General features: G+C 40.6%; 2 protein-coding genes across 5 annotated transcripts in view; one reads left to right on the top strand and one right to left on the bottom strand.

The window, feature by feature from the left end:
* Positions 1-30,553: 30,553 nt before the first annotated feature.
* Positions 30,554-62,911, top strand: LOC136752664 (pre-mRNA-processing factor 40 homolog B). The gene is made up of 25 exons (XM_066708173.1): positions 30,554-30,697; positions 31,268-31,348; positions 31,827-31,860; positions 32,932-32,954; positions 33,439-33,516; positions 33,658-33,768; positions 34,779-34,899; positions 44,899-44,926; positions 45,883-46,074; positions 46,472-46,583; positions 52,360-52,424; positions 52,691-52,855; positions 53,188-53,296; positions 53,677-53,827; positions 54,947-55,080; positions 55,290-55,404; positions 56,062-56,153; positions 56,795-56,911; positions 58,667-58,804; positions 58,913-59,008; positions 59,845-59,931; positions 60,620-60,722; positions 60,876-60,937; positions 61,349-61,516; positions 62,094-62,911. The coding sequence occupies exons 1-25, from the start codon at positions 30,554-30,556 to the stop codon at positions 62,184-62,186; spliced, it is 2,619 nt and encodes an 872-aa protein (XP_066564270.1). The 3' UTR covers positions 62,187-62,911.
* A 2,109-nt stretch (positions 62,912-65,020) lies between these two features.
* Positions 65,021-72,089, bottom strand: part of fmnl3 (formin-like 3) — a 73,360-nt gene continuing 66,291 nt past the window's right edge. For 3 of the 4 annotated variants that reach the window (XR_010817336.1, XR_010817338.1, XR_010817337.1), the window contains 2 exons: positions 72,034-72,089; positions 65,021-69,436 (listed from right to left, as the gene is read on the bottom strand). The exon at positions 72,034-72,089 is cut by the window's right edge and continues 93 nt beyond it. Coding sequence is in view for 1 of the 4 variants with exons in the window: in XM_066708172.1 (XP_066564269.1) it covers positions 69,398-69,436; positions 71,296-71,342 (86 nt within the window). In the remaining 3 variants the exon portion in view is untranslated. Of the gene's footprint in view, positions 69,437-71,295; positions 71,343-72,033 lie in introns of all 4 variants that reach the window. The other variant, XM_066708172.1, reaches the window with a different exon arrangement.

Raw genomic sequence — 72,089 nt, 5'->3', positions numbered from 1 at the left:
GCACTACTTCAGACCTCAAAAACAGAGAGCAATGAGATATTTATGTGTTATTCCTGCAGGATTCATACATTAATTAATTAATCACATGACAGTTTGGCAACACTTTTTAATAAGTAAATGTAGGGAACATTTTGCTGGCACAAGAACTCACAGAAGGAAATCAAATGTGTTTCCCCCCCCCCCAGTCTTTTCTTACAGACTGAGAAAATTGTGAGGATTTTTCCACATTTTGAAATAATAATATAAAAAATCTTTGTGACTAGACTAGAGACGGACGGCCCTATATGCTCACTACGCAAGTTGCGTAGGGCCCCGCAGATTATGCAAGGGCCCCACCCAGGACAGCCCCGACGTACAGGCGAACTAGGCGGTCGCTTAGGGCCCTATAATATCAAAGGGACCCTAAAATATTACAATAAATAATATTTAAAACAAATTAGTGCAGAGGCGCAGGTGAGGCGCAGGCACGGTGCGGCTCAGAGGAGTGAGCAGAGGAGAGAGAGAGAGAGAGGGCATCCTTCAAAAGAGAGTGCAGAAAAAAGGACTTTGAAATCAACAACATACCATGTAAGCAGACAACTAGTCAACCAAATGTTAAGGAGCAATGACAGAATGAATGACCTGCTGACTGATTCTCAGTGTTGCTGCAGTGTGATAATTGATGCATTTACATTTTTGCTCCACCACAAAAAAGTCGGAAACACGCCCATTTCCACAGCAAGAAGTTTATGTGCAAACGCTACAGTTTGAAATAATATATCCTGAAATGGTCACATTTTAAAATTGCAATATAACTTAAGTGCTGATGGTTTCATTGTTAATTGCAATGCATACCGCTTTTGTTTCCTGTTATCATTATGCTCTCTATACTATTGTGGATCTATTGTGCACTATTCATGTACACCGTGTTGTAATCCTAACTTTATCAAACACGTCTATTCACGACTATAGCTCCGTCAGTGACGTGAAAAACCACTCGGTAAGATCATTAAAACAAAGTATTAAACAACCAGGCGTAATGCATAATACAGTCCTTTGACCTTTGCATTGCTGCGGGTAAACAACAGATCCTCTCTAGTGCAAAAAACTGAGAGCATGCAAACCTGAGAGGGAGAGTTACATTTCATCTGTGACTGGAGCATAGATGTTTTGCAGCGAGGTGGGGGCCCCCACAATCAAATCTCGTCTATGGCCCCCAAAAGGCTAGGGCTGGCTCTGGACTAGACTAGAACAACAATGAGAGTAGATAAGCTGTCAGTGTGTTACAGTAACTCAAATAAACCCATGTATTACCAATCCTGATTCACTAGTACATCCATTTACCTACTTTGGAAAATCAGGCTTTGTGATTGGTTCAAACTAATTTGTCATATACAATTGCCTGTTTTGAATCCTGTTAAATTTGTAACTATTTTAACTGCTTGTTTGGATCTAGTTAATATTTTTCACTGTTATATATTTTTTAAACTTGTATACCACAGAACTGCTCTGAAAAAAGCTTTTTTACAGTGGATCTATTTTACTTTGAGCTTTGAGGAATGTGAATCACTCCCTTTGGGGAGATGTGTGTAGGAGACTGGTTTCTTTTTTAAAGAGTGTAATTGGGCTCAAATGGCAGTGGTTTCATGTTAACCGGGTTAATTTAATTCCCCTGTAAACATGTTGACAGACATAACTGCCATGGATGGTTTTGACCTGGTTTTGTCAGCTTGCTCTGATTGAATGTGAACACTGCAAAACATAAATCAAAATGTCAATGTGCTAAATCTGCTTGTACACTTTGTCCCCAAAAGCTGTGGAACCTGTTTTAGATGCAGCAAATGTCATATCTTGGTTCTGACTTTAACTGGCACACACTCTCTGTCATCTATAAGACATGGGGCTACGCTAATTAAAAACATTTATCCGTCCCGCAAATGCGAAAGGTAGTGAAGGGGCTAAAGGAACTCAAAACTTGAACTTGGCAGGCATGTGGGAAAGTAATTAAAGAAAACAACACCTATCAACCAATCAATTGCTGATATTCTGAGTATTTTAGAACAGACAAGCAAAAAACATATGAAAGGCAGAAAATGTGTTGCTTTCTCTGCATTCCAGCTCTATTTATTTAATTCCTGTAGATTTGTGGTTGTATAATAAAAACAAATACTCTCATAGAATCCATTAATATGTTCAAAATCATATCAAAACTTGCTTTAAAGTAATATAATATGTAGCTGCAAGTGGAGGAGCATTGATTACTGACCAAGTTTTAATACTGTGCCCCCCCAACTCTCAGTAATGCATACACACAAATTAATCAGCTAGATTAACTGTGAAATGGCATGTAAATATATTTGGCAATTGATAAATACACACCACATTGAAAACTAATACATAAAATATATTACAAAACTGAACTGCAAATAAAGTGCTACGTGTTCAATGTTCTGTTCCAAAATGGCAACGGCCCCAGCCCACACAGGATGTCCTATCGAGTTTCAAGGGTTGAGTGACTGTCACTGGGACTGCTTTGTTATATGCAGGCGCTGCAGTGTTTTTGTGCGTCTCTCTGTCAGGGTGTGCCATGATTGGGGTGTGACCGTCACAGGGGTCATGGAGATATATAAATAGAGAGAGAGAGAAAGGTGCCCTGGTGTTCATGGGGAGAGACTTCATTTCGAGAAGAGTTAGGAGTGAGTGCTGTGTCTGTTTGCATAGAAATGTATACATGGGACCCTCCACCAAAATGCAGTTGTATTTGTATATTATAACAAAGTTGTACAATATAACTAAATTATGTAATAAATTGTAATAAAGTTAATAAACAATACAATGGTGTGGCAGATGCACAATGTGTGGGGGCTATAATGAGAGATATAGTGGGGGCAGCAGTGTGGAGTAGTGGTTAGTGCTCTGCTGGGGCCGGTTGTACTAAAAAGCTGTTAATTTAAGTCTTATCCCTAAGTCCTGTGAAATTGGACTTACGTAAGACCTCGCTATAAGACCGCTGCATTTAAATTTCTCCAAAGATGAAAAACTTGCGATAGTTGAGCAACTAATCATACGAAAACGGGTAAATTTTGGGAAAATGCTGACAAAAATAGAGCCTGGAATGAAATAACACAAAACGCAAATGCCATCAACCCCGCCGTATGCACTCTAAATGTATTTTTAATTTCGTTTTTAAAAGTTCTTCGTTTTACTTCACTGTTTATTTTATGTTTAAATACAGTACAATCAATAATAGAAAGTGTATACTACGTGTTTACGAGTTATAAATACATCTCGCTGACATCTACCTTTAATAAGCACGTTGAGGGGGCGAACACTTCTTGCTTTTGCTCATTACATTGGTAACCCTCTAGTTACTGTGACAGCTTCTACAAACCTACACAGAGACAAACCTCACTGTGCATCATCTGATATAATAGTTGAAACACTTGTTATATTATAAAATATATAAATGCATCACATAATATGCGTATTGTTTTGGAGTGGTGTTTAATACAAATATACATTTTAACGTATGCCTATTTGTATAGTTACAATTACTAATATATATTGCTTATTTTACAGCTGTTTTACCGACTACATAACAACAGTACATTTACTTATTTAATTCCAGATTCTGAAGATGTCGGCTCCATTCAAACTAAACAAAGAAAAACTAGGTTCAAAGAGAGGACCTTTAAATCTTTTGTTGTAACGTGAAAAACTTGATCTAGAAATCTAAATGTTACAGTTAAAAATGGCAAGATTCGAGTTAAAAGGGGAAGGAGAAAAGTATTATTGTAATTTATTAAGAGTTGTTAGTTGTTAATACAGTTGTCATTCATTATAATAGATACTAGATAATAGATTTGAATTTATATTGTAATAGTTCACCTAAAATATGAATACAGTTTTTATTATTTAAATTAAACATTCCAGTGTCAAATTAGTTTAAACTATTATTAGTTAAACTTCCATTACTTTGTATGTATGCCTTTTCATATAAAACATTCTAAATTACCTGTCATATGTGCTGCCATGCTGGTTTCATGTCAGTATCTATAACAAGAGATACCTTTTCCCATTTAAGCCTGATGTAGGGTAGGCTTAAAAAATGACAAATTTAATACCAAACTGATGTAAATAAAAATGTTGTGCAACAGGCCTATTTATTTTGGGCTCCACTTTGGAGTGGAGGGTTGTGGGCTTAATCCCAGGTGAGGGACACCCTTGAGCAAAGAACTGTACCTAGTTTGCTCCAGTAAATGCCCATCTGTATACATGGTTAAAATATAAACCAATGTGATATAGTGTAATAATAAGATAAGGGTAAGGGTTTTGAATGGATAAGGGTGACTGCTAAGAAATCGAGTAATAAATAATCCTTCCTCCCCCCAAGACACTTTTAGGCAAATTATAGATTTTATAGTGGCCTGGTGAATCAAGTTTTGTTAAAGATCAACATGTCTGCTGTAAAACAGGGGTTCCCAAACCGACGTTCTACACATATAGAAAATGTGTGAAATATTAAGAAGCAAATTTGGAAAGTGATATAAAGAATAAAATTAGAAAAGCAACTTGCATTTTGCAAGGTTGAATAAAGTGTGTGTTTGTGTGTCACAGAAAGCCATCATTAACTGGTGTTTAATTTTCGTACAACTTGTATTTCCTTATTTGTCATTATTATGTGTAGTAGGTGGCCACAATGTGAGAATTCTAGAACCCAGGATAATTCTTATTATTACTTCCTTTATTTACAGCAGAGTTCCATCCTAAGTTATTAATTGATTGATTGGCAATCTGGCTGCTATATTAACTTTCTCCTTGAATTATTCAAACGCGACTTGATTTCGAGTCACTACTGGTGTCCTGCCATCATCAGTGAATGCTTTCCATTCTACTGTTTGTTGGCAAGTGTGATTGCATTGCCTACCTTTTTGTGTACGATGTTTGTGTAATGTTGTGAATATGTAGGGCAAGGCTGAGTGACCTATATGTGTTTGCCCGAGGTAAATATTTGTCTTTGCTTTAAAATTGTAATGCAGTTGAAGCACATTCCGATTCTGTGGTAATGTAGGGAGAACAGGGTAGTGGAGCTTGTAGGTAAGATGTAAGATGTCATTTCTCCAGGCATCCAAACACAGATTTTGAAATATGTGAGGAGAGCAAATACACAAAGTGAGCTAGGTCCAGAAATGAGATTTTTGCTATGGCTGTGGTTTTACTGTATTTACGGTGTCTCTGAACAGAAGTAGGTATGTTTTGGCGGAAGCGCGTCCTTTCCGCACTTTTCATCACATACTTTCTCCTCCAACCGCAGGACATACAGTTTATCCAGGAGGCTATAGCCTAATGAATATAATATATACAATCTGGGTTTTGTAATAACATTAGTCATTGTGAAAGAGTTATAATCGTGTTCATTCTTGAGACACGTGATTTTCTACACATCATTCATATATTATTATTATTATTATTATTATTATTATTATTATTATTATTATTATTATTATTAATTGTATTAGCAGATTTGCACCTGATCTCTTCAGCCTGTCTGATCGGCTCAGCAAGCTTCTAACTTTCCTGTGGAATTCAATCTTGATCACGTTGCAGACCCAGGTCTCTGGATCAGTGCCTTGATCAGTCACCTGTTTGATCCACCCGATCCTCAAGGTTCTACATGCATCGAAGCGCCTAGTAGAAGAAAATTGTACGCAATCCCTGTAGCTCCTGGAGACAAAGGCATATGTATTGAGCCTTCACGATATACCCCCCTATTGTAGTCTATGAAACAACTATACCGCAGGTAACGTGGGATAAAAACGTTGCTTTATGCTATGCTTTCCTGCCCCCCAGAAGCCAAAATACCCTTGTTTCAGCCTTACATGCCACAGCTTCCAGGTGCGCAAACGGCATGCTTTAGCCCACGGTCTCCGCGCTTCCAGAAGCCGCTGTTCACTTGCTTTAGCCTTATTCTCTGAGTTCCGTGTGTAACAGCGCTGCATTTGTCGCCTGTCATTTGATCCCATGGAGAGGCTACATTTTAAACATGTGATAGCTTGAAGGACCCTTTATTTATTGTGTGTTTTTTTTTTTTTTGGTATTAATGTTTATGTAGTGTATATAATCAGGACAGGTTCATGCGCTCTGTATGGAAGCTAGGTGCAGCCTCCAGAAGCCGCAATACACCTGCTTCAGCCTTACATCTCGCAGCTTCCAGGTGCCACTCACGGCATGCTTTAGCCCACCGGCTCCGCGCCCACAGAAGCAGCTATTCTCTCAGTTCCGTATACAGCCCAGCATTTGTCGCCTTTCATTTGATTCCATGGAGAGGCAAATGGATAGGCTACATTTTAAACGTGATGTCTTGAAGTAGCCTTTATTTATACATTTGTGTATTTATGTATGTATATGTAGTGTATTTAAGACAACGTAAAAGAATGAGCAGGTTCCTGCGCTCTGTATGGAAGCTAGGCGCGGCCTCCAGAAGCCGCAATACACCTGCTTCAGCCTTATTTCTCTCAGCTCCCAGGGGCCGCACACAGCATGTTTTAACCCTCCAGCTCTCGCCTCCAGAAGCCCATATTGGTTTCAGTTTCGTCTCTTACAGCCTCCATTTCTCGCATTTTATGTGATTCTATCGAGGGGAAAATTGATAGTCTACATTTTAAACATGTTGTGTTTTGAAGGTGCCTGAAGGTTGAGCGCATGAACCTGTCCTGCATTACAATTTTAAAGCAAAGAAAAATATTTCTACACATAATAATGACAAATAAGGAAATACAAGTTGTACGAAAATTAAACACCAGTTAATTATGGCTTTCTGTGACACACAAACACACACTTTATTCAACCTTGCAAAATGCAAGTTGCTTTTCTAATTTTATTCTTTATATCACTTTCCAACTTTGCTTCTTAATATTTCACACATTTTCTATATGTGTAGAACGTCGGTTTGGGAACCCCTGTTTTACAGCAGACATGTTGATCTTTAATAAAACTTGATTCACCAGGCCACTATAAAATCTATAATTTGCCTAAAAGTGTCTTGGGGGGAGTAAGAATAAGGATAAGGCAAGTGAATTGCAGCACCTGGAAGCTGCGAGATGTAAGGCTGAAGCAAGTGAATGCCAGCTTTTGGGGGTCGGGAAATCATAGGATAAAGCAGCGTTTTTGTGCCACTAGCAGGGACATGCTTTAGTTGTTCCATAGACTACAATGGGGGCTATATCGTGATGGCTTAATGCATAAGCCTTTGTCTCCGGGAGCTACAGGGGCGGCCCCCACTCACCTGGATTGCATTTTCTTTCTTCTACTAGGTGCTTCGATGCATGTAGAATCTCGAGGATCGAGTGTTTGATCATGAATGCAAATTGTTTTGTGTTACTGTATTTCTGCGTTGATATACAGTTGTAATCGACGGAGCCATTTCAAGTAGCTTTCGTTTAATATTTTGGCTGTAATATTGTTTCTGCCTACATATGTGCCTACCGATGTATACTGCAGTTTACACAGTTTATTTTGCGACGAAAAGTTAATTATTATTATTATTATTATTATTATTATTATTATTATTATTATTATTATTATTATTATTCTTCTTTATGTATATGTGCACATTTTTATAAACAATTGAAGAATTGCGGGTGATCTAGCTCGTCTGCCTGTCCTCTGATCGGCTCAGCAAGTTCATAACTTTCATTTTGAATTAAATATTTTGTATTGTGTCGGGCTGGCAACAGGCTTAATTCCCAGCTAACACACAACGTTGCCACAGCTGGGTTGCTGGTGTAGCATTTAGACTGCTGCTGGCACTCGCCCTTCATCCAGCTACCCACGGGCACACGGAATAGAGACACTGCCAGGTTGCTAAATGCAACACAAACAACCTTGTTGAAAAGCAATTTTTCTGCATTCATCCATCCATCCATCAATCTATTTTCTACACCGCTTGTCCTGGTGAGGTTCGTGGTGGCAGCATACTAAGCAGGGCAGACCAGACCTCCCTTTCCCCAGCGAAAGATTCCAGCTCCTCCTAGGGTATTCCCAGGCATTCCAGGCCAGCAAGTAGATATAATCCAGGGGTTGGCAACTCTTACCAGAGAAAACACCAAATGCCCCCCCCCCCTCTCTGAGTATTAGCTCAGAATAAAATTGTCCAGAGGCCAAACCTAGCTGCTGACCCCTGATATAATCCCTCCAGCGTGCCCTGGGTCAGCCTCAGGGTGTCCGCCCAGTGGGGAGTGCCTGGTAAAGCTGCACAGGCAGCCTCCCGAGGGGCATCCTTATCAGATGCCCAAACCACCTCAACTGGCTCCTCTCGATCCAGAGAAGTAGCGACTCTACTCCGAGGCTCTCTCAGATAACTAAGATCCTCATCCTATCCCTGTCCAGCAACCCTGCGGAGAAACCTAATTTCTGCTGCTTGCACCCGCAATTTCATCCTTTTGGATAGGGAGGGGGAGGTAGATTGACGTGTAAACCATGAGCCATGTACAAGGACTCAGCTCCCGCTTCACCATCACGGACTGATACAGCAGACACTGCAGTGATCCGCCTGTCAATCTCATGCTCCCCCTTTCCATCACTCATGAACAAAACCCTGAGGTACTTAAGCTCCCCTCTAACCTGGAGTGAGCAATCCACTCTTTTCCAAGAGAGAACCATGGCCTCAGACTTGGAGGTGCTTGGAGGTGAAACGCTCGAGTGCGTGTTGGAGATCACAGTCGGGTGGGCCAAGAAGCACAACATCATCTGCAAACAGCAGCGATGCCACCTCCAAGTCCCCAAACTGGATACTCTCCCTACCTTGGCTGCACCTTGATATCCTGTCCATGAAAATCACAAACAGGAGTGGGGACAAGACGCACCCTTGGCAGAGTCCAACACCAACCTTGAACGTTTTTGACTTAACACTGAGAATACGGACACAGCTCTCACTCAGAGAATAAAAGGACCGGATGGCACGCATAAGCGGCCCCAGCATCCCAAACTCCTACAACACCTCCCACAAGACATCCCAGGGAACACAGTTGTATGCCTTCTCCAAATCCACAAAACACATGTAGACTGGATTAGCATACTTCCATGCCCCCTCAAATATCTGTGAAAGGACAAAGAGCAGGTCCGCTATTCCACGGCGGAATCCACATTGTTCCTCCTGAATTTGAAGTTCAACTAACGGATGAAGTCTCCTCTTCAGCCCTCTGGCATAGGCTTTACCAGGGAGGCTGAGGAGTGTGATCCCTCTATAGTTGGAACACACCCTCTGGTCCACTTTCTTGAAGTTGGGGACCACCACCCCACTTAGCCAATCCAAAGGAACTGTACCCGCCTTCCACACAACATTAAAGAGGTGCGTTAGACACACCACTCCAACACTGTCCAGTGCTTTCAACATCTCCAGACGAATCTCGTCTAACCCTGCAGCTTTACTGCCACGGAGGCCCTCGACCGCAGCAGCAACTTCAGCTACAGCAATAGAGCCGATCTTGATGGAGCTATCCAGCACTGCCTCCTGTAAGGATGGCGTGTCCACCAGGTTGAGCAGTTCCTCAAAGTGTTCCTTCCACCTCTCAACAATCTCCCCAGTAGTGGACAGTGTTTCCCCACTCTTGCTGAGAACAGCTTGGGCACCATCCTGCTGTCCCCTCCAAAGGTGTCAAATGGTTTGCCAGAACAACTCTGAAGCTGTCCAATAGTCATTCTCCATGGCCTCTCCAAACTCCTCCCATACCCAAGATTTTGCTTTGGTAACCTCTACTGCTGCAGCCCTCTTGGCCATCCGGTACCTCTCAATCAACTCCGGAGACCTATGTGCGAGCATCACTCGGAAGGTCTCCTTCTTCGACTTGACAGCTTCCCTCACCGCCAGTATCCACCAGTGGGTCCTAGGGTTGCCACCTTGACAGGCACCAACCACCTTCATGCCACAGCTTGTTTTGGCCGCCTCCACAATTGAGGTCTTGAACAAAGTCCATGCAGACTCAATGTCCTTGACCTCACTCGGGATACAGGAGAAATTTGTCCGGAGGTGGGAGTTGAAATCTTTCCTCACAGTATCATCAGCCAGACGTTCCCATCAGACCCTCACTGCTCGTTTGCATCTCCCAGGTCTATCTGGCCAGCGTCCTGTTTGTCGGATCCAACTCACCACCAAGTGGTGATCAGTTGACAGTTCTGCCCCTCTCTTCACCTGTGTGTCCGAAACATACGGCCTTAGATTCCGACGAGAAGTTTGGTTCCAGAGCCAATGCTATGCATGGAGGCGAGACAAACTATATCTTGTCAGTACCTTTCCACCTCCTCCACTACCTTCGTCTCTTCCCCCACCAGTGATGTGACATTCTACGTCCTACAAGCCAGCCTTAGTCTTTGGGTGGATCGCTATTTGTCTGGAACTTCACCTCACACCTTTTTGCCAAGGGAAACCCTACCAGGAGTACTATCCTCCAGACAACATAGCTCAGAGGTTCACAGGATCACACAAGCCCTAACTCCACAACAAGGTTACGATCCGAAGGGACTGCATTGATGCAACTGTAATAGACAGACAGAGCCATTTCAAAGCACTTCACATTGTATAAAGTACTAAGTAAAATATATATTTCAAATTTCGATTAATACAAGTTTAATAAAATATGTATACACTTTTTAACGTTGTAAAATATAAAGTGTCAATAATTGTGCTATAGCCCAATTAAACAACCCCCTCCTCCCCGTCTCTCTCTCTCGTGACTAGTTAATAATAATAATAATAATAATAATAATAATAATTATTATTATTATTATTATTATTATTATTATTATTATTATATTATTAAAACCCACCCCCTCGGGTGCATTAAAAAGTAGTTAAAAGAAATTAAAATGAAATTGAAAGATCATTTGCCAAATGAAATTGAAATATCAATTGGCAAATGAAATTGAAAGATCACTTGGCAAACAGTGCAATAAATTAATTAATTGATTTACGAATTGACAAATTAATTGTGTTGAGCCAGAAAGGTGTTACATTTCAAACGAGTCCATTGTTAACATAATATAGTGCTAATAGATTACTTAATAGTATATCAATTGATGTTTTATTTAATTTGTCACTTAAAATAAAGTGAACGCTATTTATACCTTGGTAATCCTTACAGTTACTTATTGGAAGCAGAGTAATTTTCAGAAATATGGGTGTATTCCAGTACACTATTGTACAGTCTGGTTAGAGACACTGAATTATTAGTGTTATACAAATACACAGCCCTTTTTGGGTGGTTTTTGAATCACACATATTTCCCACTCCCCTCCTCAGTAGCTTGATCTATCACTTATTTTATTCTCCTACTTTCAATTGAGCGGTGCCTCCCCGGGGCAGTCCATTTCGCCCTCCCCCGCATGGCATCATAAAATATATATTGCAATAAGAAAGAGGATATTCTGCAATTGAGTGTTGAGTGTTAGTCCTCTTCTGGACTAACCTCACTACTGAACTCTTCCTTCTGACTTTCCTGGCGGGAATCGGGCACCCCTATTTATTAGTTTACACCTCGTGACTGGCTCCTTCAATCACGGCGCGCACCTTGTTCCCGCGCTGGGACAACCCCTGACCCCCGGAACTAAGCCCAGATACACAAGCATGCAGGAAGTAAAACAAGCATACCCCAAATGACCCCCCCAGTCCCAGATCGCTACAGTATTATCACCATACATTTCCTAATCCTGCTTACCAGCAAATGCACTTTTTTTTTTAATTATTTCAAGTTTTTGCACATTGGATTTATCCATGGGATTATCAAAATAAACTGATGATGTAGCCCAACATTTTTTTAAGCAAAGGATAAATATTAACATTACTTAGGGCTATCTACACTTTACATTTAGTTCTGCTGTCACTACCTTTAAAGCTGTTGTTATCATTGGTAATCCTGTCTGTTTCTGAATTGAAATACAGAGATCTGATGATGAACCACGCACTTATTAATAATTGTATTGAATTAAAATGACACTCTTCAAACTGCAATCATCAATTGAAGATGTCTGTACAGTTCATGGGACTGTTAAACACCTTTACAGCTTCTCTAGCCACTGCAAGCTATGTCACTTTATCGGCACTGAACCTAGTCCTTCATCATTTGACAAATGCTATGCTCACAGAAGAGACCAATGACAGTGAGTTTGTGATAAAACTTGTTGGGAAACAATCCCTCTTGCATATCAGTTTAGGAGTATGCCAGACCTGGGTCAAATAACATTACATATTTGTATTTCTGTATTTTTAATTACATCAAATATTGTTTAAATTTTGTAATTGAAAAGTTACAAATTGTACCCTGTTTTGACAATTACCAATTTACTGTATTTGAAAGTACCTTTTAAAAGTATTGATATGTATTTACAAATACTTATGTTTTTTCACTAGTATTTGATATTCAAAATTTTCAGTCATTTGTATTTGAATCAATGGGTTGTATTTGAAAATATAACAATCACAACATCACAACAATATAAACGTAGCACAACATTAACACAAAATAAGAAGATTAAAGACACAATGTGAGAATCCTAACATAGTCCCAACAAGGAGAATGGGATAAAAATATTCTGTCTGTCCCAAAAGTCTAAATTGGTCACTTTTATTCTCCTCTCCGCATTTCTTATCTGTTTGCCAATGAGGGATGAGACAAAAAGAAAAATGGGTTTGTTATTCAAAGTTGAACTACTGTGTGTACTGCTGGAAAAATATCTAGCTACCACATAACACAAATAGTCAGTGCTAATCATAATACTGTTACAAGTTTAACTACAACACACGTGACCATAATGCGACAGAGAAGGCAGAGATGTCTGCAACTCAACATTTATTTTCAATTTGAGTCTAAATGTGGTTATTGTAGACCATCTTTGTTGTTGTGCTCAGTTTGTTGTGATGTACAAATGAGATTGCACGTGAGTGTCTGAGTCGTTTCACTAAATCATTACAATATATTACATTCCAGTGCTGGCTCCAGATACCATAGATCACATTGTGTTGGCTCCAATCAGGGCCATGTAATATAAACCACACATTTCTGGCTCTAATCTGTGTCTTGTATTTAATCCACATCATGTCTGTTTGTTCTATAGTGAGGTATTCAGTAGGAGTGGTATTCAATTACAGCTCTAATTCCTTTGCCAAGAGCTCAGACTGTGGATATTTCAAAGGTTCTGCAACCACAATAATTCTAATTGGTTATTATTCAAATGATTATATTTATTATTAGACCTGTATCCAGGCAACCCAGGGTCACAGAAAATATGCACTTGCAGGTATTGTAGTCATAGTGTAGACAGGTGTACCTTCACAAGCCATAATTATGTCATTAAAATACGAACATTGTTTCACTTGTGTGGCAGAGAAAGCTAAATGTCACACGCAAGTACTACATCAGAGCTCTAATATATATATATATATATATATATATATATATATTTTTTTTTTTTTTTTAAATGCAGATATTACTATATTTTTAAAGATACAAAAAAAGTTAAAGTTTTGTATTTATTTTAAATCAGCAGGAGACTTTCCAAAGGCAATCACAATTTATATTTTTGTTGTCGCTCTCACTCTCTCCACTTCCAGCAGAGATATTATAAGAACTTATGGTATCTCTGGCTCCCAGGCACTCCTCCCCGATGCTCTGCACCCTGCTACTGCTTTATCGAGGAGTCACTCATGAAGGTGCTGAGCATTAGGTGCTCTCCCCTTTAATTAACCTCCCCCAAGATCCTGGGAGGGGCGGTGCCTCCCCGGGGCAGTCCATTTCGCCCTCCCCCGCATGGCATCATAAAATATATATTGCAATAAGAAAGAGGATATTCTGCAATTGAGTGTGTGGTCAGTTGCACACCAATCTCATCACTGCAATGCTAATATATATTTCAGAAGAAATTTAAGTGAATCTGTCAGTTTGTACTTTGAAGGGGGGAATGTATACAGGGGATTTTTTTTTTCCAAAGTTGTTGAAATATATCTTCATGAGTAAGACTAGCAGTTAAATACAGTTTATTGCATTTTTGGTCTGTTCTTCAAATTGAGACTGTTTAGGTCAGTATTACATCTGACGGAACTGAATAAATACTCACTCCACCTTTGGGCAAACCATTTTCATATCCAACTAATGTCGTTGATTATGACAGATGTTCCTGCACAGATTTTATAGCATGGTAAACTTCCATGAAGGTACATGGTAAAGGTACTAGAAATATCAGTATATAGAGCGTTTCTTGGTATTTAGTAATATTTCAGTTTTGCAGAGGATTTGACATGACATAGATGCATATTTAATCATATATAATAATAATAATGAAATAATAATGAAAAACATTTTGTCCTCAAAGTTGGTGTGTTAGAAGCAGGAAAAATGGGCAAGCGTAAGGATCTGAGCGACTTTGACAAGGGACAAATTGTGATGGCTAGACAACTGGGACAGAAAGTGGTCCAAGGAAGGAAAAGCGGTGAACAGGGTCATGGGCGGCCAAGGCTCATTGATGCATGTGGGGAGCGAAGGCTGGCCCATGTGGTCCAATCCAACAGATGAGCAACTGTAGCTCAAATTGCTGAAAAAGTTAATTCTGGTTCTGATAGAAAGGTGTCAGATCACACAGTGCATCACAGTTTGTTGCATATGGTGCTGCGTAGCCACAGACCAGTCAGGGTGCCCATGCTGACCCCTGTCCACTGCCGAAAGCGCCTACAATGGGCACGTGAGCATCAGAACTGGACAACGGAGCAATGGAAGAAGGTGACCTGGTCTAATGAATCACGAGTTCAAGGTGTTGTCTTGGTCTCCAAATTCCCCAGATCTCAATCCAATCGAGCATCTGTGGGATGTGCTGGACAAACAAGTCCGATCCATGGAGGCTCCACCTCGCAACTTACAGGATTTAAAGGATCTGCTGCTAATGTCTTGGTGCCAGATACCACAGCACACCTTCAGAGGTCTAGTGGAGTCCATGCCTCGATGGGTCAGGGCTGTTTTGGTGGCAAAATGGGGACCTACACAATATTAGGCAGGTGGTCATAATGTTATGGCTGATCGGTGTGTATATAAAATCCAAAAATAAATAGCCAGTTAGAAGGAAAAATTATTGGTGTACAAACCACCACACTTTTAATTCCAGACCAAAACTAATCTGTTCTAATTTTAATACATTATTTTTATCACATAAGCTTTTGCATTTAAGATAGCTAGCACTCACAGCGCCATAAGAAGTTGTGCAACTGGAAAACTTTGTCAGAAAAGAAAATGACAACAAAATTGCGACTCAAAGGTGAGGCAGTGACAACCACATGATACAGCACCTAAAGGAAATAGTCACGTCAGTTTGACTAAAGAAAAAAAAATTATTAATGTAATTACCTGAAATGTTAATACATTTCCCCCCTGAAAAACTACTCCGCACTCTGAAGAGGCAAGGGATTTTTTGTGAAAAAATAAGGTTTTCCTCAACAATTTGCCTGTATTAAGCATTTTGCCCTCTATCCAGACAAGCTTCCCTGTCAATGCCACTGACCAATGCCCTTCTTACCTGGTTGCTCTATTTGGGAGGATGACCTGCTCTAAGTGTAACAGATGTCATTTTAATATGCACTGTTTATGTGAACCACTTATCCTGCACACAGCTGGACTCCATTTGACTTATTGTGTGATTTCTGAAGGCAATTAGTTGCTCCTGAGCTTATTTAGGAGTGTCATAGCAAAGGGTATGAATGCTTATCTAATGAAGACGTGTTAGGTTTCTATTTTTAAGTTATTTGTTTTCTCACCCCCCATTTTTCTCACATTAAAAGTGTGGTGTAGATTGTGTAGATCTATTTAAATGCATAAAAATAACAAAATACTGTATTTTTATTTTCGGTGTATTTATCTTTTTACTAGGAATTATTTTATTTTAATGATTCCAAGCTCACTCTTTTCAGACCCGAAATCAGCAACAACAGAGCAATAAATAAACAAACCTGTGAAGAGTTATGTCTTCTTGATGAGGGAACAAACCTGGAGAGGAATTCTTACAGGCTGCATATACACAACACAATAGAAGGCAGAGTATGAAATGAAGGTTACCTATGTAGATTCTGGGTGGTGCTGTATACCTTCCACTTGATAATGATCGACTTGACTGTGCTCCAAGGGATATTCAAGGCTTTTGAAATTACAATCTTTATATATCTTCCCTCTCATCTGTGCCTCTAAACCAATTTAGCCTGGAGCTGTTCTGCAACGCCTTGGTCTTCATATTTTGAATGCACTATGCAACTATGGGACCTTACAGAGACAGGTGTATTTAATCTGAAATGTTGTGAACCACTGTTATTACACACAGTTAGACTCCAGAATTGTGTGATTTCTGAAGACAACTGGTTGCACGTGAGCTTATTTATGACTGTCATAAATAGGGGGGGTGAATGCTTATCTAATGTAGACTTTTCCGTTTTTTTTTTTTTATTGGTTTGTTTTTTCACCCCCCATTTTACCCATGTTGAAAGTGTGAAGTAAGTTGTGTTGATCAGAAGATCAGAAATGCATCAAAACACTGTAAAAAAAAATGTCCAAGGGTGGGTGAATGCTTCCTATAGACGCTGAATGTTCTCACTATTTTTTCATTGGTTGCTTTGGCCAAGTCTTCTGGTGTAAAATCAAGTAAATTAAAGGTAAATCTAAAGCAGCAGGAAGTCTAAAAATAGTTCAGCTTTTTCACAGTCTCTTGCAGCTAATTTTTAGACCATTTTTTGTAAAAGTGTTGCTGTTCTTCTCAGGACTTGAGACACTGGCTAGAAAAATTCAACCATATAATTTAAGAACAAAACAAAACAAAATCCAGTCACAAATGCTAGTCATTTCTGTCTTACATAAATAAATAATACACAATGTACAGGGTGTTGAGGTATTTAAACGTGTGTGTGTGGCATTTGGATGTCTTTGTCATTAGTGACAAAGAATGTTTGGCTTATTACATACTTACACCTTAAGGCACACCTGTCCACGCAGTGAGTACAATACCTCAGCCCTCTCTTTTATGACTATATATGACTATATGACTATATGACTCTCAGCTCCCCACATTGATGTTTCCTACTATTGCCCCATATTATACCTCTACTTATTCGGGCACAAAATTGTCTTCATTAATACCCGTTTCTGTACTGTTGGCAATGATGTTTCTCCCCTTAGTAGCATTATCTTGTCAACCTGTGTAAGGGTGATATTATTATATATTTATTATATTATTATTAGTAGTAGTAGTATGACACAGACTTTTAGAGAGCTGGATACATAGGTAGGTAGGTAGGTAGATAGATAGATAGACACAGTGGTGTTATAACTTGTATGTACAGTGCCTGTTTAATGTTTTCACCCTGCTTGGACTTTTTCACATTGTTGTGTTAAAGCCTGAAATCGTGATACATTTAAATGGGATTTTTTTCTTCTGATCTACACAACTTACTCCACACTTTGAATGTGGGAAAAAGGGGGGGTGAAAAAACAAATTCATAATAAAAACCTGAAAAGTCTTCATTAGATAAGCATTCACCCCCTTATATATGGCAATATCAAGATTTCAGATTACATACACCTGAAATACATTTTCAGAACAGCTCCAGGCTAAATTTGCAGAGTCACAGTTCAGAAGAGAGCTATAATAAGATTTTAATTGCATGAATTCATTTGAAAAGCATTTGAATATCCCTTGGAACACAGTCAAGTTGATCATTATCAAGTGGAAGTTATTCTGCACCACCCAGAATCTGTGAATTTCACCTATATTTCAGAATGTGCCTTTATATTCTATTGTGTGTGTGAAATATATAGGAATTATTTTCTGGGCGGGTTACTCATCAAGAAAACATAACTTTAGCAGCATTCACAGGTGTGCTGATTTATTGCTCTGTTGTTGCTGATTTTGGGTCTGAAAAGACAAAACTAATACACTGAAAATAAAAATGCAGTATTTTGTTATACTCACATACATACACATGGTGACATGTTTCAAAAATATAATGCATTAAATGTGAGCTGCACCAGGTAGCAGCTTCCCCAGAGGGGCTTGCATTTGGGTAGATGAGCCTCTACCATTTGACCTCTCTGGACCCAGGAGGCCTTATTTACCCATAAATATACATTTTTATATTTTGTATTATGATTGTATTTGTATTTTCAATTGAGTAAACATTTTACTTAATCGATTAATAACAGCAAAATATAAACAAAACAAAAACATTAAAGGAACAGTGCATATTAAAATTGCATCTGTTACACTTAGAGCAGGCCGTCCTCTCAAACTGAGCAATCCGATAAGAAGGACATTTTTCAGAGAAGCCACCAAGAGGCCATTGACATTTGACCCCAAACACACAGCCAAAGCTACACTGGAATGACTTAAAAACAAGAAAGTGAATGTCTTATAGTGACCCAGTCAAAGCCCAGACTTGAATCAAATACCAATACTGCACAATCCAGATGTTACATAGATGTATGCCTCTTCAGAGTGCGGAGTAGTTTTTGAGGGGGGGAAACGTATTAACATTTCAGGTCATTGCACAATTTTTCAAACAGACGTGAATATTTCCTTTAGGCGCTGTATCATGTGGCTGTAACTGCTTCACCTTTGAGTCACAATTTTGTTTTCATTTTTTTGTCTGACAAAGTTTTCCAGTTGCACAGCTTCTTATGGCGCTGTGAGTGCTAGCTATCTTAACTGCCAAAGCTTGTGTGAGAAGAATAATGTATTACAATTAGAACAGATTAGTTTTGGTCTGGAATTAAAAGTGTGGTCGCTTGTACGCCAATCATTTTTCCTTCTACCTAGCTATTTATTTTTGCATTTTAAAAGTCACATTTCATATATATATATATATATATATATATATATATATATATATATATATATATATATATATATATATATATATATGTTTTATTATTATTTTATTATTTTTAAGTGTTTTTCATTATTATTATATTTGATTAAATATGCATCTATGTCATGTCAAATCTGCTCTATATACTGATATTTCTAGTGCCTCGTACCATGTATCTTCGTGGAAGTTTACCATGGTTTAAAATCTGTGCAGAACCATCTGTCATAATCAGTGACATTAGTTGGATATGAAAATGGTTTACCCAAAGGTGGAGTGATTTATTTTTTCAGTTTCGTCAGATGTAATACTGACTTTTGGTTGCAAGGAATGGACCTAAACTCTCAATTTGAAGAACAGGCCAAAAATGCAAGCAATTGTATTCAACTGCTAGTCTTACTCATGAGGATATATTTAAACAACTTTGGAAAAATAAATCCCATACATCCCCCCTCCTTCAAAGTACATAGTGATTTATTCACTTAAATTAGTACTGATTTGGGGGAATTCATATAACCAAGACATTTAACATTTTTTTGTATCAAAGTTTTTAGTAGATTGTGTATATCAAAGGGGGGGGTCTCTATTTACATGTATTACAATTTTAACTTGTGAAATGTGAAAACGTCCGAGGAGGTTGTATACTTAATATAGGTACTGCATACACATTAGGCTGGGATTATGGAATAATTGCATGGAATTCCAGCCCCATCTAGTGACCGATGTTAGATCTGCACTCAGAGACACGTATTTATGTCTTACTTTATTTATTTATTTATTTATTAATTAATTTATTTATTTATTAGCAGATGCCCTTGTCCAGGGTGACAAAATATAAGAGCAATACAAAGTGCAATAATACAGTGCAATTCAAGACATAATACATTTGACAAATTCCAATTTACACAAGTATATACAGTAAACAATATATGAGGTCTTACATCCTAGATTGTAAAAGCTGAGTGCAGACAAGATGTTAGGTCGCAGTCAAGGGCCAAGGGGAAAGGGGGCATAGGGGAAATCAAAATAAACAATACAAGTAGTAATGCAAGGCAAGTAGTATGACAAAACTTTGTGTAAGTGCTATTTTACAGGAGAGTAAATTACTAAATTACAGGTACTGACTGTTTGAGTTGATTGATGATTTGCTATTGACATTGAAGTGCTTGACATAATCAATTATTTTACCACATTGTGTATAGGTGAAGGGTATTATTTGTATTATTGTTTATTTAAGGCTGATAATGAGGGGATAGTGGCAGCGTAATTTGTGTGGCTTTAATCTGAACCTTCCCAGAGGATTGTCTTGGCCATGGGGCTGAGGTTCAGGTGGAACTGAAATCGCAAAACGTAGTGGTTCCCCAAACTTATATTGAGACCTTAAGTACAAAGTAAGGCCAGAGGGGTGTACTAGCTGGCTTATCCAGGTAACTTCAGGAGTAACTTTGTGACGCTGGGTGTACCGATTAACCCATAAAGGTGGATAAGTTTTACCCGGGGTATGTTGTCATTGCAATTTACGCATATCTCTACACTGCTCCGAGCAGGGCATGTTCGTGCTTAACCCGGTGTCACCCTATATAAGCATCGCCCCTCCACCCACAATCTTGTCAGGAAAAATGCTGGCTTATTTGGAAGACCCAATCGACATTGTGCCCGGGTTGTGAGAGGCTCACACCACAGGGCGAGGGTGTTTAAAGACAAAGCAAATCCTCTAGTTCACCCCGATGATGCTCTCTATGAAAGATGTTGATTCTCATCTGAGGGAATTCAGTATCTTTGCCGGCTTCTAGGGCCAGACGTCTCAATGCCAGTCGCCTGGGTGATGCCCTCACTGCTGAACAGACAGTGTGTCTTGCTGTGCGGTGTTTTGCCAGTGGACACTTCATGTATCCCATCGGTGATGCTGCACCTCTGAGCAGGAATACTGTCTGCCGTGCGGCTCACAAGGTGGCACCTGCTCTCACTAAACTGCTGGATGCATGTGTTGTGTTCCCTGGCCATTTAAGCCTTCTAAAGATCAAAGAGGCTTTCTATGCAATCGCAAGTAATTCGCAATTTAAAAATACTTTTTTAATATGCATATGCTGGGCCTATATACAGTGAGGGAAAAAAATATTTGATCCCCTGCTGATTTTGTACGTTTGCCCACTGACAAAGAAATTATCAATTTTAATGGTAGGTGTATTTTAACAGTGAGAGACAGAATAACAACAAAAAAATCCAGAAAAACGCATTTCAAAAAAGTTATAAATTGATTTGCATGTTAATGAGGGAAATAAGTATTTGATCCCCTATCAATCAGCAAGATTTCTGGCTCCCAGGTGTCTTTTATACAGGTAACGAGCTGAGATTAGGAGCACCCTCTTAAACTGATCATTTCTTTGTCAGTGGGCAAACGTACAAAATCAGCAGGGGATCAAATACTTTTTTCCCTCAGTGTAATTATTGAATAACATCAGTATTAATAAAAACTGTATTTTTTCTACCCCTAACTAGCAGGTAGACTTAAGCTCAAGGAACACTTAAACAGGGACTGAAGTGATTGCTTTAAATGCACTCAAGTGTTAATATGAGCTTGAGTATGAATTATGTTCAGTAGTAGTGCGACTGTGTGGCTCCATGTTCACTGGGACACTTTGAGACAGGATGGGATTTTAAAGTAACAGAAGACATTAACATTTTAATCAGGCATTATTTAAACTGTTGCCAGAATTGAGTCCCATTGCACTATAAAAGCAGGACTCCTGAAAATAGGGTCATGGGTTCAATCCCAGGAGGGGACACTGCTGCTGTACCAATGCGCAAGGTAGTTTACTTAAAACCAATCTGTATCAATGGGTAATTGTAAATTAACATAATGTTATATATTCTGCTTAGAAATATAATAATAATAAATAAAATAAGGGCTCAGAACACATTCATTATTATTTGTATGCCATAATACGATAAAGTCGCTATTATGTTATATTAATTTATAAATGTATAATTATAAACTCTAAACATAATATTGATAATTATGCCTAATCTTCCAGCATAATTGATGTACTAACTCTGCACTATATTTAAGATAATGATGGAAAGAAGATGGGCCTCTTTACTGTATTTATTTTCCTAAATGAAGATCTGTGTTGGCTATCACATATGACAAATGCGAAGCACCTGCCAACAGTGAAATGCCGCTTTTTATTTATTAAATCTAAACATCACTTAAACCTGGTTCTATTGTGGGGATAATCTGATGACTGCTTTCGATTAGACAGATTTTTTTGGTATTGATTTTATATCCAACACACATTTAGGGAAATAAAGAGCCATATCTTCTTCCCATTATTAGTTACAATGACCAATTTATTTCTTAACCAATAAATATGTAAAAAAAAAAATTGTACCTTTGCCCACTGACAAAGAAATGATCAGTCTATAATTTTAATGGTAGGTGTATTTTAACAGTGAGAGACAGAATAACAACAAAAAAATCCAGAAAAACGCATTTCAAAAAAGTTATAAATTGATTTGCATGTTAATGAGGGAAATAAGTATTTGACCCCTTCGACTTAGTACTTGGTGGCAAAACCCTTGTTGGCAATCACAGAGGTCAGAGGTTTCTTGTAGTTTGCCACCAGGTTTGCACACATCTCAGGAGGGATTTTGTCCCACTCCTCCTTGCAGATCCTCTCCAAGTCATTAAGGTTTCGAGGCTGACGTTTGGCAACTCGAACCTTCAGCTCCCTCCACAGATTTTCTATGGGATTAAGGTCTGGAGGCTGGCTAGGCCACTCCAGGACCTTAATGTGCTTCTTCTTGAGCCACTCCTTTGTTGCCTTGGCTGTGTGTTTTGGGTCATTGTCATGCTGGAATACCCATCCACGACCCATTTTCAATGCCCTGGCTGAGGGAAGGAGGTTCTCACCCAAGATTTGACGGTACATGGCCCCGTCCATCGTCCCTTTGATGCGGTGCAGTTAGCAGAAAAACACCCCCAAAGCATAATGTTTCCACCTCCATGTTTGATGGTGGGGATGGTGTTCTTGGGGTCATTCCTCCTCCTCCAAACACGGCGAGTTGAGTTGATGCCAAAGAGCTCAATTTTGGTCTCATCTGACCACAACACTTTCACCCAGTTCTCCTCTGAATCATTCAGATGTTCACTGGCAAACTTCAGAAGGGCCTGTACATGTGCTTTCTTGAGCAGGGGGACCTTGCGGGCGCTGCAGGATTTCAGTCCTTCATGGCGTAGTGTGTTACCAATTGTTTTCTTGGTGACTATGGTTCCAGCTGCCTTGAGATCAATAACAAGATCCTCCTGTGTAGTTCTGGGCTGATTCCTCACCGTTCTCATGATCATTGAAACTCCATGACGTGAGATCTTGCATGGAGCCCCAGACCAAGTTATTTTGTGTTTCTTCCATTTGCGAATAATCACACCATCTGTTGTCACCTTCTCACCAAGCTGCTTGGCGATGGTCTTGTAGCCCATTCCAGCCTTGTGTAGGTCTACAATCTTGTCCCTGACATCCTTGGACAGCTCTTTGGTCTTGGCCATGGTGGAGAGTTTGGAATCTGATTGATTGATTGCTTCTGTGGACAGGTGTCTTTTATACAGGTAACGAGCTGAGATTAGGAGCAGTCCCTTTAAGAGAGTGCTCCTAATCTCAGCTCATTACCTGTATAAAAGACACCTGGGACCAATAAATCTTGCTGATTGATAGGGGATCAAATACTTATTTCCCTCATTAACATGCAAATCAATGTATAACTTTTTTGAAATGCGTTTTTCTGGATTTTTTTGTTGTTATTCTGTCTCTCACTGTTAAAATACACCTACCATTCAAATTATCGACTGATCATTTCTTTGTCAGTGGGCAAACATACAAAATCAGCAGGGGATCAAATACTTTTTTCCCTCACTGTAAGTTGCCTGGGTAACGGCGTCTGCTAATAAATAAATAATAGTAACATATAATAATTACGAAATGTAATCATGTTCCACTAGAACCCCGGGATTTCTGGCTAAACACTGCAATGTGGCGCAGGGGGTCCGGGGTCGAGTCCCTGCCCTGGCCAGAGAGCCTTCAAAGTGTGACGATATTGATTTTAATTTTCTTTTGAAAGCTGATTTATGAAGGATGGAGCCGCACATGTTGCGGGTGTGACAGCTGTATTTAGTCAGAAATCCCGGGGTTCTAGTATGTAGTGTATGTCTCAGTATAGTGTATGTATGTAGTGTATGTATTTCAGTATGTAGTGTATGTGTCTCAGTATAGTGTATGTATGTAGTGTATGTATTTCAGTATGTAGTGTATGTGTCTCAGTATAGTGTATGTACCACGGGGTGAATTGTCCCTAACGGCGCCACATACATACAGCGCAATTATATTATAACTCCATATTATGAATTTAATATTGCATTACAATTCCAGCTGCGTAATAATTCCTGTCGAGCTTCCAATATATTATCAGTTATTTCATAGTATTTAATAAATCCTTTCGACCCACCATTTGTACACTGGTTCTTATTTTAATTGTTTTTTGTTAGCCGTGTCAATTTCACCAGCGCATTGTTAATAAATGATGTTGTCAATGTCAAAAACAAAAACGTAACGATTTGATATGTAAAACAAAACGATTAGTGTTTATGACTCGAGTTATGCTTAGTTCAGTTACAAAAGCAGCCAATACATTGTGATGTGGCCCATTTTGTTACGGTACTATGCATAGTGCGTAGCTGGAGCAGGGGTAAGTTAGTCCCGTACTTAGTCTCCTCTAGGGCAGCAGCAGCGGGTTTGGTTTGGCTGCAATGGGGATGAACTTCAGCCGACAGCTTCGTTGCAGACTAACCAGTTACGCAGCTTTCAGCTCGTTGCAATTGAGTCTCTGTAAAACAATGCAAAGCCACCCCCTCCCTGCACGATGCCGCCAAGTTTATGCAGCAAATTAAATATCCCGTTCTTACATGAATGTGTCACTTCATAAATTAATTCGTAATTACAGCACCACCGATTGAATCCACGCTGCTGCGTTTGCTTGGCTCAAATCTGGTACCTTGTGAAGGTCAATACCTGCCCCCTCAGGTGATTGACAACCAATACATAGTCTGTTCGGCAAATTCAATTTAAAGATCAATTGGCAGATGGCATTGAAAGATCTGACAAACCGCGAAATTAATGACCGAATTGACAAATGTATTTAATAATTAATTTATGAATTGATGAATTCGTTTATTAATTGACAAATGTTTTTAGGACAGGGTCTTTTATTCATCCAGCATTTAACCATTTACAAAATATCTTTAATTAGGGTTTTTCGAAACAGCTGTTTCACTTATTTTAAAATGTCTTAATTAAATACTTCCCGTCCTGCTTTAATTTGTTCTGAATATTTAACTGCAACCCTATGCACAAGAATGAATAACTAATCACAATTAGGGTGAGCCAAAATCAAAACGATGGGTCATTTGTGGTGTGTGAAACAAAGCGTACGTTTCAAATTAGGCTAAACAGAAAATTAGTTTGTTTTAATGAAGCGTCTGCAACTATAGGGTTATATTAACTAGGTCATTATACAGCAAATAAATAGGTGTGTGTGTATGAATTGGTTTATTTATATGTTTATTTTAGAGAGCATTTAGATGCTATGTGTACAAAACAAATAGCAGATACACAAAGCGTACCTGGAGGAAAGATAGCAACACTACAGTACGTGTGCAGTGCCTACATCTACAAACGTTACGGCAGCGAAAGGGTGAACTAGACCTAGAAACCATTTGACGCCGCAGCTTTCAATCAGCTGACTGCGTCCGACCAATGGCTTTCCGCGATACTGCGGAGTGGGCTGGACTTGTATTTGCTGGGAGATTCTACAAGCAAGACAGAATGGTAATAATACGCCTATTTCATTCTTTTATTTGCCCCTGCACGTCACATTTTCAAACTGGTAAATTATTGATCTAAAACAAATACATATACGTTTATATATTATTTTCCAATATGCGCCCAGACCGAAATCAGCCGCTAATAATATAGCCTACATGCAGTCATGTAACGGTATTGCTGTAGTATGAATACTGTCTACATACATACAACAAGCACGGCTAGTACAGTAGAACTCAATTTCTCAGTTACCGAGAACCACAAACAAACAAATACAAAAATAAATCATAAAAAATACACGCCACCCCCTTTCAGTTCAAGTGTTATAAGGTTATTGTGCATTTATGTGAAGACAAGCATATGAAACAAAGTGCGATTGCCCCATTAAACAAAGTGCTGTAATATACAGCTGGATATATATTCCAACACGACTGCCAGTTTGTTTTACGGAGATACCATATTTATAACAAACACTGGATGTAAAAATTACGGGGTCCCCTGGAATAATCGTGCATACGATTTTGTGGAGTTGATTTATTTATTTATTTTGGCATTTATCCTCATATTATCCAATTAGACGGTATGTCAAATTATGATTGCAAGACAAAAGTAAAGAAAAAGAAAATGTGTCAATACTTCATATTCACTGGAAATAGTATTTGTTGAAGGATGGATGCATGATTGGTAACTGTAAACAAACAAATACATTAATTAATAGAGCAATTAGGCTAATCCTCAAATCTGGAATCATTTATGTTTTACACATAATCTCTTAATTTCAAAGGCACAAACAAATATATATTTAGGACAGGGACTAATAGGGACAGTAAACAATAATGACCAGTAAAAAGAGCACTTATAAGAGTGATTTGGACACAAATATTTTCTGACGAAGTTATTGTATTAAAATACAAACACATAGTTTAGCCTGTCTACTCAATTTATATTTTCATGGTGACTACCTGGCTTTAAAGCTCCAGTTTGAATTTTTAAATCATGTATTTTTCTTACAGTCGCAGAGATCATGTAATGACACATCTTACATTCATGAATAAGTATTTTCTATTAAATTTGCATTGTTGAGAGGAAATCTTGTTATCTAAGAATTACAGGACAGTACACTGACTGTCAGAGGTGTTTCATGGTATGCAGACATGCGTTTCTTTAATTAAAAAATAAAAAACAAAATAGCATTTAACAAGTACTTTCCAATACCTTCTGCCTCTACAGGGGTGCATAGTACATCTGTAAGTATTTCAGTTACAAAAGCATAGCCAATAATTGGCAACTATTCAAAATTAGCTAAAAAAGGCATATTTTATTCAGATGCTTACTTTTTAGTTTGTGAGCTTTCAAATTATTATAGTGTATGTGTTTTTACTGCTTTTTCAGTCTAGTCACTACCATGAAACTATTACCCTACCTGCAACAGACAGCAACAGATGTAATTTAGACATTTAAATTATTTTAAAGAAGCACATCAGATTCAATCATCATGTAGCATTTTAGATTCTTCATGAAAAAAAGGTGTTGGTGGAGTACTGCAAGAAGACTCATTGTCTTACTCGGTGAAGACGCAGACCACAATTTACAGATCGTGTAAGACTTTGACACTGTATAGGAAAATGTAAGATAACTAGAAGGCAAGACTAATTTCTTGTAGCTGCTGATTTCAATTCCACATCAAATCTCACAATAACAGAAAGATCTAGAACTTGGTGCCATAGCATAAGATTTTCACCATAGCTTATGGACATTTTGCCTAAATGGGATCAAGTAAGAGGTCTGCAGTCATTGATTTCTATCCAAATTATTACTTACAAATTTTGGCAGTGTTTTTATTAACTGGTATATTTGGATGTCAGTCCAGCCTAAGTTGTTTTGGGAATCAGAATTGCTTAATATTGACTAGTTGGAAGTTGTTTTTTTATTATTTTGCAGTGCCATTTTAACAGTTGCTGAAATGCTCCTTCTTGTTGGGGGGGGGAAATAAATGTTGTCCTTGTCTCTGTATTAGGCCTACACCTATATGTGATTTGTACTTGAACTTGTACTTGAGATGCATTGGGATAGTGAGGCACAATTTAACTTTGCTCTGTTACAGGCTGGCAGTGAGTCTGGTGGAGGGCCTCCTGGACAAAACGCCCCATTCCCAAATGCACCACCAATGATGCCTCCCCCATTCGTAAGAGTTTATTTTATTTTATTTTATTTCCTGTGATCTCCAAGCAGCCACAAGCCACCAGCTAGCTATTGTATAATTCACACAGTTTATCTTCATCTTACTAATTTTGCTGGAAAGCCATTGGTAATTACAATAATGCACATGAACTACATTTGCTTCTTTGCTTTATCACTACAATTTGTGATGTTTTTTCAAACCATATTGTCTCTGCCAGCAGAGCAACAAACCCACCACGCCAAAAATGTCCCATGACGCCGGGGAGTTGAATGCTCTATGAAGTTAACAGAGGGATGACATCACTGTAACAAGCTCATATTGTATGAGCCCCATTACATTTAGACCATACTGCTTTGCAGTGTGTGTGTCTGCTTCCAATCCCTACAATGATGGCTATAGCTGTGGAGCAGGGTTCTCCAAGCGTGGTCTTTAGAGGCCTCCAGTGCAGTATGTTTTAGAGATCTCTATTAAATAATACATTCCTAAATGTATGATACTGTTTTATAATGTTCAGGGAGGTAACCAATTCAAACAATTGGAGATCATCTGGGGTTTCTTTCATTGAACAAGTGCCTTGCTTAGCAGGTCAGTATCTATCCAATATGTGTTCTGTTCCCCCCAAATCAATCAGATTCTTCATTACCATGTCCCTGTCTGTCAATAATGGAGCAAATATATATTAGGTCTGTCAGAAGCACAGCTGTTTTTTTTTTTTTTTGTAGTTTATTTTCTTTAAGTCTTTATCTGAACCTACACATATGAATTGAATGCATCTCAGTTCTAAAATCGCACAATTTGTATCTGCTGCCCATCATTTCATGCTTTCTAAAAGGAATTGCTGGATAATTACTGGTCAATCATTTATGTCATACATCCCACCTTGTTTTACATACTTATTGCTTAAGAAATAAATTGGTCATTGTAACTAATAATGGGAAGAAGATATGGCTCTTTATTTCCCTAAATGTGTGTTGGATATAAAATCAATACCAAAAAAATCTGTCTAATCGAAAGTAGTCATCAGATTATCCCCACAATAGAACCAGGTTTAAGTGATGTTTAAATTTAATTAAATAAAATGCGGCATTTCACTGTTGGCAGGTGCTTCGCATTTGTCATATGTGACAGGAAAATAAATACAGTAAAGAGGCCCATCTTCTTTCCATCATTAGCTTAAATATAGTGCAGAGTTAGTACATCAATTATGCTGGAAGATTAGGCATAATTATCAATATTATGTTTAGAGTTTATAATTATACATTTATAAATTAATATAACATAATAGCGACTTTATCGTATTATGGCATACAAATAATAATGAATGTGTTCTGAGCCCTTATTTTATTTATTATTATTATATTTCTAAACAGAATATATAACATTATGTTAACTTACAATTACCCATTAATACAGATTGGTTTTAAGTAAACTACCTTGCGCATTGGTACAACAGCAGTGTCCCCTCCTGGGATTGAACCCATGACCCTATTTTCAGGAGTCCTGCTTTTATAGTGCAATGGGACTCAATTCTGGCAACAGTTTAAATAATGCCTGATTAAAATGTTAATGTCTTCTGTTACTTTAAAATCCCATCCTGTCTCAAGGTGTCCCAGTGAACATGGAGCCACACAGTCGCACTACTACTGAACATAATTCATACTCAAGCTCATATTAACACTTGAGTGCATTTAAAGCAATCACTTCAGTCCCTGTTTAAGTGTTCCTTGAGCTTAAGTCTACCTGCTAGTTAGGGGTAGAAAAAATACTGTTTTTATTAATACTGATGTTATTCAATAATTACACTGAGGGAAAAAAGTATTTGATCCCCTGCTGATTTTGTACGTTTGCCCACTGACAAAGAAATGATCAGTTTAAGAGGGTGCTCCTAATCTCAGCTCGTTACCTGTATAAAAGACACCTGGGAGCCAGAAATCTTGCTGATTGATAGGGGATCAAATACTTATTTCCCTCATTAACATGCAAATCAATTTATAACTTTTTTGAAATGCGTTTTTCTGGATTTTTTTGTTGTTATTCTGTCTCTCACTGTTAAAATACACCTACCATTCAAATTATAGACTGATAATTTCTTTGTCAGTGGGCAAACGTACAAAATCAGCAGGGGATCAAATACTTTTTTCCCTCACTGTAAGGTGTTTTATGTAGCTGGCCCTAGTACTGTTTTTCATACTTCACAACACTTCACCAACAAACAAATCTCAGTCTTGGCCAGGGCAGCCCCTAGCTTCCCCCTTCTATTCCTCTGTATCATTCCTTTCCATTCTTTCAGTGATTCTGTGTTTCTCTATCTATCTATCTATCTATCTATCTATCTATCTATCTATGTATCTATCTATCTATCTATCTATCTGTCTTTCCCATTTCCTCACACCCTCTCTCTGTCTCTCTGTCTCCTTAACCTCCTTCCCCTCCTAGTCTCCTCTGACATGAACACAATCTGTTGTATTAAATCCAATAGGGCAGACCTAACAAAAGGGCCAGGCAGAAAATGTGAAAATGCCATCAGACATATATTAAGAAAGGGGTAGGCATTTGACTATAAACAGTGTGACTAAACATGCCCTGTTCTCCTGTAGTTGCTGACTATCTAGCCTGAGTTGTATTTGATTTCTCCCCTAGATGCCCCCTCCTGGAATGCCCCCCCCATTCCCACCAATGGGTGTTTCACCGATGGGACAGCGAGCTTCTGCTCTGCCCCCTATACCCCCGGGCATGATGCCCCCTATGATGCCCCCCATGAGTGGGCCCCCTCCTATGGCACAGGTAGGTCATAAATGTGTATAGGCCAGGACAAGTGGAATCCAGACTTATGTTTGTTGCCTACCTTGCAGAGTTTAACTGTATGGTCTGCCTGTTTAACTGTATGTTATGGTCTGCAAGGATCACAACTGTGTCACATATAAGTGTTAATTATGTGCATCTCTAAGACTTCTTAAAATCTTGTCTTGTATGTCCTACCTTGGTCCTAAAGGACCTCAATCCAACCGGCACCCTTACAGAATAAAGTTTCTGAAACAGAATTCTTAACAGTTAAGGATTTGTTTTTGCTAAATTAAGAACAAGAACATTTGGAAAAGATGCCTGAATATCTTTCCGTGCACAAAGCACAGAATTCCCTTAACTGAACCAAGCCTTTGGAAATTGGTGATTAAGTGCAATCTATTAAACTATCTTTTGGCCCTCCAGGACCAGAGTTGGACATACATGTCCTAAATAACTGATTGTACCATCTGAGAGTTTAATTGGATTGGAAGCTCTGAAATGTTGAAATTACCACCTGTCTCTCTCTTCCTAACTGGGTTATCCTATTCTTGGCTGGTGTCCACTGTGTAGATACCAGGCATGATGCCACCCTTGATGCCTGGGATGATAATGCCAGGCCTGCCCTCAGGACCGGTCACTGTTACAGCGCCAGTGAGTAGCTCCAACAAGGGGTTGTGGTTTTGGGACTGGAATTTTTCCACCCACATTCTCTAGAGCCTTATGAAAAGCATTACATTATTTTTTATGTTTATTGTCATCACTGTCCCAGACTGCTAATTTGAATTTGAAAATAAGAGTAAACATGAATTACTGTGTCTTACAACTGGATAATTCCATAATGCATAATGGGGCATTATTCTCAAAATAAATAGATAAAAATAGTGAATATAACAAAATCTCAATTAATTTACTTTTTTGTTTGTTAAAATCATGAGCTTACATAAGAAGTGGTGAATCAGTGACATTAATATAATGTTCCCAGTAATCTTAATGTTAGCTGTTTATGACTCTCAAGCAATTTTCTTCATAATGGATTTGTCTTCCATATCTTGATCCACCTGATTATTTATTGGTAATTGGATTTGGAAGTGATGATTCTTTTCTATTGAATTCCAATTATGATTCACAGCAAGTGTCGACACCTGGGACAGACACAGTCACAAGTAAGTACTTCCAAGCCAAACATTGTTCGGTTTTGTTCCTTTTTATTTAATGAAGATTATTTATTATTATTTTATTTAATAAGTATTATTTCCCCCATTTAGTACCCACCAATCCACAATAGCTAACTGTCTCCTCCCTACACAGAATACAAAATACTCCCCATGTACTGTGAACTTGGAACAAAAACAGTTTGTTAGAAATTAGGCACACAGACACAGACAATCTATATAAAAACATTATAAATACTCTTTATATAGCCATTTATGGGCCAATCTGGAATTAGTACACATCTTGACCACTGCCACAATATCAGGAAAAAAGTAATAAAATAGACACACACCACACACACACACACACACACACACACACACACACACATGATCTGAATTGTGTCTGAAACCTGCTTCTTTATTCCATTAAACAGTGGTTCTGATCATCTCTAGGTACACTGATCTTGGCCTTCTTTCCCTATATGGATGGCAAACTCTTTAAGGAAAACCATGTTGCTTCTGGAAGGGGTGACATGGTAGTCTAATGCTAGGGTTTGGGTAACTCCCTCAGAACCCCATTACCCCATTCCACTCAGCTGTGAATGGCAGCCTTGCTCTTGTAGCTGAGGGGCTAACCTGGAAAACAATGGCATCAATCATATTTAGTAGCAATATCAATGACATCCGCTTACACCACCAATGACATCTGCTTACACCACAGAAACCAGGAATAAGCACCAGCTGTTATGAGTCATTGGCTCAAGAGAGGATTAGCTTAGCTAGTTTCACAGTCCTAAAAAAACAAGCTATAATCAGTGGCCTTCTATCTGGGCACTCATCCCTCATCACCCAGAATGCACTTGGATATAGGTTTATTTTCAATGCCCTGTTCTGTATATTAGCACAACAAAGAATATGAGAGACAAATAAGAGAGGGCTTTATCTTATCAATATAATACATGTCAGAGCATTTGTTTTTTTGATGTATTTATTTTATATTTAGGGTTGTATATTTAGGTCCAGATGGGCTATTTATCTCATTGCCTTTTCTGGTTCTATTTTATTGTTATATTTCTTTAGCATCTGCTCCTCAGACAACTCCAGTGAGTAGAATTTCAACTGAATATACTGTCTGTGTTGATGTACTGTACGTCTGTTTAATATATGTATATATCCAAGCATGTACTTAAGTATGAAAATACAGTTATCAAAAGTTTACATACACATGGGAAATGTGTAATTTCTAAAACAAACATTATAGCATAAATCTTTTCCTAGCAAATGTAACATTTTACTTCATCCAAAATAACTAAAAAATAATCTCTACATTTATTTATTTCAACGGTTTGTTTTAGTAAAATTTTCATATGCAAAATGTATATAAATATTCATACTCTGACAAGGAAAATGAAAGTAATCTTTAGCAATTATAACATCTTTTAAACAATTATTTATTTGTCAATGAGCTTTTACCATGATTATTTAACTATTTAAATTGGACTGGTGGATTGGGTATGTCATACACCACAGTTGACCTTTGCCTTTTTGTGTGCTGCAGTAGTCTGAGAGTCTCTGCTTGGTTCCCAGATTGCCAGCCCCACAGTGAGTGCCCTTCAGCAGACAGCAGGCCCTGAACCCCCATCCACCCAAGAGCAGACAGGAAAGGTAAGCAGTGCATGCCCCAAACACCCCTCCGTTTCACATTAAAAACCCTGGTTTAATACTATAGTTTCCAGTTGTAACATTCAGTGAAAAAACAGGCGAGGCATTTCCTATGTAGCTGGTTTAGCTTTTTGTTCCCATAAGAAATCATCCTGGACTGAACACAAGGCCCCAGATGGGCGAACGTATTTCTACAACTCCGAGAGCAAGCAGTCCACCTGGGAGAAACCAGATGAATTGAAATCCAAAGCAGAGGTGAGAGACTTTCTTTGATTCACATGCACAAATGTGGATAGTTTGCCTCCACATTCATGACTATGAGACCTTGTGCATGTGTGATTAAGTAACATACATTCCTTAAGATAAAGCAAAAGCATGTCCATTAACATAGCTTTACAATTCCAAGGAAACCAAAGCAGGAAGTGTACTTGTGTTTGGCATTTCCAAAACTGGGCGAATTTTTTTTTTCATCAACCCCGGTTTTATACCTAAGCCAAACCCAGGCTTGCGGGGTTGAGAAATCGTCCAGGTTCCCCGGATTGGAAACACTACTTGTGTCGCATGAGATTTCAGCAGTGAAGATCCAATTTACATGCTGTAATCCTCAGACCAAGAGCCTTACCAAAACATACACAACAATATAAAATCCTGGAATCTTCATTGTAACCCACTAAGCTCCATTCACAATAATTCGTTGTTTTACATTAATTTAAAGCAACAAAACATGGACAGTAGTTGATTTAGGCAGCTGACAGAGAGATGCAATTAATTTGTGAAAATTGCATATCATTTCCATTGAAAATGGAATATGGAAAATGAGTAGTGATTTTCGCTCCTGTGGTATATACGCTAGGGCATATCCTGATAGCTATGATAGCATAAAAAACATTCAAATGCCTCCTCAAGTCATCTGTTCAGGTTAGGACTGCTGTCTCAAAGCTCCTGGGACCCAGGTTCAGTTCTGGACATGGGTTTTCTTTGGCGGCTCAGGTTTCCTATCACTTCCTAAAGATATGCTGCTTAGGTTGAGTGTGGTGTGTGTGTGTGTGTGTTTGTACCATCCTGCTATAGACTGGTGTCCCACCCAAAGTGTTCCCTGCCTTGCGACCTACGTCTGCCAGGTTAGGCTCAGGCATTACCCGGTACTGGAATAATGCAGGTATTGATAATGGATGGAATAATAATAATACAATTTTGTATCATGTAATTGACATGCCAGATCAAGCATCAGCCAGCCAGAGCTCTTTTCCTCTCCCTCTTTGCAGCTCCTTCTCTCTCAGAGCCCATGGAAAGAGTACAAGTCTGACACAGGCAAGCCCTACTACTATAACTCTCAGAGCAAAGAGTCTCGCTGGACCAAACCCAAAGAACTGGAGGAGCTCGAAGGTATTCTTTGCCTTTGTTAGTTTGAATCAAGCAAATTGTATTTAAAAATGCACATTTGTGTTTTTATTTCTTGTTTCTTTGAGAAACATTTTGCAGCTTGTCTCCTTGAGTGTGTAATGAATTTACACAAATTACATTTTTACATAGCATAAATATCAGAGGAGCTACAGTAGTACAAAATGGGGTAGCATTATATGTGAAAAATGACATTGAGGCAGAAGAACTCGTATTAGATCCCAGTAACGGAACAGAATCTTTGTGGGTGAACCTTTTGAACAAGAGATCTGGAGGATTAGTGGTAGGAGTGTGTTACAGGCCATCAAACTCAGATATTCAGAAAGATGCTGCATTGTACAGTGTAATCAGGACTGCATGTAGCAAGGATGTGGCTGTTATAATGGGCGATTTCAATTTCCCAAACATAGACTGGGAAAGCCCAGTGGGGACTACAGAAGCAGAAATGGTTGAGATGGTAAATGACTGCTTTCTAACTCAATTTGTCAAGGGAACCAACCAGAGAGAGTGCATGTATTGACTTGATCTTTTCAAATGACCAAGATAGAGTCAGGGGGACAGCAGTTAGAGAACCAATGGCAAATTGTGATCACAATATGGTTAGCTTTGAGGCATTCTTTCAAAAAACAAGGGCCAAGTCTAAAACAATGTTCTACAATTTTAGAAAAGCAAACCTTGAAGGTATGAGACGGCACTTAGAAGAGGTAGACTGGAGCACACTGGATACAGAGTCAGTTGAAAATGGATGGGTATATTTTAAGAATATACTACTTGAGGCTCAGGAGCAATTTGTACCAAAACCTAGCAAATTGAGGACCAAAAAACACTGGCCAAAATGGTTTAATAGAGGTATGCAAAAAAATATCAAGAGAAAGAAAATGTTGTATAGTGCATACAAAATGGATGGTGACTAAACAAAATACATAGAATATGTTGAGCTGCAAAGAGATCTTAAGAAAGGGATCAGGAAAGCAAAGAGGGAAATAGAAAGAAACATGCAAAGAGCTTTTTTCAATATTACAACAGCAAGCGGTCAATAAAGGAGGAAGTGAAACAGATAAAGGGCAAAAATGGAGGTATCTTGGAAAATGAACAAGATGTGGCAAATGTTCTAAATGAGTATTTCACAGAGGTTTCTACAAAATAAAAAACAGATGACATGCCACAGGTTGACAATCAGTCCAGTCAAACCCTAAGAGAGATCAGGATAAATGAGGAGGAGGTACTAAAACTAGCAGAATTAAAAACAAACAAATCACCTGGGCCAGATGGGATATTTCCAACAGTACTTAAAGAAATGAGGGAAATTATTTATAGGCCGCTAACTCAATTATTCCAAATGACACTTAGAACAGGGGATGTGCCAACTGACTGGAAGACCAATCCACAAGAAAGGGGACAAAACTGAGCCAGGAAATTACAGACCAATCAGTCTCACCTCCATCACTTGTAAAATGTTGGAAAAAATGATTAGACAGAAAATAGAGGAGCATCTTAATGAAAACCATATTCTTGGAGATAGTCAACATGGGTTTAGATGAGGCCGATCATGTCTTAGTAATTTATTAGAATTTTTTGAACATGCAACTGCAGCTGTAGATCACGTGAAAGCATATGATATGATATACTTAGATTTTCAAAAAGCTTTTGATAAGGTTCCACACCAAAGACTGATCCTCAAATTTGAAGCTGTTGGCATTCAGGGTAATGTAAGTAGATTGATTATGAACTGGTTGATGTCTAGGAAACAGAGGGTGTCAATTAGAGAAGTTGCTTCTAACTGGATTGAGGTTGTTAGTGGAGTTCCACAGGAATCAGTATTAGGGCCTTTGCTTTTTCTAATCTATATTAATGATCTGGACTCTGTCAAACTTGTCAAATTTGCAGATGATACTAAAATAAGTGGCTCAGCAGATACAATCTTGGCAGCACAGGCTATTCAGAGGGACTTTGATAATATTCAGTTGTGGGCCGACACCTGGCAAATGAAATTCAATGTGGACAAGTGCAAGGTAATACATGCAGGTAACAAAAATGTCCACTATAATTACTCTATAGGAGGTACAGATCTAGATGAAGTAACGCATGAGAAAGACCTAGGAGTCTACGTGGACTCCTCACTTTCTCCATCCAAACAATGTGGGGAAGCAATAAAAAAGGCAAACAGAATGCTAGGGTATATTGTCAAAAGTGTAGAATTTAAAACAAGGGCAGTAATGTTCAGACTGGACAATGCGCTAGTTAGAGCTCATCTGGATACTGTGTACAGTTCTGGGCACCACACTTCAAGAAGGATATTGCTGCTATAGAGGCAGTTCAGAGGAGAGCAACCAGACTTATTCCAGGTCTGAAGGGAATGTCCTACTGAGAGACTGAGGGAACTGAACCTTTTCACCCTGGAACAGAGGAGACTACGTCGGGACTTGATCCAAGTCTTCAAAATCATGAAAGGCATCGACCACATCAAACCAGAGGAGCTTTTCCAGATCAGCAGGGACACACGCACCCGGGGACACAAATGGAAATTGGGCTTCAAGGCATTCAAAACGGAAAACAGGAGACACTTTACACAGAGAGTAGTCACAATCTGGATTAAAGTACCCAGCGATGTGGTAGAAGCTGAAAGTTTGGGAACATTTAAAAATAGACTGGATAGGATCCTTGGATCACTTAGATATTAATGGACACCAAACAAGCATGATGGGCCGAATGGCCTCCTTTCGTTTGTAAACTTTCTTATGTTCTTATGTTCTTAAAAATGTAAGTCTCAGTTTATTTTATTGCAAAGCTATCACAAGCTTTATTGCAAAATTGAAAGATTGTTCTGCACAGCCATTATACAAGAAACATATCAATGAGGGCTATTCATTTAAACCAGGGGTGGGGAACGTCATCCCTCCGGGCTGTATGCGGCCCCTGAGGCTGTTTGCTCCGGCCCTAGAGTCCATTTGAAAAAAATAATTTCTGTGACATACGCTTAACACTAGAAGCGCAGAGCTTATGTAATAAACATCTCTACTGCTTTTTAACTGCATAAACACAAAAATAAATAAGTTCTAAACACATTTACCTAGAATAGCCAAAATCGGGTTATTTTCACCGGTCATTAAAATATGTAATAACTCAAATATAACCCATAATCCTGCCTGCCCTTTACAATAGAGTCAGTCTGGCGCTCAAGTGGCGATCTCAACAGTCTTTCATGTGCTTGAAAAACACACGCATTGTACAGCATTACAAGTGTTTTCTTATAACTGTAATCAGATTGAGTGGATACAGTGATTACCTGCAAATAAACATGGATTGGAAACGGAGACTGAAGAGAGCTCGTTTTGGAAATGCCGTGTATATGAACATGACTGATTCAGGGCCATCAGTGATACTGGCAATGACAGATAATTCGTGGGTTTGCGCCAGTGTTGTGAAAACTGTGAGTGAAATGCCAGGTCCAAATGGCACCGAGTGCTTTTACCCTACTGATCAATACGCGATCGCTACTGCACATATTACAGAGTGAAATAACGCAGGCACATCACACGCAAGATAATGATTCACGGACATTATCAGTGGAGGAGCATTTATTGCAATGCTATATTTTTGTGGAGTAAAAGTGTTCACCTGGAGAGGGCTGTCAAAATGCAGTGTGAGGTACGAGCTCATGCAGGGGAAAAGCAGAAACGTGTCCTGTGTGGACTGTCCCGAGCTGTCAGGTATGCAGGATAAATATATAGTAAATAATTTATTGAAATACACTGATTTTATTCACTGTAGCTTTGTATGTTAAAAACAAAGTTTACAGTGTTGAAAATATATACTTAAGTGTACAATTATGTTTTGATAAATGCAATAGTTATTTTTGAACTATAAAATATTGCTTTTGAGCATTATTCCAATATTTACGTTTACACTTGCTTCATTATCTATGCCGTTTTTGAGCTTTTTGCTTACTGTAGGCTATATAGTTATTTATGTATTGACTGCAGTGTGCGTTTAGAAAAAAGTGATTTGTTCTTGCATTAGAATGTAAGTTTCATCTGTATTAATGTTTTGATGTTGGTGTATTAATTAAGGTTGTGGCCCGTGAAAAAAATTGTGAACACTCGAATGGCCCTTGATAGGAAAAAGGTTCCCTACCCCTAACTTAAGCCTTCTGGGGCTTAAGTTCAAAATCAGTGTATTCTTCATTGGACTGTGAAGCAGTTCATTGCGTAAAAATATAACGGTGAAGACACAATGTCCCATCTGGGTTTAAACATTGTTAGGGAGTAACAGATTACAAGTATTCCCGTTATGTATTCAGATTACACATTTTTATAACTATATTCCATTATGGTTACTCACATCAGAGCAGTTATCTGATAACGATAGGTTGCGAATGCAACCCCAGTTATCTGAAAAAGGAAGCACTGCCCAAGGGGGAGGGGTTTCTGTGCACTTCTGCGGGAACCCGATCGAAACGTCACTCTATTAAACCTGTCATTGGCCCCTGTGCTAGTCACTCAGAACAGGTCCCAGAGCAGGTTCGTCCTCTTTTGCCGGGAGCTTGGACTCCCGCGCGACCTTGCAACCCTTGGGCAGTGCTTCCTTTTTCTGATAACCGGGGTTGCATACGCAACCTATCGTTATCTTTTAAGTCGGAAGCACTGCCCAAGGGGGAGTGGTTACTATATAACAAAACCGTCCTAAGGGAGGAGGCAGCGAGCTGAAAAGGGAGCCTGCCCCGAGGTGCACCGCTAGGGGACCTCGGCAACGCAACTCCAGACAGTAACCTCAGGGGCCCCGTAGGGCCACACCTGAGCCGTCCAGGAGCGAGGACCGTAGTCACGCTCTGCCGGGAACTGTCTGCAATCAGCATATACGAAGTGGGGCTACAGAGGTTAACTCTTACGCCCTCCGCTTAAAAGAGCAAGGCCGGTTGTTCTACTAGTGCAGCTAGAAGCGAGGCCGTAATATACTTGCACAATGTCTAGTGCGGGCAATCAAGCACTTGTGCGGCCTCCACGCAATATCATGGCAGTGGACCCCTGATCCAATAGGAGCGGGGCCACAGACCCAATGAGAAAAATACAATATAATACATAGCTGGCTAGTCAACAGAGTAGCCGAGCTGAACAATACACAATACATATATATCGCGTGACAGCAAGACCTTCATGTTTAGATTTCGTACAAACGAACTATATACACCACGGGGAGCAGGAACGAAGTCATGCGCCGCCCATGGAACACAGGAGCAGTTGACGCCTGCTGGTTAGACCGTTTAACGCAAGGCAACATTAGCTCTACTGTGTTAACAAAGGAACTATATACACAGCGAGGCAGCGAACTCAAGCGCCGTCAGCTGGGAACAGCGGCAGTGAACTCCATTCTACAATTTTAGAATGGAGCCACAGTCCTGCTGTTTAACACATAATACATATATACACATATATAGATCACGGGGTGCAGGAGCTGGCTCATGCGCCACACGTGGAACACAGGAACAGTTGACACCTATCGAATAGCGCAGCTAACGCAGGACAAATACATCTCTACTGTGCGAATAAATGAACTATGTACACAGCAGGGCACTGGAAAACTCAAGTGCCCTCTGCTGGAGGACAACAGCAGCGGTCCCCTGCTCTATGGCATAATACAGCCAGAGAGGGCCACAGACCTGCTGACCAATACACAGAGCGGGGTACAGGCCAAACGCATGCACCACCGCAACACAATTTCAATCAACAAACTATTTACAGGGCGGCCTCTTAAGGCAACAAGCCTGTAGGCCGCACGACAAGCCCCGGGAACCCATCGGCAGGGCTGTCTGTACATCCAGGAGCAGCTCGCGTGGCTGCTTGACTGGAAGGCATAGTCCGGTGGAAGGGAAAGACACGGTTCACTAGCTCCCTCAGGATGCACTTACAGGGGCAGACTGGGAGAGGAAAGGCAGGAGCCAGAGCCTGCAGGCTACTGGGGCTCGACTGCAGCCAAAACCGGGTTCCCAATGGAAGTGACCGGTCCCATCACATCCAACCTGTAGAACCGGGCAAATGTAAGCGGCGAGGCCCAAGCTGCAGCCGCACAAATGTCTGCCAAGGAGGCACCTTGAAAAAGGGCCCACGATGTGGCAACGCCTCGAGTCGAGTGGGCCACCAGGTGATCAGGCACCGGGGTCCCGGTAGACTCGTAGGCCATGGTAATGGTGTCCACAATCCAATGCAAGAGGCGCTGCTTTGAAAGCACCTGGTCCTGTGTCCGCGCTCCATAAGACACAAACAGTTGGTCTGAGCACCGAATGTCCTTAGTGCGTTCCAAATAGCACCTGAGGGCCCGCACAGGGCAGAGCAGGTGAAGCCGACTCTCTTGCTCTGAAGCGAAGGGAGGAGGATGAAAAGCCATCAACTCAATAGGTCTGTTGACATGAAATGGAGACAGCACTTTCGGGGTTAGGCCGTAGCGTGACCCTGGAGCCATCTCCCGCAAAACGGACACGCGATGGGTGTACGGACAGGGCGTGTAACTCGCTCACGCGTTTTGCAGAGGTGATTGCCAGCAAAAACGCAGTCTTAAGTGACACCAGCTTCAGCTCAGCTGAGTTCAGTGGCTCAAATGGGGCTTGGCAAAGTGCTTCCAGCACTACATCAAGGCGCCATGCGGGCAGTGAAAGGGTTCGAGGAGGCCATAGCCGTCGAGCTCCCTTCAGAAACTGCACAGCCAGAAAATGAGACCCAGGAGGCTCGCCATCAATCTAAACATGACATGTCGAGATGGCCGCCAGATACACTTTGAGCGTGGACGGGGACTTGCCCTGGTCCAACAGTTCTTGTAGAAATTGCAATATGACCCCGATGGGGCAATTAATTGGGTCTTGACCGCCGTCTTGGCACCAGGTGCTAAACGTCCGCCAGCGGTAGGAATACTGCGACCTCGTAGAGGGAGCTCTCGCCGACTGAATAGTGGCAACTACCGCGTCCGACAGACCCCAGGCAATCAATCGCTCCTGCTCAGGGGCCAGGCCCAGAGCTGGAGGAGGCCCGGATTGGGGTGCCAAAGCGTGCCCTGCACCTGGGACAACAAATCCGCTCTCACTGGGAGCTGCCAAGGTTCTCCGTGGAGGTGGGCGATCAGGTCCGCAAACCAGAATCTGCGAGGCCGCGGGGCTATGAGCAGAACTGTCGCTCGTTCTCTCCTGACCTTCTCCAGGACCACCGGGAGAAGGGGGAACAGTGGGAATGTGTAAAGGAGACAGCGCGGCCACTTGTGAGCTAGCGCGTCGATCCCTAGGGTTCCTGAGCAGTCTTAGACGGAGAACCATAGTGGGCAGTATGTGGACTCTGCCGAGGCAAAGAGATCCACGTCCGCCCTGCTGAACCGGCTCCACAGTTGTTGTACCACAAGTGGGTGGAGGCGCCATTCCGAGACCGGGGGGCCTCCCCGAGAGAGGAGGTCCGCCGCCGTGTTGGACAGGCCTGGGAGGTGAACTGCTGTGATGGAGCGGAACCATGGTTCTGGATGACTGCCCAGAACTCCCTGTCCTGTCCCGTGGGAGCAGGAGGGGCGTCGACGCTCAACGGAGGAGGAGGGGTGGGAGCGACCCAGAGACAGGCGGTCCTCCTCCCAGGTGGCCCGTCTGCTGCCCTCCTCCTGGCAGACAGACTCCCCTCAGTCTCCTCCGGCGCAGTGTGAGCCAGCGGCGGAGTGTCATGGTGTGGGGGGGGCGGCACCTGTTGCACTGCTTGCGCTGCCTTCGCGGTCAGGAGAGCGCAGATTTGGTCCATCCTGCTGCTGAGAGCAAGGATAGCATCATTGCGCTCTCTGTCCACTGAGCCTGATCTCCGTTGCCGGCGGCGCAGCGGGGAGGAGGCCAGCGAAGACTCAGAAGAGGGGGACGGAGCCCGGGGGCATCGCTCCACCGCTCCTCCTCGTCATTCACGTGCACGCGCGGGGACGTGCAGGGGCGGTGCAGCAGCGGGAGTAGGTGTGGACGCCAGCGCAGGAGGCGCGGCTGTCCCCAGCACTACCATCCTGGAGGAGGAGACGGAGGGGCTCGGGGAGAGGTGGAGATCCAGCACCCCCGAGGCCCCCCTGTCACTCGCCGGAGTGGGTTGCAGGTAAGGTGGTGGACCTCCGTGCGCGCCGTAGCAGACCCGGAAGTCGCGGCCAAATCACGCCCGCTGTTGGTGCCCAGACAGATGGGGCATAAGACTTCCCCACTCCAGGCGGGCAAGGTGCGGTGGCCGCAAGCGGCACAGTGGCGGGGGCGAGAGGAGCTCATTGCCGGGCGCCGAGCGCACACACGCGTGCACAGTGAAACGTGCAGCAGAGGCGCTGATCAGTGTTTGCACCGGGGGCACACAACAACTGAAACGCCTCTGCAACAAGTGGAGCGCCTAGCGGGCCCGCCACTGTACGTTGCCTGCCGCCACCCACCCGGCAACGTTTATATACAAGGGGGCGCTGCGACACCAACCACACGCAACCTTGATGTTGCCGGACTGAACACTGTGTATACCAAGCACCAGGTGCTGGATACAAGCGCCGCGTAGGCCCGTAGGCTTAACCACACCGTGTGTGCCGGGGTTTCCGGGGACTCCGGGTGACGCGGAGTCCGGGGTCCGCGGGGGCTGAGGTTAGTAGACCACCAGCCGTAGCGGGATCTAAAACTGAGGCACGCACGCACGGACCAGGAGGGCTAGCAGTGCTCGTTCTCGGCGAACCGAGAGAGCGAGATCTCCCACAGCCGCAGCCGCGGGCTGTAGTGCAGGCGCAAGCCAGCGGAGGTGCACCTCACGCGGGCGAGATCTCTTACGACACATCTCTTACGACACATCTCTTACGACACATCTCTTACGGATTTTACTGCCGCTGCTAGCGCTCCTGCGGTGGAGGAAAAAGCCCTGTGGACAAAAAACCAACACAGCAAGCAGTCGGAATATATATAGCACTATATAACCACGACTATTATTTTTAAAAGGATCTTCCTGTGAACGAAACTGAAACCGAAAGCGCAGCCGAACCTCCGGTGCGCGGACGGGACAGATTCGGGATTAGCTATCAATAATAACTAAACACACACAAGACAGACGATGTGTAGCGAAAACGGTGGTGAACAACACTATGAAGTGAGGCAGCCAGCTGAAATACGCAGTTTGAATGTTTATTACAAACACAGACACAGAGAGCTTACATTCCTGAGTCAAGCGAAGAGGCAAAAAGAGGACGAACCTGCGCTGACGTCACGTTTTATAGAACAGGAAGTGGGAAGGGACCTGTTCTGAGTGACGAGCAAAGGGGCCAATGGTAGCTTTGATAGAGTGACGTTTCGATCGGGTTCCCGTGGAAGTGCGCAGAAACCCCTCCCCCTTGGGCAGTGCTTCCGACTTGAAAGATAACTGATATTTTCTATAAAATAGGTGATTATTTTAAGGATTACTTAATTTACAGGAAAGGGTACTAGAATCGAGTAAGGAAATTACAAGAATCTTTAGTGTCTACTTGTAGTATTTGGCAATATTATTTTTATTGATAAGAAGCTTAAGTGACGAACACATGATTCATCACCAGTGACCTTCACCAGATTAATGAAGGTGTGCATTAACTCCATTTTCACTACATAGAGGTACAGACTGTTGGACTGCACTGTGATCAAGGTGATCACTGCAAATTTGTTTTTCATTTTTTTAATGTGAGGTATCACTAGCAAAAACAATATTCTCTGTTGTTGGAAAGTAAAGAACGCTGTCTTCACTGTTTTATGCACAGCCGTGGGCAAAGTAACATCTGTCTACGGAAACTATGGAAATCACAATTACTATTAAAGTAATCTGATTAAGTTACTCATTTGGAGTATTGAAGTAACAGATTATATCATACATTATTTTATGAACAAAGTAATTTGTTTCTGTAATTGAATACTTTTTTTCTGAAGTTCACCTCCAGAAGCAAACAACTTAATTATTTGTGAGACATTGAATGTTTTCAGTTGTTTCTGTCTCTTTTCAGCAATGATAAAAGAAGAGGAAGCAGCTGGGTGAGTGTAGCTATACAGTATTAAGAGTGCAAGTCCAAGTTAGTACACAGCTGAGCCAGTCTCTTCTGCTATCAGCTTCACTTGTTCTAAATAGCCTTGCTGTGACTCACCTTTTACGTTTCTTTCCAAATCCAAGATTAATATAATGAAAACCTTAAGTTATCAACAAACATTGGTTGGTGAGAAGCACTGGTTCATGTTGATTGCGGCTTTCATAATCAGAATAATACTGGGTTCCCGCAGGTCATTAAAAGTAATTAAAAGTCATTATTTTTCCACATCCTTAACCTGCAGGATCCTTGTAATAAGTGCTGAAAATCTACCCCATACCTTGAGAATGAGCGAAATAGAAAAATGTGCTTTAAGTAATAAAAGCAAAATACCAAATTTCTAATTGAATGACATTTGAATTAAAATGACACTAACAGGATCAAAAGAACTGTACCTATACCAAGAGCAGACCACTCTGCTGACATTCACATGTTTTACTGCGAAATAGTTACATTCCATATTACTAATTGTACAAAATACAAAAAACATGAAAGCATATAGATGCAAATATGGGTTGTGTCAGATAGATAAAATAAATAAAGGTTGATTTCAAACATCTCATTAGTATGATACTGAAAGCATATATACATTCAAGGACATGTATAAGCACATAAACCTGTGTGTATTAAGGTAAAAAGGTAAAGTTTCTCAGCATGTATTAAAGGTAATGTGAAAGGTGTTAAAGGTAAACTTCTTCAGCATGTTGTTACTGTCAGTGGCATGACAAAATATGGCAGCATCTTCAAGACCTGTAAGAAGGAATCCTATTTTTCCTTAACTATATTGCTGTGGTTCTTCTCATGGAAGCATGTTCCAACATTAAATGCTTAAATACATTTTTAGATGTGTTAAGAGTGGTTCATTTTGTATGGGCCTCAAAACACAGACACTTATGTCCCCCCCAGGAAGACACACGAGTTGATGGATGCTGGGATTGGTTCGGGGGGTGTCCATGTAGTGGATGCCCTAGTAGAGCCAGACTCCACCCCCTCGGAGGAACAGGACCCCCTTGGTGAAGTGACCCCCATCAATCCTGCAGCAGAACTGCCTGAACAGGCGACTGAGGAAATGACAATAGCCCAGCCAGAACCAGCCAGGTACCACTTAGGACTCAGACTTCATCATTACACCCGTACATAACAATATAAGAATGTGACGAAGCTCACAAACATTAGACAGCTTTCCTGTTTGGTTGCGAATAGCTTATTCAAAATATTTAAGAGAGCCAATGAGAAACAAGACACCTACGAGTGGACTACTGGTGGAAGCAACTGTAAAAGCATGTCAAAGCAAGTGGAAGCGTCCTAGAGCTAGAGGGAAAACATTGATTTATATTTTAATGAATGTGCTGATGCTTTTAGGCAAAGCTACTTCCATGGCTACCAATTAATACATTTGGGATTTTACCAGAGTGATCTAGGTAAGTTAAGGACCTACAACTCTAAGTGCTATTCCACATGGCTGCTGTAACCTCTGTGTGTGTTGTACTTGTAGTGAGCTGACTTGGATGGAGGAGGAGAGCCGGAGAAGCTCGGAGAAGAAGACCTACAGCTGGAGCACTAAGGAGGAAGCTAAGCAGGCCTTCAAAGAGCTGCTGAAGGACAAGGTAGGCTATGGATTTATGTTTCTGAAGCAGAGTTGACTTGAGGTAGGACTTTTTAGTGTTAAAATTCTTGATGTTCTTGGAAGCAGCTGTTAACATTAAACATGTTTCTCACAGCTTAATGTCTGTGATGGTTTGGCAAGTTATATGAGATGGAATATGACTATCAGACATAAGTAGTAAAAACACACATGGGGCCATCAAACACCTACAGTGAGGGGAAAAAAGTATTTGATCCCCTGCTGATTTTGTACTGACAAAGAAATGATCAGTCTATCATTTTAATGGTAGGTGTATTTTAACAGTGAGAGACAGAATAACAACAACAAAATCCAGAAAAACACATTTCAAAAAAGTTATACATTGATTTGCATGTTAATGAGTGAAATAAGTATTTGACCCCTTCGACTTAGTACTTGGTGGCAAAACCCTTGTTGGCAATCACAGAGGTCAGACGTTTCTTGTAGTTGGCCACCAGGTTTGCACACATCTCGGGAGGGATTTTGTCCCACTCCTCTTTGCAGATCCTCTCCAAGTCATTAAGGTTTCGAGGCTGATGTTTGGCTTGGGTCATTATCATGCTGGAATACCCATCCACGACCCATTTTCAATGCCCTGGCTGAGGGGAAGGAGGTTCTCACCCAAGATTTGACCTCCATGTTTGACGGTGGGGATGGTGTTCTTGGGGTCATTCCTCCTCCTCCAAACACGGCGAGTTGAGTTGATGCCAAAAAGCTCGATTTTGGTCTCATCTGACCACAACACTTTCACCCAGTTCTCCTCTGAATCATTCAGATGTTCAGTGGCAAACTTCAGACGGGTCTGTACATGTGCTTTCTTGAGCAGGGGAACCTTGCGGGCGCTGCAGGATTTCAGTCCTTCACGGCGTAGTGTGTTACCAATTGTTTTCTTGGTGACTATGGTCCCAGCTGCCTTGAGATCATTAACAAGATCCTCCCGTGTAGTTCTGGGCTGATTCCTCACCGTTCTCATGATCATTGAAACTCCACGAGGTGAGATCTTGCATGGAGCCCCAGACCGAGGGAGACTGACAGTTATTTTGTGTTTCTTCCATTTGCGCATTATCGCACCAACTGTTGTCACCTTCTCACCAAGCTGCTTGGCGATGGTCTTGTAGCCCATTCCAGCCTTGTGTAGGTCTACAATCTGGTCCCTGACATCCTTGGACAGCTCTTTGGTCTTGGCCATGGTGGAGAGTTTGGAATCTGATTGATTGATTGCTTCTGTGGACAGGTGTCTTTTATACAGGTAACGAGCTGAGATTAGGAGCACTCCCTTTAAGAGAGTGCTCCTAATCTCAGCTCGTTACCTGTATAAAAGACAGCTGGGAACCAGAAATCTTGCTGATTGATAGGGGATCAAATACTTATTTCACTCATTAACATGCAAATCAATTTATAACTTTTTTGAAATGTGTTTTTCTGGATTTTTTTGTTGTTATTCTGTCTCTCACTGTTAAAATACACCTACCATTACAATTATAGGCTGATCATGTCTTTGTCAGCGGGCAAACGTAAAAAATCAGCAGGTGATCAAATACTTTTTTCCCCTCACTGTATAGTGTAGATCAGCGGTTCCCAAACTTTCTGGGTGATGCCCCCCCCCAAAAACACGGACATATTTATATTAACATTTTTTTTTTTTGAAAGCCCTAATGCTTAACAAGGATGAATACACTTTAATACTTGTTTGCATTTAAATTGTATTTATCCATTTACATTGGAATCTCTCTGCATGGACCTATTCTTACTCCATCTAGTGCTGCTCACTCGAATTAATGAGACAGGTGAGCCTGAAGATACAGTAACGCCCTCTTTCCATTTCGTACGATTTACCCATTTTATATATATTTTCGACTATTCGGTCTCATCCCTAATTATATATATATTTCTATGTTATGCGTTTCCAAAATATTGTAGCATAGTCCTGGCGAGCTCGTTTCCCACGTCTCATTGACATTTTGGAGCTGCAAGTTATTCTTATGTATTATTATTATTTTTATTTTTTTATTAAGTACAATACAAAGTGCAAGAATACAGTTAAGTACAAGGCATCATACATTACAAATTCAAATTTACATTAAACAAAGCAATTCAAGATATAATACATTTTACAACTTCCAAATTATACAGAGTAAGTGAGGTCATACATCCTGGAAAGTAAAGCTAAGTGCCGTCAAGATGTAAGGTCACAGTCAAGGGCTACGGGAAAGGGAGCAAGGAGGAAAACAATAACACAAGAAGCATGATAAAATGCTATGAAGTGCTCTCTAATGGGGATTAAAAGGAATAATATTACAAGTACTGTCTGAAAAGGTGTGTCCTGAGTAAGCGCCGGAAGGAGGTCAAGGACTCTGCTGTTTTGACTTCGGTGGGAAGGTCGTTCCACCATTTAGGGGCCAGGGATGAGAAGGAGCGGCTCTGGAGGAAAGAGAGTGGAGAGGAGGTAGAGTTAGTCTTCTGGCACCTGAAGAGCGCAGTGGTCTGGAGGGGATGTAGGGGGAGACGAGGGACTGAAGGTAGCTTGGTGCAATGTGGTCGAGGCAGCGGTAGGTGAGGGTCAATGTCTTGAACTGAATGCTGAATGCCAGTGGAGGGAGCGGAGCAGTGGAGTAGTGTGTGCGAATCGGGGCAGAGAGAATACCAGACGAGCCGCAGAGTTCTGGATGAGCTGGAGTGGGCGGGCAGTTGTTGCAGGCAGGCCGGCCAGGAGGGAGTTGCAGTAGTCCAGGCGGGAGAGGACCAGTGACTGGATTAGCAGCTGAGTTGAGTAGTCGGTGAGGAAGGGACGGATCCGGCGTATGTTGCTCAGGAAGAATCTACAGTTGCGTGTCAACGTGGTGATCTGTTGGGTGTAGGAGAGCGCAGGATCGAGGGCGACTCCTAGATTTTTAGCGGAAGAAGGAGAGAGTGTGGTGGATTCCAAGGAGATCGAGATGGAGAGGTTAGCAGTAGGTGAGGAAGAGTGGGGGAAAAACAAGAGATCCGATTTGGAGAGGTTGAGCTTGAGGTGGTGTGAGTGCATCCAGGCGGAGATAGCAGACAAACAGGAAGAGATGCGAGAGGGTCGGAAGAGGGAAAAGACCGGAAGATCTGGGCATCATCAGCATAGAAGTGGTAGGAGAAACCATAGGATGCGAAGAGGGGGCCCAGGGAGCTCTTTCCGCTTGCCCCCCCCACAGTTTGGGAACCACTGGTGTAGATAAACATAAAACATAATACATTTATTATCAGAACCCTTTAAATTGCTGCTTGGCTTTGGTGATTTTACTAGCAATGGGAAATATGGAAATGTTTTTTTTTAGCTCCACAAACATTTTTTAGACAATTCTAGAGATTGTTTTGAATTATTAAATGTTTTTTAACATTTGTACATGACAAGAGTTTTTGTTGTATGTGGATTATAAAATAACCTTCTGGGGATTTGTGTTGGAAATGAGCCTGAGCTAAAATAAGTGATAATGCATCTGATGCTTGTGTTTGTGTAATGTGTTAATGTTAATGTTAATGTAGGCCTGATTGTAAGTTATCCTCCAATGAATAAACTACATAGAATAAACTGTTACTTCTTTTCACTCCCACATCTTTTAGAACATGTAATTAACTGAATACATGTTTACCCAAAGCTTATTTTTGGATGCAATTGATTTTTCAATATTGTTGTGTGAACATCAATAACATTAATACCCATAATGCAGAACCTTCACTAATTCAAACTTAGGTTTATTACATTGCGTTTAAATGTAAAAAAAATGTCAGGTTGAACAGTTGCCGCAAGAGGATCATAATTGATTGAAAGTCTGTTCTATCTTTATTGAATTTCATCACAGAAAATTTGTGCAGACACAAGAATCTGCTCACTATGTGCTCAGCAACAACAACAAACTTGAAAGGAAAGAAGAAAATGGAAGATCTGTTATTTTTTCCAGGGACTATCAATAAATTAGTAACTTTAATGAAAGCTCTAGGATCATTTCACAAGCACAAAGTAACCTGGGTTACATGCACATCACTAGTCCAGTATTCCTGTCACCATAAAAAGATATTTAATAGTAACCATTGTGAGAACAGTGGCTCTCAAAAGTATTCACCCCCCTTGGACTTTTCCACATTTCACTGTTACAACATTAAAATCAGAATGGATCAGGAGTTTTTGCCACTGATCAACACATAAAATGTCCATAATGTCAAAGTGAAAAATATAAATCTGAACATTTTTCTAAATAAATTACAATGGGGAGACTTTTGGTGAACAGCAATTTTCAACTCTTTCCACATATTCTCAATTGGATTGAGGTCCGGGCTTTGACTGGGCTGCTCCAGGACATTGACTTTTTGGTTCTAAGCCACTCCAGTGTGGCTTTGGCTGTATGTTTGGGGTCATTGTTCTGCTTGAAGATGAATCCTCTCCCAGGTCTATTGCAGACTTTATCAGGTTTTCTTCCAGGATTTCTCTGTACTTTGCTGCATCAATTTTGCCCTCTATACAAGGTTTCCAGGCCCTGATGCAGAGAAGCATCCCCATAGCATGATGCTGCTACCACCATGCTTCACGGTAGGGATGGTGCTGGCAGGATGATGTTTGGCGTTAAAACGTAGTGTTTAGCGTTGAGGCCAAAAAGCTCTATTTTGGTCTCATCAGACCATAGAATCTTCCTCCACTTGGTCTAAGAGTCTCTAGCAAACTCTAGCTAACTCTAGCTGAGATTTGATGTGAGTTTTTGTCTCTCCCATAAAGGCCACTTTTGTGAAGCACCTGGGCTTTTGTTGTAGTATGAACAGTGTCTCCCAACTCAGCCGTAGAAGTCCACAACTGCTTTAGAGATGCCGTAGGCCTTTGGTGGCCTCCCTGAAAAGTGCCCTTCTTGCCCAGATATTAATTTTTTGAGGACAGCCTGATCTAGGCAGATTCACATTTGTGCCATATTCTCTCCATTTCTTAATAATGGACTTTACTGTGCTCCAGGGGATATTCAATGCCTTGGAAATGTTCTTATATCCTACAGATTGGTGCTTTTGAAGAACCTTATTCCGGATTTGATTTGAATGTTCATGATGTAGTTTTTGTTAGGTATTGTACTAACCAACTGTGGGACCTCCCAGAGACAGGTGTATTTAACCTGAAATCATGTGACACCTTAATTGCAGGTGGACTTCATTCAACTAATTACATGACTTCTAAAGACAATTGGTTTCACCACAGCTCAGTCAGGTGTGTCAAAGCAAATGGGGTGATTATTTTCTGTTTTGTATTTGTAATTAATTTAGAACAATTCACTTTGACATGGACATTTTCTGTGTTGATCAGTGGCAAAAAGCTAATTAAATCCATTCTGATGTAACACAATGAAAATGTGGAAAAGTGGAGTGAATACTTTTGAGAGCCACTGTATTTAGTGATATCAGACAGTGAAGGAACGTTCAATTTATTTTCCTCAATGCATGAAGTGCTGGATAGAAACATGGCTGGATACAGCCTGGGGGTGTATTTGATCCCCACTCCATGTACACTTGTGTGCCAAATCTTATTAAAGCTGATATCTAGTTGCTGATCTGTAATTCCAGAAAAGCTTTACTCTTGAGGTGGGGTTGATAGACATTTGTTGGGCAATTCACCAATCTCTCCCTGTAGGTTCTGAGGTACAAATTGTGTGCTGCATGAAAGAGTTGGCATTCTGTGGGCATGTAATGTTCAAAGTAGTGGATAGTTTTCACATGGAGCAGGGCTCACCTGATTGTGTTTCACGTGATATTTACAGGGGGTGCTCTCCAATGCTTCCTGGGAACAAGCTATGAAGACCATCATCAATGATCCCAGATACAGGTACAGTTTCCACCCTCTCTCTCTAGAGGTGTACAGCTGTGGCTGGGAAGAGAAACTAATTAAACATGAAAACGAAGATCTGGGAGAGAGGATAGAGGGGTAGAGATACAAAATAACTATTTTCATTGTGTTACATTTTTTTCCAGAGAGAAATATATTTTAAATTTGGCATAATAGACTTAAACAATTATGTCTTCTCGTTTAAAGAGGCAGATGATACTGAATGACCCATGTCTGTTTGTGTTTACCTGTCTGGACCCTGGCAGTGCCCTGCCCAAGCTGAGTGAGAAGAAGCAGGCCTTTAACGCTTACAAGGCTCAGAGGGAGAAGGAGGAAAAGGAGGAGGCGAGGCTGAGGGCCAAAGAGGCCAAGGAGACCCTGCAGAGATTCCTGGAGCAGCACAGTAAGATGAGCTCAACAACACGCTACAGGTGAGAGAGAGAGAGAGAGAGAGAGAGAGAGAGGGCAGGAGGAAAAGGGAGGGAGCTAGAAAAACAGTTTTAGATTGTAGATCAAAAAGCAACATCTCAGTGATGTTTTAACATAGTGTAACACTGTCTTGTACTAAATAAGAAAAACAAACAATCAAGCCAAGGATTGAAACCTCAGTGGGTGCATGAACTTTTGATTTCACATTAGTGGTACACACAAAATACAATTGTATACGTTTGCATTTTAACATGTCACCCATTGACATTGCCTGCTTGGATGAGATTTTGCTTTCCAGTAATGTGAGGTGCTGAAGAAAATTACGGTTTTACAGAAAAGCTGAGCAGATGTTTGGGGAACTGGAGGTGTGGTCTATCGTCCCAGAGAGAGATCGCAAAGAAATCTATGATGATGTTCTGTTCTTCCTCGCGAGGAAGGAGAAGGTGACCTGCTGTGTTTAAGTCACAATTCAAGCACCACTATTAAGAGACAATCAAGAATATCCTAGTTGCTTATCTTAACACCCGATCTTTCACTTCTATTCATGTAAGGACTATATACAAGCTGCTTAGAAGTTAGTGGGCCTCAAAAAAAAAAAATGTATCCCTTAGAGAAATTTATTAGTGTTAATCCATGGGGTGTATAAACTGCCCGATGCTTCTCCATTCAGTGTTTAATTAATGAATTGGTAAATAACTACAGTCTAATGAAAATGATTGATTAAACTTGATAAATCACAATCACATTACAAAAGAAAGGGGTGAATATGTTAGTTGACAACTGCGTGTAACTTTGTTAATTTATTCAGTTTTTTTATTCCTAGGAGGAGGCCAAACAGCTGCGTAAGAGGAACATCCAAGAGCTGAAAAACATCCTCGACAACATGGCCAGTGTCACCTACCAGACCAGCTGGTCTGAGGCCCAGCAGCACCTTCTGGACAACCCCACCTTCTTTGAAGACCAGGATCTGCAGAGTAACCAAGATCTCACTCCTCACTGAAAATGCAGATCACTTTATATTTTCTTTACAGTTTAAAAATAAGAGAAGGCCTTAAAGACCATCATGAACATGTTGTGTCTAGTGTACAAGTGCAGCTTGAGGATTGAAGAATTCCACCATGCTGACATTTGAAATCACCTACGTGTAGTGTTAGTTACTAAAAAAGGTAAAAAAAAAAAAAAAAAAAAAAAAGCCCAGGTTTGGGTGCTAGCTAACAGAGTCTATGGATCCCTAGCTAAATTCCAGCCAGTACTTGGTTTCCTGATTACAATGTTTAGGGCGTAAGACAGAATTGTTATCGTTGTCCAGCCCAGGTCTGTGTCAAGTTGGGAAGTTCTCAAAAAACTGAAAAGGTCAGTAGCCAGGTAGTCAGTAATCACCAGTTACTTCTCCTTCTCACTCTCGAACGCAGCTCTAAAGCTGTCCTAGACGTCCTTCTTGTGTTTCCCCTTAGATACTTTGCAATCAGGTAGCAGGGCGGCCTCTCTTATGGACCTCAGGTGGCATCTCCTGCATGAGCTGACAAGTGTATGAATAGCACACCTATAGTGTCCTAGTTGTGTGCCTGCTCTTGGAAGATACCAGTCTCGGGTAGTAATCTCTTCATATTGAAACCCTGAATAACCAGGCTATAGAGCTAAACCTGTTCTCAAAGTGGCTGGCTTTTACTAGTTGAGCTACTCAAGTGTGCAAGGGACTTGGCTATTTTATGACATTTCTGTTAACGTAATATGGTTATTTTATTGAATCAGATATTGATTTAACTGGTCTTAATCCAGGTCTTTAAGAATATTAGAAAAATAGCTTAAATTTGCAATCACCAATAAGAATATGTATATATCTTTTTCATACCATTCTAATTTATAATCAGTAATTATTAATCTGCTAATGTCACCACTATGACTCCAGAGTGTAACATGCATCTTCCAGGCTTTTCCTGGTCGAACCCTGCAGGGCTGGGTCTGTTCCAGCTAGAAGAGTGAAAATACATTTCTTAAGCCTTAGCATTTGAGTTTGACAGTGCTTTGCTGATGTGTTTCTAACAACTACAGTACAATCCAATGTCAGCTGGGCTGTTTTGCTGTGGTTGCAGACATGGACAAAGAGGACGCTCTGATCTGCTTCGAGGAGCACATCCGGGCCCTGGAGAAGGAGGAGGAGGAAGACAAGGAAAAGAGCCGGCTGAGAGACAGACGCCAGCAGCGCAAGAACAGGGAGGCTTTCCAGGTCATTCCTACTCCCAGACGTACTGCAGAGAATTAGTGGTTTCACAAGCTTTATCATCAACTAAAATCAGTGTATTTTTATATAATGACTGAAAATTCCAAAATACTCTACCCACCCAGTATCAGATATGAACAAATCTGCTGTAAATTCTAACTGAACTTGTATTATGGTCCTAAGGAGCTGATTGACTATACCCCTCTCTCTTTTAGGCTTTCCTGGATGAGCTACATGACACTGGCCAACTGCACTCCATGTCTACCTGGATGGAGCTCTATCCCTCCGTGAGCTCTGATTCACGCTTTGCCAATATGCTGGGACAGCCAGGTAGGCATAAATCACATGAATCTTGGAGAACTACTGTGAAAGAGAAGGATTACATACATGTGCCTGTAGGATTCTACTGACAATATCAATCAGAATCACAAGAAGAATTTACATTTTGCAGTTGACCTCAGAGTCTCTTGCATGGTTCTCCTCCTATCTGTCACCCAGCATCTATCAAGTGACATGGCGTTCCACTTCCTCTACCCTTAACCCTTTATTGACAGGTGTACCTCATGGATGTCCCGGGCTTTATTCAATTCTCTATCCACACCTGCTCTCTTTGGCCCCCTCATCACAATCTTTGGCTTCTCATACTATTTATATGCAGATAACACTTTGATCAGCCTCTTATTTTCACTTCTGACATCCACGAGCTACCTAACGGTCTGCTATGTCCTCCTGGATACACTTGGCTTTCTTTGTGTTGTCATTACCTTCAGGGAAAAAGGGAAGGTCTCAGATATTTTTCAAACAGTTACAGGCAGTGCTTGAATAGTTACAATAATAAGGCTAGTAAAGTACATCCACCAATAACATTTGTTGTTATTTTTTTACTCTTAACCATTTAAACTTTCTCTGTCCATATTTAACTGTCTTAATTGCTGGTCCTGACCAGGTTCTTCTGTTTCTATGTGGTCTATTTTTGATTTCCTCCAGGGTCAACCCCTCTAGATCTTTTCAAATTCTATGTTGAGGACCTCAAAGCCCGTTTTCATGATGAGAAGAAAATTATTAAAGACATCTTGAAGGTAAAAACATATTTTTTCTCATTTGTTTTGCTGATACACTTTAAGGTACTGTACCTAGATTACCCATTTATACAGCTGTTTTTTTACTGGAGCAATTGTACATAAAAATAATGATATATTATAACAATTTCATATCACTCTGGATAAGGGTGACTGCTAAGAAATATAATAATAGTAATAATGTTGTTGCAATAATCTGCATATCTTTTTTTATGAAGGCTTGAATACAATCTTAAACTTTATGTAAGATTACCACAGCATGTGCTCAGTAATTTGGCAGTTTTACAATGTACTTTACCAGTACTTTGCTTTGCCATGGTTTCTATTATGATCTACCATGATTAAACTTGAGTTCTTACTCATTCAATGGTATATTAGTAAGCTTTTATATTGGTTAAGGGGAATGTCTACCATCTTCCATCAAATTAAAATGTGTTGGTGTAATACACACAGTGTAAAGCAATGCAGATTGTACAATTTCTAAAAAATTGTTAGTTTGGGATAAAATAACAGGGTTAGTAGGGGATGGGGTAACCTGATAGGTTTGATAAATACTGCTGTAAGACATTGGAAAATAAGCTTACGTGTTCCATGGTAAGCTTGACTTGTCCGTTTCCCTGTCTCTCCACCTGGCCCTGCAGGACAGGAGTTTTGCAGTGGAGGTCCGCACCACCTTTGAGGATTTTGCTCACATTATCAGTTTCGATAAGCGGGCAGCCACCCTGGACGCGGGCAACATCAAACTGACCTTCAACAGTGTGGGTGCCAGAGCCATCCTCAACCCTCATTGTCCTGCCTGAACTCACTTTGACACTGCCACTTCCTAAGAGCTTGCTGGGATGTTCAGGTCCAGTCTAAGCATGTTTTGCGAGATCAGAGTAACAAATAGAGCATCAATCCCCAAATAGAGCAGAGTCTGATTAGCAAAATGAGCTTGCCCACCTGCTAATAATGCACTTACTAAAGTGGCCACTGAGTGCATATTGAATGTTCTATATTACTGAGTGTATATAGAATACCACAAAAGAAAAAGAGCCATATCACCTACCTTTAATTGCGTAGGTTTAGGGGTGGATGGGGAGGCTTGTCCCCCCAATATTGAGAGTGTCAATTTGTCCAACTCGGCAGCAATCAACCTGCTCCTTGCTCAACAACTTGGCACCACCCCCCTCACACACAACTCAAAATCTGACTCACAATGAATGTCCCCCCCGACTTCACATATGAAAATTATGCCACTGCTTAATTGAGAGCTCCAGATGGAATAGAAAACACAAGGCACCGTGGCCATCCAGGAACGGGATTTTGGGCGTCTGGACCTCAGCTTCAACTGGGGAGGTAGTTCGATGACACCCCTACAGCGCTCAACTTTGCAAGAATAATTATTTTCTATTTTCAGGCTTCAGCTGGCCTAGATTAATTTCACTTTTGAATTCCAAATTTAAATCCCCTCGTCATTACCTCCGTTTGCCTCTACATTTAGCTTGCACTTGTGTTACGTGCAGTTCCTTACATACAGTGAGGGAGAAAAGCATTTGATCCCCTGTTGATTTTGTACGTTTGCCCACTGACAGGGTCCCCCTGCTCAAGAAAGCACATGTACAGGCCCTTCTGAAGTTTGCCAATGAACATCTGAATGATTCAGAGGAGAACTGGGTGAAAGTGTTGTGGTCAGATGAGACCAAAATCAAGCTCTTCGTAGGAGGAGGAATGACCCTAAGAACACCATCCCCACCGTCAAACATGGAGGTGGAAACATTATGCTTTGGGGGGGTTTTTCTGCTAAGGGGACAGGACAACTGCACCACATCAAAGGGACGATGGACAGGGCCATGTACCGTCAAATCTTGGGTGAGAACCTCCTTCCCTCAGCCAGGGCATTGAAAATGGGTCGTGGATGGGTATTCCAGCATGACACTGACCCAAAACACACAGCCAAGGCAACAAAGGAGTGGCTCAAGAAGAAGCACATTAAGGTCCTGGAGTGGCCTAGCCAGTCTCCAGACCTTAATCCCATAGAAAATCTGTGGAGGGAGCTGAAGGTTCGAGTTGCCAAACGTCAGCCTCGAAACCTTAATGACTTGGAGAGGATCTGCAAAGAGGAGTGGGACACAATCCCTCCAGAGATGTGTGCAAACCTGGTGGCCAACTACAAGTAATGTCTGACCTCTGTGACTGCCAACAAGGGTTTTGCCACCAAGTACTAAGTCGAAGGGGTCAAATACTTATTTCCCTCATTAACATGCAAATCAATTTATAACTTTTTTGAAATGCGTTTTTCTTGATTTTTGTGTTGTTATTCTGTCTCTCTCTGTTAAAATACACCTACCATTAAAATTATAGACTGATCATTTATTTGTCAGTACAAAATCAGCAGGGGATCAAATACTTTTTTCCCCTCACTGTACACTGGCACCCAAAGACACGTGCTCATGTTAAGCTGATATATGCTAACTTACACATACTGATACACACACACTTCACTGACACCCACTCCCTCTGTCACACTGCAGTTGCTGGAGAAGGCAGAGGCCCGGGAGAAGGAGAGAGAGAAGGAAGAGGCTCGGAAGCTGCGGAGAAAGGAGGCTGCTTTCAGGAGCATGCTGAAGCAAGCCACCCCGGCCCTGGAGCCACAGGCCAACTGGGAGGACGTAAGTGTTGCCGTGACGTGAGAGAAAAAAAAAAGTCTATGCAAGAACAACACAAGTGATTAGTACGAAACACACTTTAATCTCTCTTCTTGGGTTCTGTGTGTTCAGGTTCGAGAGCGTTTCCTAACCGACTCGGCCTTCGCCCAGATAACTCTGGAGTCCGAGCGCATCCGGCTCTTCAAGGAGTTCATCGCTGTGCTGGAGGTACCTAATGGGCTGGGCACGGCCAGGGCAGGAATGGGGAAATCTATTCTTTAATCACTGGAAAAGCATTATGATCTATAATCAGTTTAGGTATTCACATTTGAGAATACAGTGAGACACAGGTGTTTCAGACTTTATATTGATTTCATATCAGTGAAATTATGGCAATTATGTAGATCAGAACTGAAGGGGTTAACTATGGTTAGGACTGCTGGTGGTTTTACTTCTTAAAACAAAAATGTATTCATATTGGTACATGATTTATTTTTATTAAACTGGTATTGTAATTTCCAAATAACCTCCAGATAACATTTTATTAAATGCTTTTTTTTGTTAGTAGGGAGTTTGTAGAGTTTGTAAGGAGGATTCTGAATTAAATTGAATTAAACACAGCACACAAAGTGCATTTACAGTTCTAGCAGACACCACAGTTTGGGTTATATTAGGCTATTCAATCAAGTAAGTAAGTGATTGCAGAGATAATTTTGAACACCTTCTCAGACCAGGATCAATTTCTGGTCTTAATATACCACATTGCTATGCTTCGTAGATCAAAAATCAGTCATTTGTTCCAAGGCTATAGATTGATTCAAGATTGACTTATTAAACCCAGGGCTGATCATTTCTGCTTGGATAGAGAGACTATCCTACCACTATTGTTGGTCGTACAGCATCGGATGGTCTTTGGCAGGATTCAAACCTACACAGGAAAACCAAAGAGCCCGTAATTTTTCTAAATTTCTAATCCACAAGATTGTTGCAGCTTTATTTTTTAATATGAATACATTTATTCATAGTCATATAGTCTTATGTTATGCTTTTCTATTTTACTGTAGAATGAGTGCCAGCACTACCACTCCAAGAGCAAGAAACACTCTAAGAAGTCCAAGAAGCACCATCGCAAGAGGTCCCACTCCCAATCAGTAAGAGTCTGAACTGGGTGAGCTCAGAGGGGTGGGGGAGGAGAGAAGCATCTCTTACTATGTCTGTTTAACACTGAGTAGATGTAGTAGCTCTGTTGCTGGGTCACACAAAGCCTCTGATTTCACTGAGAGATAGACATGGATTAAGTGCACACAGTACACAGTACAATCTTTGAAGGTAAGTAGTGACAGTAGAAATAGACATCAAAATGTAGTCTGCTTTACCTGTGATCCAAACAGCGTTGGTTTCAATCTAGGATTTTTTCAGTGCCGACCAGGATTCTCTACAGGGCGGCCCCCAAATTGTCCAAGCACTGCCGGCAGTAGGTGGGATTGAGTTGCCCAGGTTTGCCTCAGCCTGTCACGCTCCGGCTACTCCTGTGTCTCTCTGGGCACCTGGTGGTTCTCGGTGACAGCTGCATTAGTCCTCACCACGATGCCCTAACCCTGCTGTTGGCACTGGGGACTCACACATGGGGAAGCACATGGCTCGGCAGCGCATGACTTGCGTGTGTGTCTATGTCCCTCCTATGTTGAGGGCAGGAGTGGCATGGGTGAGTTCATTAGCCATTGTCAAAGAAAACAAAAAAGGGTGATTCCAAATAAAACAAATGACACGCAGACTTGAGCGTCCATTTCAGTACCGATCTGTGTCCGTCTGTCCATCTCTCTGTGCATGTGTGTCCAGGGCTCAGATTCGGAGGATGAGGACCATCACCACCGCTCCCAGAAGAAGAAGAAGCGGACTCACTCGGAGTCCCAGACAGACAGGTCCTCCTCACCGGAGTCAGGTACTCTTCTACATCCTTTTTCCATACCTGTGTGTGCATCTATATGCCCTGTATAGCAGAGAGTATCATGAAAGTCTGATAGCCGTAGGTCAAGTGATCGGCCAGTACAGCTTTTTACAGCCAGCTTCCGTTTTGCTGTTCCTTTCCCAACAGATCACAGTTCTAAAAAATCCAAAAAGCAGAAGAAAAAGAGTAAGAAGAGACGGCGGAAATCTGTGAGTTTTCTCCACCTCTTGGCTTTCACGTTTTAAGACAAATTTAAAGTCAATGGCCAATAAACAGGAACTACAACATGCAAGCTCTTGCCAACGTTGAAATGAACAAAAAGCTTTTCTTAAGGCCTTGGAGGAAAACAAAATAAAATGATTTGATTTATAGTGTAAATTAAAATAATCCAGATTGCTTTCGGTTTCTCATCAACAAAATGTGAAGAAACACCATGACTACATTTGTTTTAACAGTTCAGTTCAAACTTGCAGGTTTTATTGGATTTTTTATTAAACTGGAGGGTATATAAATATGTTTTAATCTCTTGTATTGAAAAACAAAACTGTGATCCTTTAATTGCTCATTTATCTATAAATGATTATATTCGCCGTAAGTGAGGAACCTTCACTTCTTCACAGAACACACCTGAGAGCGAGGGAGAGCCAGAGAAAGAGAAGAGCAGGAAGGAGCGAGAGAAGGACAAGGGGCGAGAGGGCGAGAGAGACGAGGAGAAGGAGCGGGAGCGAGAGAGCGGGCGAGCGGACGGGCGGCGTAAATCTCCCAAATACACAGGCAAGAAGGAGAAGGTAAGACAGCATGCTGACCACAAAGTGAAAAGACTAAAGCTATGGGCTACATGCAGGAATCTTTACTGTTGTGTTCAGTTAATACATAGTTTTCCAAAAGAAAAAAACAGGATGCGAGAAAGTATCACATAGAACTGTGTTTTACTTTAAATCACCATTTTCATATTGTATACCTAATGGTGTTTGCCACATTTAAAATACACCTATTGATTGAGATCTTTAGTTATTGCATTTTATTCAGTCTGTAGGTAAGCTTTATATGACTGTTTTTCAATTGGAAATCATCCTTTATTAGAGGATATTTTACAATCAGACAGCCAATATTATGTTACTTAATAAATCGTTGGGTCTATGTCCTTGTAATAGATGGGGAGTCAATAATCAAGGTGAGTCAGGTGATGAACTCATATGAAGCTGAAATATATGATGTGTTCAGCAAACTGAAAAAACTATAGGATTGATAAATAAGTCTAGTTTAATTAACAATGCACTTTAAACTGGATACATGTCTGAATCGCCTTATGTCAAATGATTGTCATGAATACTTTCTGGTCTCAGGCAGTCTCTCTCTCTCCAGACAGGCTGGGACACCTCAGAGAGTGAACTGAGCGAAGGAGAGCTGGAGAAGAGGAGGAGGACTCTTTTGCAGCAACTAGATGATGACCAGTGACTCCCCTCTAAACGGGGTCTTTAGATGTCCGTCAGCACCTGCCAGGGAAGAACAACCCACAGCAGAGCTCAGAGTGAAAACATGTGGTTGCAGACCCGAGGGAGTGGTGTAGTACAGCGTAGTCTTCCAGATCATCCTCCATGACCTCTAATTCCCAGCTGTACACCTAGCAGACTTGGCTTTCGTGATCACTGGAAGTGCTGCTCCGGCCCTGCGTCACACGTTAGTGAGAGACGTCAGGACACACTTTTTGGCTCCGATTGCCAGGGTGGCAGCATTGTGCCAAAGCCCTGAGATTGGTGTGGGGGCATTTGGGAGGCAAGGGCATTTGAGTATCACTTTGCATCAAGTTTTACATTCAGGTTATTCATTTTCAAGCAGATTTCATTCTTTTTATGCAGTCACAACTGAATAACCCAAAAGAGGGCCTGAAAGGATCTCCAGGTAAACCAAACAAAGCATTGTGAAACAAATGGATAGATCTGTGTAATAAAAAAATATATACTTCAATAATATAATGAACACGCATTCTTCCATGGCCGTTTTATAGCTGTTCTCATTGGTTCACATTTGGGGTAGAACTAAACAAGACAGTCATGGTAGCCTTCCAGAACCAGGGTTCCCCAGAACTGCCTTTTTAGTACAAGTGATGGAAGCCAACCCAAGAAATGTGCAAAGGCTTTGCTGGCTCCAGGCTGTGGAGTGCTGTGGTGAGCTCAGCTGACCTTAGTACAAACCCACATACAAGACAAAAAAAAAATACAATAATCAGAAATTAAATTAAAGTCCTGTAACTCTTTCTCCCCTGCAATATCAGCATATGGTACAATGATTGATTTGTGTAATTGTGGCTAACAAGTGATGGCAGTATTGAGTTCCAGTTTATTTAATTTTTTTAAATGTACGCATGTATTTATTACAAATTTGAAATTGCACTTTAATACCTTCCAAATATCAGATCTGATTGTTAAATCAACATGGCCTACTGAGGGACTACACCACTGCTTAAATCATGACTTCCACTATCTCCCCTGTTTTCACAACAGACTAACCAAAAAACATTTCTAATAAAGTAATTGGCATTCCAGGACCAGGGTTGAAATTCAGTGAGATGCCAGTAGACCAGATTTGGTTTGATTAAAGTGCTCTTTAATTATTTTTCATAATTCAAATCATGTTAGCTTTTGACTTTCTTTTTCATGAAATTACAGATTGAGACATTGACCATCAAAAGAAAATGTACTAGTCTGTTTGTCTCGTTTGTAAATCAATGCATTTTGTAATCAAAGCTTTTTCCCCTTCATTGTATATCAACTGTGATTTCAAATAAACTTTTATCTAAAGCTGCTTTCACACTAGACAGTTGAACAAGGGCGATCACTGGTCGAAAATCGAGCACTTTCACATTGTCATATCTTCAACCTGAGACGAAACTCTGAAGCCGGGGTGAACTCGCCCTGTTAGAGATTGAGATTCTCAACCCTGGGTTAAAAGCTTACCTTGAAACACATTCATGTGAATCTTTACTCATGTATTGTAGTGCAGGGCTGAATGCGGGGGCGAGTCACCCCGGGCCGCCCCAGGTCCACTCAACTTGGGATCAATTGAATTGAATTGAACAGTTCCAAACAGTTGAATTGTGCCAAACAGTGGGATATTTGCTTTTTGTAATCGGAATAACCTAACCTGTTATAGAGCTCCTTAAAAATCCTTTGGCTTCCAATGCTTAAATGATGCTATTGCATTAAAAGTCATAGTTCTCTCTTCCAATAAAAGCATATAACTCATAGATCTATAAAGTTCAATTGAAATTGTGGGTGTAGCTGACAATTTAACAATTTAAATAACTGGAGCAATATTAAAACAGTATCATATAAAAAAGTTTTTAACATTTATAACCCAATGACAAGTAAACATTGCATATTCTCCAGGATTTTATTTATACATTTGTTTCCCCTTTTTAGTACTGTATTTTGCATTTCAAGCTGCTCAATTACTGTTGGTAACTTACCACCTCCATCACCTACTTCTTCCTGGTACTGCACTGGAGGCTGCTGGAAATGTGAATAACAGTGCTGTGGGTCAACAGTAACAATTACTGCTTAAGTAACAACGCATGGTCTAGGACTGCAAAGAAATATGGACATCATTCTTCAAATTCTTCCTAATTAAAAAAAAAAAAACATTAAAGACTCAGCCTAATGCCATTCTTCAATCATTACAATTTTAGACCTACCACTGAATGGCAAAATGCATACACCCCATCACAGCTTGATTTATTATCTGAAACCACTTTCTACTACTTCTAAATCAAAACTCAATAGATCATACGTTTATAATGTGGTTCATGGGTGGTCAAAGTTGTGATTTGGTCTAGTCCTAATTACCAGTTAAAGGAAGAATAATGGTGAGATTCATACAGGTTTGGTAAAAACAAAAAATAATTACAAAAAAGTCATTCAGTAAAATGGGTGAGGGGGATATTTTGCTGGCAAGAATTTTAGAACCAGTTTTACAATGTAGATGTCAGACCACAACTAAAAATCCCTACAACTGCAAAATGTGCCATGGGATCTTAACATCCATAGATCTGACAATCTTGACTAGAATGTCCCATCCAAAAGACGGCACTCCCTACAGCAGCTCCCCCTGCAGACATAATAAAACACCCGCTTATAGGACCACCACACTGTCCATTAGTCTCGGCTTCCCTGGTCAAGGTAGCAATTGATGAGCAAGAGCTTGAGAGTAACAGTACGAGAGTAAATAATGAGGTGTGTGTAACGTTTTGAGATTTTTTTTTTTTTTTAATGAAGAATACGTGGAGAATTGAATGGCAGGGGCATTAAGCTGGTTGGGTTTAATCATAGTGTTACAAAGAATTAAGGCAATTTTTAACTTTATACATTTACAGAAAGTATAAAATTGATGTGTATTGAACTTGTAACACAATATTAAGCCAGTAGTGTCCACTCCCTGTCCTACCACTGAACCACTGAAGGCAGTGGTTCCCAACCCTAGTCCTGGGGACCCAATGTCCTGGTAGTTTTTGTTCCAACCAAGATCCCTGAATTGAATAATTTCCCTAATCAGAGCATATTAATCATCTTAAACATTTGGAATAGTCACAAAGTATACAATTGTATAAAACACCTGAATGCTCCATCTTCTTGTAAATTAAAACATTTGGAAAGTCAAATTAAAAAAATGATTAGTTCTATTAAGATTTCAATTAAGTAATTGAGAAGTTGGTTGGAACAAAAAAACTGGACAGTGGGTCCCCACAGGACCAGAGTTGGCAACCACTGACCTAAGGCAATGTTAGAAGTGCACCCAGAGGAATGCGATTACAAAAATGACAATTTTACACAGAGAGGAGGCCAGTTTCAAAATTACAAGGGAAAACCCGTACAGACTTTTAGTGGCTTACGAAGAAATCACCTGCAACCTAAAATGTGCAGCCAATTAAAAATACTGACTGTATGGTTACCCTGACAATAGTTAGTCAGTGAATGAGAATAAGGCTATTTCAGAGGTTGCCATATTTTGAATTGACCTATTAAGGTTTGGGGGTGTTTATGGTCAAACCATAGGGGATTATTGCATCACTGCAATTAAATCTCAACCAGGCAGGAGAAAATATTTGCTCGATACAATATCTTGACCAATTCAAACTCGTAAGGTAATTTGGCATTAGAAAATAGCATTAACCCTGTACCAAGTGCTGGGTTTCTGAGCTCCTTGTGTTTTGAATCTTGTGCATCTGGAATTGATCCAGCCGAGCCAAAAGAGAATAAAAAGCATTTGCAATGAGAGTTTGATACCATATAATTAACACCTTTGTCCATTATTGGAAACCTGTTAAGAGTTGTTCAGGTAGAGAGCAACAGTGTATTAAATGGGTTGAGGACAGACTGTACAGAGTTTATCAGGAAAATAGCTCAATTAGGCACATTAAGCTGGTTGGAATGAATGCCAGAAAACACAGTAGAGTCCAAGGACTGGGGGGACTCTTGTCAATCATTGAAAACGACCAGGACTGGGGGGACCTTTCACTATTTAACCATTAGTTGCTTCACCTTTCAACACATCTGTGCTCTCAACCTCTCCTCAAAATCTGTAACCCCATTATGAAGACAAAATACAATTTTCTATTTACAGCATAGTAACATACATCGTGGTCACAGTGAACTATCCTCTAATACATCATAGATTTTGGGCACACATCCCCACTTGGATGAGTACAGCATTTCTAAACTGTGGTGCAGTACTCCACACACTTAGCACTCTGTAGGTCACTGGTGGGGAACCCTGGTCCTGGGTGGCCACAATCCTGCAGGGTTTGTAGGTCTCTTTAGAAACACTGCTTAAATGGTTCAGTTAGCAATTAAATTATGCGATTAAGTAATTGAAATTTGAGGTGGAACAATAAGTAGAACACACTGTGGCCCTGCAGGACCAGAGCTGCCCAGCACTGCTGCAGGTAGTTCAAGGACAATGGCCACTTTCTTCTCAGTTCTTGTTTCATACAATACAATTATTGTGGAGTTCAAAATGGCTCGAGTAAAAAGCTGGCAGCTTCACTGGTAATATGCAACATTCCCAATCGCCCCATTCACCCTGAAAGCAGCATATTTGGTTTGGTCCCCATCTATGCCATTGAACACACTCCATAACAGTTCTTCAACAATGGTTTTGGAGATCCCCAATCCAGCAGAAATATTAAATAATAAAGGTGTTTTGCAAAATTCTGTAACTTAGAGATTAGAACAAAGCCAGTGAATATCCTTCTGACATCAAGGAACAAATCTCCCTTAAATGAACAAGTGACTATGTACATAAGACGTGTTTCCCCGACCGTTTTTACAAAATGTGATTGGTGCCGTCTTGGACACACCTGGTTTATAAAGTGCTGGAATGACCGTTTCCCCAAGTGTGATGAGCTTTATTCTCATGTCTTCTGGGTGGGGTGGGGGTGCTACTCAATTAACATTTTTATCATAGTCTTAACTCGGTGTGTAGGCAATGGGACTCGGTTTTGTTCGGAATATATTCAGACTTTAGCGATTCATCAGAGATTAAGGGAGAAAACTCTGCCAGACCAGTAATGGAAGAAATTACCTCATACAGTGATCCCTCACTACACGAGCTTCGTTTTGGGCTCCTAACAAGTCAATTTTGTACCCATAGAGCCAGGTTTACGAAGAATGTATAAATTATAGTAAAAACTGCCATTTGTCATCGTTGTCTTTTTCCATTTTCTAATTAAAACAGACACTTTGCAGTCAGTGAGTTCTCTCTTTATCGTGGGACCAGGTATAGTCAAGTACTAACCCTTTGAATCTAGTGTAAATTTTGGACACCACCACATTATAATTTTTTTTAATTATTCAAACCATTACATTACATATTTAAGAGCTAGTTGTGCCTAGACTAGAGTGGACTGTAATGGCCATTATTGAACTATCCCTGTCTTAGACCCTCTTAACAGTAACCCCAGTATTTCACTATATACATTTGGTGGAAATATACTCAGGCCTATTGAACATGGGATGAGACAGGCAGACTGTGCATTTCCAATATTTCCACTGAGCTCAAGAATTTGTTTAGGAATCGGTTTCAGAGTCACAATCTAAAAATACCACATTTAGATAGAGGCTTTAAAATGCCATGGATGAAGGTTTGCTTTCAACTTTTTATTTTTGCTCCCATTGAGAAAAGTTGAATTGCATAAATCAAAGTAATTTGCCAAATTCCCAATGTTCAAGGTATTTCTTAGCTGGTACCTTTAGAATTTCCAGTTTCTCCAGTTGGCATTAATCAAAGATATGTTCAATACTTAAAACAATTAATTTAGTTCTGCATGGCCTAAACGTGGGACAAAAATCTAATCTGCATAGAATGATTTTAGGTCTTAGTAGTTTAGTATACAATGGCTTTTCAGTTCTAATTTCATATTTTGAAATTTGGAGAGAGGGATGGGGGAGGGGGCAGGGGATTTAAGGAAACAAATGTTAGCATATCCAAAACTGTGGACTGTCATACTTTATGTACACTTTACCTGTTTTTGCTGGTTTCTGCCAGGTTTTTATGGGAACTGACACAAAATACAAGGTGTCAAAGCATTTTTAAACCACTTGCTATGGACTCATGTATTCAGTCCATGGTAAGCCCTCTGTAAATACACCTGACCTCATTAAAGACGTATGTACCTGTATTCATGCAAGATACAGACATGTTCCTGTTGGTATTCATAAGCTCAAAAGCCATGGTAGTTATAGTATATAAATATATATTTTAAAGCTGGGATTGAGATTAAAGATTGTATCTTCATTTTCATTTTACAGTATTCCATTTTTAAGACTTATTTAAAAGAAATCAAATAAACCGTAGCTGAAAAAAAAAGTATACATTTTTAAAAAAGGATTGATTAAAAATACATACAAATATGGCAAATCGCATTAGAAAATAATACTGTCATAACATTGAGGCACTTCTTCATAAAAACATTACAATTAAAAAGCAAAAATAAAAAATAAATTGGTTTTGCTAGCTTGTCTTTTTTCAGATAGGAGTAGCCTCCTGTCCAGAGTGCAGGAATGCGATAGGCCAAAACAGTCACTTTCAGCCATTCCTTCGTTATAGTCTACATCCTGATTGCACAACGATGAAAATAAAATAAACCATGCACGTTCTGACTGGCGCTTTGGCTTCATTCAATATCCTTTCCAAGTCTCTCCTCCTGAAGCCCTCCACTTTGAATCCAGCTCAGCTGCCACAGAGTTAACATTTCTGGCTAGGTGGTAGCAATTCAGTTCTCACAAACTGTGCTTGAGCCACAGCTGGGCGCTTCTGGGTCTGGGTGGAGACACCAAGCCAGGGACTGATGGTTGGGCAAGGAGACCTATATACCCCCTCACCACCATGCCCCTCTCCCCCTATGAATCCAGGTGAGGGTGGAGGGGGTGTGGTCAGAGGCACTTTGGTTGGGGTCAGGATAAGGGCTGCTTTACATTGTCAGTACCCTGTGGATCTTCCAGTGTCATCTGTGTGGCAACCATTGCCAATCAGCTTCAGATCCAAATAAATACAAGAAGCCAGGGAGATGGAGTTGGGGGTTTGTTCTGGAGTGGCGTGAGAGATGGTGTGTGGGGGGGTGGGGGGGTCTCCTTTGATTGGGGCATCTCACAGTCTTCCCCACCCGCTGCGGATCACCGCATCGGCACGAAGGAAGGGCTGGTTTCGAAGATCTGTGGTAGGAAGAGCGGGGGGCAGGAAGGAGGAGGTTACGGCATGACAATGGTGAGGAAATACATGCCCACCAAAAAAAGCTTGGGTATGAATGGTATCGTGCGAGAGGGAACCATACAAGGCTCCTACTGTGCATGAGGACAGTTACTGAAGAAAATCACATGGGTATTATTTATACAAATCACCAATACCGTTCTGCCCAAGCTTATAATACACAGAATAGGCAACATCGTGGGAAGAGAATGATCCGATTCCATTGCTTTCAAATCTTTGCATCCTACATTTAAGGGAAGAGGATGTATTTAACTGTCAATCTCAATTCAATTCAATGCTTCAATCATGTATATAAAAAGGTGACAATTTATAATTTAGGAGAAAACAATCTTTGACTTATTTTCTACTTAAAAAAAAAAAGAAATATAATGGAGAAGATCATTTTCTAACCAAGACTTCTTATCGTTTAATGCGTTTGAAGCTTCAAGGATATTTCATGTCTTTTAAAATATGAATCAGCATTAACTTTGACAGAGAGCAGAAGCAGCAATACAATTCAAACATGCGTCTATTTGACTGTCAGTGAGTGGACACAGTGGACCTGTATGGTGCATCAAAATAAGAATGTGCTCGCATTATGCCAAGTGCTGCATTTGTGTGGCAGATTTATTAAAATCGCAAGATTAATCTTTACATATATGAATTCTTGTGCAGCTAATTAATTTGCTCCCACAAATGTATTTATGTATATTACATACAGAAATTAATAAACTGTGCATACATACATCAATCTGTCAAATAAACTAGTGAACTGTGTGCACAAATCAAACCTGCACAAATGTATTTCTTTTTTCCAACAATGTTTTCTGGGTTACCAAACCATACAGAAAAAGGAGATCCAATTATTTACAGGGGGCTCTAATGCTGCATGTTTCTAGAGTTTGTTTTTTAAATTAATATTCTGTAATTCCACTCACTGATAGTCAGGATTGAGAATTCCCCCCCGACAAACTCATCAACAAATAGTGAAAAGCAATAATACTCTACACATTCTGGGTTGCTCCAAGCATCAGCACTGCAGGACAAACAGTTTAATGGCACACACAGCAGACAGACCGTTCCATGCAGACTATTAAGGATGGATTGAGATTGTTATGGGGAGTTAAGGAAACCAACGGTCAGAATGTGATTCCTTAGATAACAGTGCAACCATTTGCATTGTATGGCTATTTCTATGAACAACCTTGCTCGAGCGAAGCAGTGTAAAGACCGCGGAGAACGTCTGCTTTGTTTTAGAACAGGAAAGACAACTGATGTGTACAATAAATTATCATTGCTTTATATAAAATGTTTAGTTCATTGCTGTCAAATAGGTCAAGGGCCGACACTGACTGTAAAGACTGACATGTTATATATCATAAGTTATGTTTCTGTAATAAGGGAAATTGAAATTCTTCTCATCATCACGCTAATTTGTTGTCAACTACATTAAAGAGTGTTTGGTGTGTTCATTTAATCATTATTAGGCTTGCTGGAAAACAACAATCTTTGACGTTTAAAGACTAAACATAACTTGACATATAGTTAATCCAATGTAGATTGCTCTGACAAGTTCTGTGATTCACACTGACCTCATTTTTTTCAATGACTGGATTGGAACTGAAACCCGTGTGTAAATTAAAAATTAGGAAAAGCAGACTGCAAACTAGTATCAAACTATTTCTTTCAATCGTAACGATAAAGCAATTTGGGAAGACTTTGCTTAGATGCCTTGCTATTGTATTTGCAAGCACTGCAGCGCAAAGTCTGGCGGGAGCAGGAAGCTGGCAAATTTGGCGAGATCCAGTTCTGCTGCCAATCTTACCCGCTGTTTAGAAGGTACAAAGTTATCGAGTTCAATCTTCCATTCGACTGGAGGGGTAAAAGAATAACGAGGGAGAGAGGGAGGTTAAGGAGGCTGAACGTGTGTGAAGAAGGGAGAAAAATACATAGTTAATTGATCAAGGCAACTGTTAATAGGAACAAAACATTCGAGTCAAGCCTCTTTAAAGGAAGACAGCTTCACAGATACAGTTTGGTGGATGCTTAACAGGACTAATTCATTCAAATCTATTCAGGTAATTGAGTTTTTCTGTTGGTTCTGGTTTTCCATTTGGTTCTTTATTGCCATTTGTTTTGGCTTCTCCCAGATCACATCGACAGTTTGTGGAACAAACTTTGCAAACAATGCGATTAATCAATAAAACTCTTACAGTTTTATTTTTTATTTTGAAGCGTCTACCAAAACATATGGATGGATCAGAAGAGTCTACAGATGTTAATCTAATTTAAACAGATGTGTCTTAAGGAGGTGTCCTAAGTTAAGTACAATTAATTCCACCACAGTGGAGCAAGAGGGGAACTCTCCACTTTAAAGAGACTTGGCTTTTATTCCTTTTACGGAAGTTACGGATGCAAGAAAAAACAAAAAAAATACTACAGTGATTGGTCTCCACTGCTTGCATGGCTAGGTTAGTAGAAGACCAGTGGAGGTGACTGTGAGGCATGCAGAAGACTCTCTCTAAAGGCATGCACACAGGGGCCACAAGGGCTTGGGGTTGACCTTGGTTCGACTTTGGTCGGCCGCAAGTGGGCCGGGGGTGGGGGGGGGGTGGGGCT

The sequence above is a fragment of the Amia ocellicauda genome, chromosome 7 (assembly GCF_036373705.1).
Source record: "Amia ocellicauda isolate fAmiCal2 chromosome 7, fAmiCal2.hap1, whole genome shotgun sequence".
NCBI lineage: Eukaryota > Metazoa > Chordata > Actinopteri > Amiiformes > Amiidae > Amia > Amia ocellicauda.
This window is presented reverse-complemented; position numbering and strand designations above follow the sequence as displayed.

Excerpts from the sequence above, each read along its gene's own strand:
- LOC136752664 (XM_066708173.1), top strand. The coding sequence starts at position 30,554 with ATGCCCCCTCCTGGAATGCCCCCCCCATTCCCACCAATGGGTGTTTCA. Across the intron at positions 52,856-53,187 it reads AGCTCAACAACACGCTACAG|AAAAGCTGAGCAGATGTTTG; the intron begins GTGAGAGAGAGA and ends ACGGTTTTACAG. Across the intron at positions 53,828-54,946 it reads TGAAGACCAGGATCTGCAGA|ACATGGACAAAGAGGACGCT; the intron begins GTAACCAAGATC and ends CTGTGGTTGCAG.